The sequence below is a fragment of the Thermobia domestica genome, chromosome 11 (assembly GCF_964235325.1).
Source record: "Thermobia domestica chromosome 11, izTheDome1.hap1.1, whole genome shotgun sequence".
Lineage (NCBI taxonomy): Eukaryota > Metazoa > Arthropoda > Insecta > Zygentoma > Lepismatidae > Thermobia > Thermobia domestica.
Genome location: NC_137464.1, coordinates 152,306,399 through 152,378,487, shown reverse-complemented (window position 1 = coordinate 152,378,487; position 72,089 = coordinate 152,306,399). Strand labels below are relative to the sequence as shown.

General features: G+C 37.4%; 1 protein-coding gene across 1 annotated transcript; it reads right to left on the bottom strand.

The window, feature by feature from the left end:
- Positions 1-16,496: 16,496 nt before the first annotated feature.
- LOC145663678 (uncharacterized) lies at positions 16,497-42,802 on the bottom strand. Its single transcript, XM_081729774.1, has 5 exons — positions 42,676-42,802; positions 38,628-38,828; positions 35,503-35,653; positions 27,843-27,991; positions 16,497-16,731 (listed from the first exon to the last, which is right to left on the bottom strand). The coding sequence occupies exons 1-5, from the start codon at positions 42,759-42,761 to the stop codon at positions 16,545-16,547; spliced, it is 774 nt and encodes a 257-aa protein (XP_081585900.1). The 5' UTR covers positions 42,762-42,802; the 3' UTR covers positions 16,497-16,544.
- Positions 42,803-72,089: the final 29,287 nt, after the last annotated feature.

The window sequence follows — 72,089 nt, the reverse complement described above, 5'->3', positions numbered from 1 at the left end:
GTGATCATTTAGAACATACCACCACAGCAGTCCACACCTTCCAAAGTCATCTGATTGCAGATGTTAAGAAACATGTTCCGTCCGTGACATATACTATATACTTCACGGATGGGGCTGCAAGTCACTGTAAGAACAGGAAAAATTTAATCAATTTGTGTAATCACAAAGATGATTTTGGTCTTAAAGCGGAGTGGCACTTCTTTGCTTCCTGTCATGGAAAAAATGCTTGTGATGGGATAGGAGGGACAACAAAGCGAATAGTAACCAAAGGGAGTTTACAGATGATACGTAATGATAAAATTTTATCTCCACAGGACATGTATGATTATTGTGTAAAAAACATTTATGGTACAAAGTAATTTATGTTAGGAGTAAGGAAGCAGTCAACGGTGAAGCTGAACTGCGAGGGAGATTTGCTACTTGTTTGCCTGTTCCTAAAACACGTTCATACCATAAATTTGTACCTTTCAGTGACACCAAAGTTAGATGATTCCGCATTTCAATTTCTACTGACTTTCAGCAAGTAAATGTGAGAAAAGCGTCCTTGCATTGCCTCCAAACAAGTGACACAGTTGCATGTATTTATGAAGAAAAGTGGTACATTGGAATTGTTGAAGATGTGAGTATCGAACATGATGACGTGAAGGTGCATTTTTACGAACCTCCAGGACCACGAACTTCATTCAAAATTTCAAGAGACGACAAGACATGGGTACCTTTCAAGAACATTTTACGAAAGCTTACTCCCAATGAGCTTATAACAGCAACGGGTCGGTGTCATACTATCACTCCGCAGTTGTGTGATCAAATATCCAAACTTTTTGTGGAACAAAGTGTTTATGTGGTACGTAAAAACCAGTATTGTTCTTGTATGTTTTGCTTAACCATTCTATGCATTATTCATCCATTGCCAATCGATTTACGATAGATATACAGTAAACTCCGTTTATCCGTACTTCTGTCTTGCTTATTTATAGGTATAACTTTGTGTTCATAACAAAGGTACTTATACTAACCCCTTACAACACCACAAAATGGCACATCTTCGAAAAAAATATGGCTACCACTCGAAACTAAAAGCCAATAAAAATAAAACAATACTTATTTTGAACTAACGACATGACAAGTTACCTGTACATAAAAAATCAGATTTTTTAAAAATTGTCGAGGAACGATTTATTCCTTTTCTAGACAACTTCACATGGATTTACCCTATGATTAGGTTGGAATTCGAACTACATGAGCTCTCGCCGGAAATGGAAGACCAACTGAGTACGTAACAAGTAGTGACTATTTCCATGAATATGAATATGAATATATATATATATATATATATATATATATACAGAGCGTTCAAAACGTCTCTATACACCTGAATTGTCACATATTCAAAGCAACGAGAAAATTATTTTACTCAAAATTTATTATATTTTATGAAATAAAAGCACTATGTACAGGGCGTAGCATATATACAAACATTTTCACAGCAAATGTTGGAAATGTCCCCCATGAGCCTCCAAACATGCTTGCACACGTTTCTTTTTGTTCTCAAATACTCTCACAATTTGTTCATGTGGAATGCTATGAGCAAAATCTCGAATAGCTGTTTCGAGTCCTTGTAGCGTGTGGGGGTTCCCTTTAAAAACAGAATTCTTTGCATAACCCCAGAAGTAAAAATCCGGAGGAGTCAAGTCAGGAAAACGAGGTGGAAACAATTCCTTTGAAATTATTCGATCTCCAAAAACCTCTTGCAGTAATCTCATGGATTGGCGAGCTGTATGTGCTGTAACGCCATCTTGTTGTATCCAAGCATTACGAATTTCGTCTTCCGTTAGTACTCCCATGAACTGGTGAATAATTTCACAATAACGAGTTGAATCTATTGTTTGTCTGAAAAGTATGGGGCCACCATTTTTCTTTTGGATGTTGCAATCCACACCCCTACCTTCTGGTCGTGCAGAGGAACTTCATGTATGACATGTGGGTTTTCTGTACACCACAAACGTGAGTTCTGGGCATTGATGTAACCTGATAAATGGAACCAGGCTTCATCAGTAAAAAAAAAAAAAAAAAAAAAAAAAATTATCCAAAACATCGTCAGACTTGTCCATAAGAAACCGTGTAAACCATTCACAATATTGCACTGGCTGTACACTGTCGGAGGGAAGTAACTGCTGCACCGCTCTCACCTTATACAGGATAAGATGCAGTTTCTTACGAACCGTCTTTTGTGCCGTACCAACACTTATTGCTTCTTCCTGGGCAAGTTTTCGAAGTGGTTTATGGGGGCTACGTTGCATTGCATCCGATATGTGTAGCATTTTTTCTTCATCGAGCACTGACGGTCTACCACTTCGATCATAGTCCATTACCGTTCCAATGTCTCTAAATTTATCGATCAGTGCCCTTACAGTGTGACGATTCGGAACAGGTGTATCCGGAAACCTAGCTGCAAACTTTTCTTTGACTGTCTGTTTGTACTCACCTTGTTCACGGAACACATGTTCAACCAGGAATATTCGTTGTTCCAAAGTTAACACCATTGTTTCAGAGACCGCTAACTAGATGCAACAATCACTTCAACGTCACTTTGCCGACTGGAATCTAAGAAAGGAACTTCACGCAAGGCGATAATATAACAGTGTTGCAAACCTTCGCATAAAATTTTATTTCATGTGACTTCGAATGCGACTTTGACTTGACACGATTCAGGTGTATAGAGACTTTCTGAACTCTCTCTCTCTCTCTCTCTATATATATATATATATATATATATATATATATATATATATATATATATATATCATATAAAAATCTCTTAAAGTCTGATACTAAAATATTACCTTTAGTGAAAAACGTTATTTTTGTCAAGAACATTGCACGTTGCGAAAAACAGTAATGCAACGAATAAATTTCTTTATACCCGCCAAAACAAAAAAACAACTGTCATCCTTAAAGAGAGCAGGCTTGCCGGAAACATAGGAAGTAAACATAAAACGAAACCTGTGCTGAGGCAGTACTCACAGAACAGTATGTTATATTTAAAACATTTCCATTGATTTTGTCTTATGCCTAGAGGTATTTACAACGTCAATACAATATTGTTTGTTAACGTGTAAAAATTGCCTGAAAGGAAGTAGAACAGAATACTACATTAGGTCTTATCACTTACTAAACGGTTGTGCAGTGCTCATGCTCACTGTATGTGAAACAACATTATTGAAATAAGGAGTGACTCCTGACTCTTAGAAAATAAAAACTACTATTTTATGAGCTGTTGGAGCAAGCAACTGCACATACTGATAAAAATAGAAGCTACTGCTAGAAATAGAAGAGATTTAAATTATTCATCTAACGTGAAAATATGCTTCGTAACAATTGAATTCGACTATGAGAAATTATAAAAAATTACAGAAGCGAGATTCGAACACGGGCTCCCATGTTAATAGTCCATGACATTGCCGTCTGAACAAGGAATATTTGCTTGCTTTTGTCTGATATATCAATGCATTTCGGCCACCACTTTGGAACATGAACATGAACATTGATTTCGATGAATATTGAAACAAAATAATTAGAATGATGGGATTGGCAGTCTGAACTGTTCACTATTACAAGGCTGGTGAGGCAAAACTTACAACATTATGCAAACTCTATCTTATATACAACCATTATTATCCATTTCATTTTCATAAACTTACTCATATGAAAACAATACCGATTTCCTAATTAAATTCAATGTATAGATAATTGTTGAGTTGAGTTGATTTTAGTTTAGCATCCTTTCAGTAGCGAGGCTATATGACACGGAACCTACTGATTAACGTGGAATCCGAATCACATTAACTGCCTCCGGGAATCGAACCAAGATCTAACACGCCAAAGGTATAGATAATTGTGTCTTATGTAGCAGCTAATATTCTTGCTATAAAGTATAAAATAACTGAACATTTGATGTAAATAAATGAGAAACCTAAGATATTACAGATTGCTGATTCACTTTAATGCGATTCAATTCACTTTTAAGCATTATACATCTATATGATTGTTGAAGTTGCTTTATAAAGATGCAGATTATGAATTATACTAATTTTTTTAATGAAATGAAATTAAATCTTTAAGTTGACGTCCCATGCTTATGTCTGCTAGATAAAAGAGATGGTGATGATGAGAAATGAATGAAAATGGTGGAACGAAGAAAGTAGAAGGAAACGGGAAAACCCCGAGAAAACCCACGTACACGTTTCTCCACCGCAAATGTCACTGGAAGAGATATAGGGTCAAAGGTCAAATTTCGACTTTTCCCTTATGGGGTTGCAATGGCAAATTCTGAAAGAGCCTGAAAGAACATAAATCGAAGTGATAACCAAGAAAAAGCGGTATGGTGTGATTCTACGTCGCAAGCCGACAAAATATGCGTGAATCAAGTGTCAAGGTCAGAGGTCACGGCCAGATCAAGGTCACAGGTCATCTTGAAAATCCATTGCAATACACGGAAAACAACGTCCGTGCCTCACCATGTCAAATGTGTTTTCAAGGTGACCTGTGACCTTGATCTAACAGTGACCTCTGACCATGACACTTGATAGACATATTTGGTCGGCTTGCGACATAGAATCATACCATACAGCTTTTTCTTTGTTATCATTTCGATTTACGTTTTTCAGCCTCTTTCAGAATTTACCATTGCAATCCCATAAGGAAAAAATCGAAATTTGACCTTTGACCCTATATCTCTTCAATCTTTAGTACAAGTGACATGCTTCTATGAAGAAACAAAACTTATGTCCTTGTCTGAAGTTACAGCAAATTGCACGGCTTTACCTCATACCACTTTTGCACAGTGAACAAATGAAATTGACACACGAATTAATCAACCCTCTGTATATATATATATATCACCATTAACACATTATATCACATTATATCACACATTATATCACCATTAACACATATAATAAATTATTCCATTACCACATGCTCCTTTCCATTATCCTGGAAAGAAGCTTTTGTAATGCCTATAGCGAAAAAGCAAAATGTATCATCTCTAAACGACCTTAGGCCTATTAGCCTATTACCAATATTGTCCAAAGTTATGGAGAAACTTGTGCATAACCAGCTCAATGATTACGTCATTAATAATAATATCTTACCCCTACACCAATCAGGCTTTCGCAATTCACATAGCACTGCCACAGCCCTACTTCATATCACTGACGACATTTTTCGAGCATTAGATAACAACCAGATATCATTTCTGATATTATTAGATCTTAATAAAGCATTTGATTCAGTTCATCACGACTTACTCCTAGCTAAAATGAAATACTATAACTTTTCCACCAACACGATCAAGTGGTTCAGATCATATCTTTCAGATAGGCAACAAAGAGTGGTACTAAGAGATCCTAAACTTGCAGTATCAAACCGAATCAGTCTTCAAAGAGGAGTGCCACAGGGATCAATACTAGGACCTCTGCTATTTTGTCTATATACAGCAGACGTACCAAAGCTACACTCTAGAATACATTTGTACGCGGACGATACACAACTCTGCTTATCCACGTCTCCAGAGCACGCCTTACAAAGTGCAGCCCTCATCAATGAGGACTTAGAAATATTTAGTGATTGGTGCTTGTCCAATTCCTTGAAAATAAACGCAAGTAAATGCATATTTACAGTCATGGGAACAAGAGAAAATCTTAGGAAATTGGAAACTGGACAAATTAATATTTCCATTCGAGACACGCCGTTAGATTACTCACCTTCAGTAAAAAATCTCGGATTAATACTAGATGGTGAGTTAAACTGGAAGCGACATATATCTACTGTATCTAATAAATCAATATCAATTCTGCGATTATTATACAAATATAATGATTTTCTAAATCAGAACACAAAACTGTATTTAGTGAACACGCTTATTTTTCCACTGTTCGACTATTGTGATTCTGTATATGGACCAGCCATTACTAAATCCTTGTCAATATCAATCCAAAAAGTTCAAAGTGCCTGCATCAGATTTATCTATAACACGCGAAAATGTGAACATATACTGCCCTTACTAAATCAAAACAACATTCTAACAATGTCATGGAGGCGTTTGTTGCATCTGTACTGCCAGATACATAAAGTCATACACAATAATGGCCCCCTATATCTTAAAAGTAAGCTAACGTTCCGAAATGAAATCCATCCATACGAAACAAAACGTTCCCGTACATTTGACATCCCGCGGCATACATTAACAAAAGCAGCGAAATCCTTCTCTATTTCAGCCGTGAGAGCCTGGAATTCATTACCTTCCGATATAATCGAGTGCAAAGGATTCTTGACCTTCAAACGTAGGGTAAAGGATCATCTTTTACATCAACAGAAACTTAGCTTGAACACCTACGCCTTAGCCTGCAGCAAATAAACCAATTTTGTATGCATATTGTAGTATAGAGGACAGTATTAGGCCTATTGTACCTGAACAACTATTATATTCTTACTTCATATTGGTTTTCTTCAATATATATATATATATATATATATATATATATATATATATATATATATATAATATTAGTTTGTAGTTAACTAAACGTTATATGTTTATTGTCGTTATATATGTACGTGTATAATATTTTTATATATATTCTCATGTGACATTCCTGATTGTAATTTTGTTGAGGTTAGGTGGTAGAGCAGCCTACGGCTGAACCTCGCCTCATGAATAAAGGCATTTTCAATTCAATTCAATTCAATATCAGGAGCATGAATAATTTTCATTTTTGGTGTATGGTTCCATTTGGTATTTAACTCAGAACTCTGTTCTTAATGAGTTGAGTTGAGTTGATTTGGAGTTTAAAGTCCCTTTCAACAGCAAGGCTGTATGGGACGTGGACGTATTGATTGACGTAAAAAGCCAATCACGTGAACTCCCGCCGGAATTGAAATCTGTTCTCATTGTGATAATGTTAACGTTACTTATTTTAACGTCTTCGTATAATTTGATGGGGATGGAGAATGAATACGACTGAGCATTGAAACGTGACAGTTCTTCTGATTTTGTTTTCTCAAGCAGTTCAAAATAGAACTTCATATTTTTTTAAAAAAATAAGCCATCTCTATATTGAAAAAAAAAACACTGTTCTGAACTCCCGCCCTTCGTTTCTATAACTTCAACAGCATTATTAAACACGCTTGACCTCAGAGGCAAGTTACAAAAATCCACAGTGATGATTTCAGAACATTCTCCCCGTGGGGAATATTAATACATAAGGGGGAAAGAAAAGTACAAACCATAAATGTCCTACAGTAGTTCCCGCTATAATTCTTACTTGAAGAAGAGGCATTAATATTTATCGACTATGGAAAGGCCCACAAAAATTGTGAAAAACTATTAAAATATTTTACAGTTCAAATTTATCAATAGGGAGCAAATTTTTAAATTTTAGAAGGTTGGGTTGTCGATATTCCCATGTATTTGAACTAACAATTCAAAGGCTCACACACACACAAATACTGGAAACCTACATTGAGCATAAGCGAGGATATGATGTAAGGTAATTTTGATAATATAGAAAGAACTTATACACTATTCTGATCATTCATACAACTACTAATTATGTTTCATACATCTAGACAAATCTGCACAATAGTTACAAACTTGCATATATTATAAGTATCATAATATATTAACCCTAGGAATACCAAGGTATTTTTGGATTACATGAAACACAAACGGGGGGGGGGGGTCGGGTCCTGTGAGGCCCGCAACTTAAAGGTCATTATTTCTCACAGAAATTAATTTATCTTGTCTGACATGAATTTGGGATATCGAAGACTTCATATATTTTTATCTTATATATAAAAGAGAACGCACAAATCCTTTGTTCCCTCATCACGCTAATACGGCTGAACCAATTTCTTTCATTTTTGGGGGGTTATTAGGATTTGGACCCTAGATGGTTTTTATCATATCACTTTAATTTTCAATTACCAGTGTCTTGAGATAATTGACCATTCAAGTGTCCATAACGTACAAATCCTTTGTTAGTTCATCATAGGTAAAAATAAACGTATTTATATGCAACCCGCATGACCGTGTCACTCGGCGGGTTAACATAAATGACAGGCGATATAATGTTAACATTTACTGCAATCTACTATGGTTTTTATCATATCACTTGAAAGCGAAAAAGTAAAAATTATCTAAGTAACAAAGTTTATTGCGTTCCGGGGTGACCCCAGCGAAGCGGGGTGAACGCTGCTAGTTCTCTATAATTACTAAGTTTCTAAGTACAGTATTGCTAATTTTTTGTGTGTAATTGTTTAAGTTACCATTTTTTAATTTACGTCAGTTAGTATGATCTATTTATTTTACTTGTTTCTATAGAGAAACTACCATACAGACCAATAGCAACTTAGTACAGTGTAGTATGTGTGCAAAAGTGGCTTCTGATCGCATTTTGGTGGTGGTACGGTATAATGGGGCGGAATGGGGAAGAGTGGGGTATATTTCAGTATTCCAATGAATTCAGAGTTAACCTTTTATACTTTCCAACCCTGGTAATCCTTGGAATGGCGAAATTATTTTAAACTAGCATATATTACCCGCTTCTCTGGGTTGAAATAAATAATTTAGATGCACACTGATATTGCTCATTTTAGATCATTTTAATTTATGTCATCTCTTCTCATCCCCCAAGTGTCAGGGTCGAAAATTGACTTAAACATCATCAGAAGTGTCACTGTTCATTTCGGCGACCGCAAGAACTATAGATTCAATACCAGTATCTGTCATTCTTGACCGTTTATATATATATAAATATATATTTCCCCCACTCCCATGTTGCAAGCCATGGTATTGCAAGTGTCACCGTTCATCTCATGGTGCTTTCAGCACTAATATCGGTTAGTTTCGATGATTTTTAATATCTCTTCCTCCCACTCCGCCAAGTTGTGGGTCTGAATTTGGATTTAAACGGGATCGAAAGTACCACTGTTCATCTAAGGGGTCCAGAAAACTATAAATTCGACACTGATAGTGGCCATTTTCGATCATTTTTATATATCTCTTTCTCGCCCTCCCCCAAGTGGCGGGGCTGATTTTCGATTAAAACCGTATCGTAAATGTCACTGTTCATCTGAATGATCCCGTAAACTATGCATTAGACACTAATATTGGTCATTTTCGATCATTATTATATGTAGCTCCCCCTCCTCCTCCTCCTTGCTGCGGCACACGGCATCAGAATTCGGAGTATAATCTCAGCTACTCTTAAAACTATGAATTCGACACTAATATTAGTCATTTTCGATCATTTTTAAATGTTTATCCCCCTCCCCTACGTTGTACCCTCCCCTTCCCAACTATCAGGGCTGAACTTGGATTCAAAACACCATCAGAAGTGTCACTGTTTCTCTCATCCACCCCGAAAACTATGAACTCAACACTAATATCGGTCATTTTTGATCATTTTGAAATTTCTCTCCCCCTCCCCCTCCCCTACGTTTCATCGTCAAACTGAATAGCCTAAAGCAATCACTGCCCCTAAACTCATCTATGTTGAAAATTTGATTGAGTTCGGTCGAGTGGTTCAAGAGTGATGAAGTCACAAAGGCAGTCATTTTTATTTTACTTTTCTTTTACATATATCTCCCCCTCCCCCACCGCTACGTTGGCTTGTCAAAGTGAAACGAAAAAATACTCCCAAGGTCCAACCCTCATATATGTTGAAAATTTGATCGAGATTGATTGGGTGGTTCAAAAGTTATTAGGTTTTATTAGTTGTTATTTATACGTCCCCCTTCCCTCGCCCCCCTATGTGAAGAGGGTAACAGTACTAACACTGCTCCATGCTGTGTTACTACTTCTTTTGTGAAGTGCCTTATGCAGAAAGACAGCTTCCTTGTGAAAAAAGGTGGTGGAGTGACGAGGGATTATTAAATGAATTTGAATATTAATGAAAATTACTGATTAATGCACTTAGTTATGCAAATCCCTACTTAGAGTGTCAAAGGTGATCTCCTGCTGGAGTCGCCACTGCCACACTTGTTACCTTCGTGAGCGTGAGAAAATAGATAAAACAAAATAACATCTCAGGGTTTTAATTTTCAAATATCTCAGGGATTTTGTTACCACAGCTATGGTCTCAGCAGCTACTTGTAAAGGGTATGGTAATTTAATAAGGTTAATAAAGAAAAAAAAACAAATTCAAACGAACAGGTAGCAGCCTGTTTATTTACCCTTTACACTCATAGCTGGGTCTCTTTGGTTCTCTGGGCGTAAAGCCTCCCTGGGCCCCATTCAGGAAGGTGGTCAGAAATACTAGAGTAAAGGAGTAGAATGTTTCCTTAACCCTCCATCCTGAAAGAAAACATCAGAATTAGCAATTGGGTACTCACCACACAGGAAAACAGAAACCCTCTCGCTACTGGTAGTTTATATAGATTTATTTTCCAGCTTGACTAGCAGGTTGGATTACGGAAAACACACACTGGTTGCATTTCTTAACAAACACTTTCTTTCTGATAATCAATGATGAGAATTATTTTCACTGCTGCACCATAACACACTGAAATTTATATTACTTATTACACTTAAACCACACAACTTTGGTAATTTTTATATAGATTAAATGATACACCCTGGAGATCTCACTGACCTTCCCAAATGGTAAGCAATTAAGCAAACCGAATATTTCTCTTCATTTTAAGAGTTTATTGTCTCTAACTGTCTCTATATATAGGTGAGGAGTAGAGAACATAAATAAAAAAACAAAAACGAAAAATTTAAATCAATTTAGAGAATTTTTCCACAGTTCCATTTCTGATGACTTGACGAAATAAAGTCCACTTCTTTTGGGAGTCTTTGCACACTGGAAGGGACTTGAAGTGTTTATGTGAAGATAATCACACGCAGGAAGCCACTAGTTTACGAGTTATCATGTTTATGAGAATCACACAGTTCCTGGACGTTGATGACGTAACTAATGGAAAGACGTCAAATCTAGTCAAATCTGACACAGAAGATAGTCAGCACAAACTAATCACAAAGTTTGGTAGTCTCCTTCGTAAAAGTTTAGGAGGGCCCTGTCGTTTAACTGGGACAGGCCAATAGATCTCAGATGAGACCTGTTTGAAATCTCTTATATCATATCACGGCGAGATTTCGCTGTAGTGCCAACGCACTATATAAAAGTTACTTAAACTGGTGATACTTTTGAGTTTAGTAAATACATGGCCAGTATAGCCATAGTTCGGGTGTATGACAAAAATAACAATTAAACTGCCTAAACAACAAAGTGTCTGAGAATTTGAATTAGGTTGCACAGTTTCTTTCCCCACTTCTTAATATAACTCACATATTGACTGGTGAGCACCAACTATCACTTAGTAAATATGACTATCACATCCGATTCACGGTACATGTAATATTATGTACTTTTCAACAGAGCTCCACGGAGCCGACGTGCTACACCGCTCTGGGACTTCACAGCGAACTGAACATCACAATGTCACAAAAAACCTTCAAACTTCCGTTTCCTGGAAATTGAGCGACTCGCTCTTCCAAGAATAGAAACAAGGAGTTTTGGTAGCCGGAGGCTAAAATGAGGGTGGTCTATCCAGCCAACAACGCTTGGGACCGCCAAACTGCACTTGCAAAGAACAAACCACACGTGACATGTGCTGCCACCATTGCAACAAGCGGCAGTTTCAAAAGCTCCTGTCCAAAACAGTTGTCCATGACAGGAACTATGTAAACAATACTTATTTCACTCCTAGTAACTATATACAGAATAGTAAAACATGGTTATACACACATTAAGATATAATAATATACACTGAACATAATTATATATAGATACACAGATGACATTACATATTTTCCGCGTAGGAAATCTTTTTTCCTCGGTCTCTCTATACGTGTCTTCTAAATCCGGGCTGCCATCTTGCCAAGAAAGAGAGAGAGAGAAACATCTGTTGATATGAGCAAATTTTGAAAATGCACACAAGATCTAAATGTCTTGTACGTAGGGAAACACGATGACAAATCAAATCATGAACTTTAGCGGTCTTTCCAAGAACTTATGAGCGTAATACGGTAATATTAATAAATTACACATGAAAATAATCAAAATAAAATACACGATTTCAAACACGCAGTGCATCTCGGGAAAAATAGATGTAGGCTGGTTGGCTGACGATAACGGTAATTGCTTGGAGGACGCGTAGAGCTCGGGAGTTGAGACATTCTTTTAAAATGTGTGAAAAGCACACGTATAGAAATTGAAAATCTATCATAGCGACGTTAAAATTTTTATGACTTTTTAAACAAAGCATGGAGTGCGTCTAGCAAGCAATGTTTCCACCTAGGGATTCTATACAAAGGAAACTTCCAGTATACTTCCTATACAATTATTTCTGTCCTTCCATGTTCATCTAGGCTATTCTTCTCCCTCACAGTAGTCAACAGTTTCCACCATACTTTCAGCTCAGAAAGCTGTCGCCAAGAAAAAAATTCTGTTCAAGCTCTCTCTGCATCGTGAACTCAAGACTTCTATATACGAAGTAACTAAATATAATATATTCTTCTTATATTCTCATATGCAGAAAATGTAAATCCAATGATGCATGTAGTTATATACACCCTACTCCCGTTAATGAGATGCACGCAACTACCTAATGATATTCATAAACCTATGAAAAATAAATGTACATACATGAGTAAAATATATATCAAAACAATATTAATACTACCGTATTGCGCTCCATGTTTACCCAATAGTTATCATAATTGTTACATAATATGCAAATGAAGGCTAATTAAAAAGCAATTAATTTATTCACAAATTACCATTTTAATAAGGAAATATGCACTCATCTGCATTTCGATATGCAGATGAAGCAGAGGGCACTCGGCTTCACACACCTAGGATCTACCGTTAAAGTGAAATTGCAAATATGTTTCCAGATCCAACCTCATGTATCTTGAAAATTTGATTGAGGTCGGTCGGATAGTTCAAGAGTTATTAAGTTACAAAAATAGTCACTTTCAGTCTTACATATATCTCCTCTCTTCCCATCCTCTAGGTTCCACCGTAAAAGTGAAATGACGAAAAGATCCGAGGCTCGAATCCTATCTATGTTGAAAGTTTGATCAAGATCGTTCTGGTAGTTCAAGAGTTGTTAAGTTTAATTTATTTTTATAAATTTCTTCCCTCCCTTCCCTTCCCCTATGTTCTACCGTTAAAGTAATATGATAAAAAACACCTTAGGGCCGAACCTCATCTATGTTGATTTTTTTAAAAGATCGGTCGGGTGGTTTAAGCGTAATGAAGTCACAAAGACAGTCACTTTTATTTTTCCTTTTTTTTTACATATATCTTCCCATCTCCCCCTCGTTGCACTGTAAACGTGAAATGAAGAAAACATCCCACGCCCAAACTTTATCTATCTTGAAAGTTCGATCGAGATCGGTAGGGTGGTCCAAGAATTATAAAGTTTTATTTATTTCTATATATATTTCCCCTCCCCTCCCCCTCCCATAAATTCTACAGTTAAAGTGATATGATAAAAACCACCTCAAGTCTGAACTTCATCTATGTTTAAAATTTGGGTAGGTTCTGATTGAGTTCCTCCGTCACTTGCTCCGCAGTGGCACGACGGTTCTGCGTGACAATGCGCTTTAATACCCGGCGTGACCTGTCACTCATGATTTTCTTCCGCCCACTGTTCCACTTCCCCGATGTGGTTTTCCCGTGTGTTGTGTTGGCCGTCATCACCTTCGACACTGTCCCATGCGACACACCTAACACAGTAGCCACTGCAGCCACACTCACTCCACATAACCGCCGCCAACAATTTGCCCTCTTTGAAAATCTGAAGGTCTTCCATTTTACACTACCTCCGTCTGCTGCAGCCACTGGACACTGCTGTTCCACTGCGCCTGACGTAGTATGGAGACCGACCTAACACACCACCACCAGCGGTCCGACGCTGCGGGCGCCACGACATCACTGCCAACCCATACATCTGACGTGTTGCCAACTACAGGTGTTTCCATTATTCTGATCACCATCTGTATATCTCCCACTCCCCCTCCCCTTCGGTGTACTGTAAAAGTGAAATAAAGAAAGCATCCCAGGCCCAAACCTTATCTATGTTAAAAATTAGATCGTGATCGGTAGGGTGGTTCAAGAGTTATTAAGGTTTATTCATTTTCATATATTTCCCCTGCTCCCTTGCCCCGCCCCTAAGATCTACTGTCAAAACAAAATTATAAAAAAAAAAAAACTTCCCAGGTTTGAACTTCATATATGTTGAAAATTTGATTGAAATCGATCCGGTGGTTTAAAAGTTATTATTTCACAAACATAGTCACTTTTATTTTTATATTTATTGATTTTTATATATTTCCTCCTTCACCCCACCCCTACGTTGCTCCGTCAAAACGAAATGAGAAAAATCATCCAAGCCCCAAACCTCATCTACATTGAAAATTTGATCAAGATCGGTCCGGTAGTTCAAGAGTTATTAAGTTTTATTTATTTTTTCTATGTTCCCCTCCCCCCCTCTCCTGAGCACTACTGTCAAAGTGAATAGTTAAAAACACTCCCAGGCCAGAACCGCATCTACGTTTGAAATTTGATCGATATCGATCGGGCGGTTCAAGAGATTAAGAGTCACAAACATAGTCACTTTCAATTTTATAAAATAAATTTTGATTCCGCGGAAAGATAGAAAGTGTAAATGACCTTCATTGGGCACTACAGGGGATATTACCAGAGAAGCAGTGTTGCCAACCCAACATAAGGTTGCCGGGGCCGCGGTGTCTCAGTGGTAGAGCGTTCACCTCTAGTGCTTGCGGTCCCGGGTTCGATCCCAGCCCTCGCCATGTGAACCTTGTGGTGGACAAGCACCGTGTGCGTGGGTTTCCTTGGGGTTTTCCCGTTTCGTCGCACTTTCTTCATCCCACCATTTCATTCATTAATCATCACCGTCTCCTTTATCCTAACCGGCATGGTCGTGGGACGTAAAACTCAAAGGTTTCATTTCATTTTCCAATATACATTTGCAATTTTTCTTTTAGCACAAAGTCAGGTTTTTGCACCTGTGAAACGCACATGTAAAATGTAAGCAAATAAGTTATCACTTGTCAGTCAGTGTTGCACACTAACAACGCTACAGCATGACGGATATTACAAGCTATTCACTGCAACAAACGTATCACTACTTCAATTTGTTCCATTGTCACTATCAAATAAAGTGCTCAAATTACTGTCTTCTGTATCAAAACGTCAAAGTTTACTTCCAATTCGTTATCTTCGATTTCGCCATGTGCTATGTCAGATTCATTTACGCGTAGAAATTCTTAAAATTCTTTCTCGATTGAACTTTCACAAAGAGATCGAAAGTAGGCTAGTATTAACTGAAAAATCTACAGCGTTGAAAATGTTTAACTACACTGAAAGACAAGAGTCGAGCTAGACTTATTTAACTGATAAAACGTACGCGTAAATTCTGTAAAAGTGGTTTATATTGTACATGTTTTTAAAAATGCTTTCTTGAGCTTTATTTAAAACTATTGTTCTACTAAACCTAAGTAAACAGCAAGTTCTCACTAAATAATTATAAGGAGAGGCCTGAAGCACTCGGGGGGAATTTCGTAGCAGCGGAAAGGAAATTCTCCCCGGGCCACCCCCTGAAATCATCACTGATTGTGATACAGCAAATAGAATTGCGTCAAGCGCAGGTTTATTCTTGGAGTTTTAAATAGGCATTTTCTGTCTTTCTCGGTAATTTCTACTGAAGATGTTGATTGATTGATTGGAACTTTGCGTGAAGTATGAATTGTGTGTTCATCTCAAAAATACATTATTTTCTGTTTTATGTTTTCAGTTTTACGTTTGTATGAGTGTTCCTAATACCTGTCCACTGTGGAGTGATTTTCCCTTGGAATATTCTTCGCGTAAATATCTGACAGAATAAAGTTTCATACAATAAAGATTTTTGCTTATATTTTTCTTATTTTGCTTTATTTTTTCTCAAAAATCATAAATAATTATTCATTGCTACATTGCTTTGTTGAAAAAAGCACAAAGAAACAATAACAAATAAAGAAAACTGAGTTATTAATGAAAATGTTATGTACAGTATTTGCAAACTTTTTTGCGGATCACAGTACATTATATACATAGCCAAACTAAAGTTGAAAGAAACAGAGCAAATATAAGGCAAAAGAGTGAGTTTATGCTTTGGTGTTGTTTATTAATATTAATCTTAGTTAATTCCAATTTCTTAATACTAACACGAAATAATTTTCCGTACGCGACATTCAATAGTCTCACATACGAATAGAAGAAACATTTCAAATCGCTTTGAAATACGAACCCCGTTCCTTTACATTAAAGTAAAATAAAGAAGGAAGGATCAAATGTGTCCTTCGATTTCATCAGAAAACATGAAGGGCACTGGTATCAGGCATATAGGACAGTAGAATTATTTATCATTAGTATTAATATGTGAACTGATGATACTTAATTGTTTACAGTTTATAATGTTTTCTGGAATAACGATTTCGAAAACAACTGAAATCTAGCTTTTACCTTATGAAATTGTGACGGTTCAGCGACTGCTAAAAACAATGATCGGTCACTCAATGCAATTTTCAATATATATTTCAAATCTTCTGGTAAATCCTTAAAACGTCTTTCACTTTGATATTGTTGAACAGGCAAACTGAAAAACAATAAGAATATATTAAAATTGAATGTGTGCCATGTCCATATACATGTGGGTAATACATGCCTCTGCCTTCTACATGCCTTTGAAATACACTTGTAAGCCAATACTTCATAACGCCAAAGATAGCATGAATAACATTTTTGTTACACATGATGAAATGCAGCATGTACAGCCACTCACAAAAGTATCTCCACCTCCCGCCTAAGCGCTCTAATTGCATTACTTGGGGTCCAGGTCATTTGCAGTTGAGAGAACGCCTAGACATATGCAACCCAACATACACGTAACTTTTCTCCGCACGACAGCAGTTGGTAGCACTGAGTCAAGTCTTTATGCAAGTTATTGTGAGTAGATGACGCACCAAACATTTCTACGCTCTGAGATCAATCTCTCTGGTTCAGAGTGTTGTCCAATGAACATCATACGTTAATCTCAATATTGCTGTGTATGTAATGTATTATTTCATTATGTACTGTGTGAACGGGGGGAAGATTTTAATGTATGTGATGTGAAAATTTAAATAATTAATGACTTTAGTAAAATGCTAATGTGGGAGGAGACATCACACACACAAGCTAATAATTACGTTACTTATGCTTACCCTTCCACTCACAAAGTTTAATGCAAAAGCATTTATTTCAGTCGGTAGAGTCTAATGTTATAAAACAAAATTTAGAAAATCTGAAATGTGAGATTCTTACTTACAGGGCAAGTGTGGTTTTAACAGCCAACCTGAGTAGAAAAACAATATTGCCCAGAAAATTCACGGTCTTTCAAAAAAAATCCTGGCATCTGGCATGAAAAGAAACATATAGATTAAAATTTCACACATACCTGTCGGCAATTATGGTTGGTGAAAAAGGAACACTGCGATAAATTCTGCTTCAATCCTCTTTAATGATGACTTAAACCACTAAAAAAAATATAGCGGAACTCTCGCTAACGATATTGTTCGTGCACGCAATTGCATTCCAATTTCACTGAAGTCTTCTTTCTTGCAGTGTCCATATATTCGTGATTTCACTCTTCTTCATATCACTGCTGATTCCTTCACATTTCTATGGCTGATGGGGTACTCTGGGTTCAGTTGTCGGATCACCTCGTTCGCTGGATCTCTGGATGCCTGCAGTCCTCGCTTTTTTAGGGGTCTGTCACTCCTACCCTCGGACTTGAATTATTCCGGTGGTGGCTGAACGTTCGAGCATAGTGCTTAATCAGACTGGCACTAGAGTCAAGCTCGACTGCGGTAATAATAAACACATAAAGAACATAACTATATACACGTAGCACTAAAGAAAAAATATTTACACATGGTGATGGAATAGAAATATATATACAATTTGCTGTGTCGTCGATGTTGACTTAGTCCCTGCGTGTACAAGGCTATAGTTTAACGCAGTCTCTTGTACGTAGGTACGACACTATAGCTTCTGTTCGTGAATTTACTAATTCGCAGCATTGGTTCAACTGACGAAATAAGTTAGTGAGTACGAATGAAATAGTGAATAAACTATAAAATTCACACGGAATAGAATCACACGCTCATCCTGAGCTTACGAGGCAATCACCATGTTTTAAGTTTTACGCACAGTTTAACCGCAAAGTATAAAATTGTTACTTTAATAATCAACTTGTCAACGTACGATGTATGTTCCACCAAAACCATGAAACAACTAACCTGAGTTTCCTCACCTCTTCGGTTTTATCCAAACGGAAGTTCATTGTTCGTTCAAACTCCGCGTCGGGTCAAACCACTTTCAGCCACTTCAAATAAAATAGGTGGGGAAGGTTCCACCCTCACAGGAAGCCTACCTGTGACCTACTTATTTTTAAAACTCAACAAGTTTGCTTAATTTTCATCACTTTGTAGCTCACCCCAGTTAAAGTGTTTAACGCCACTATATTCATTTGGTAGCTTGTTTAATAAGCTTTAATCTGATAAACGTCACTCACTAGTACCATATTGAATTAATTCACAATGTTTAAATCAACACAAGAAATAACAATCTCGTCACTGGCCATGCACTCCGACCTGTCGTGACATCTGCTGCGACCTAGTGACGAATCACCCAAACTCTTAACCAAGTGACGCTTGGCGGTAGCATGAACCTACATTGTTTCCTTTTAATGTTTTTTAGTTTTAACATTGTTTATCAACTTAAATGAAATAACATAAGCAAAATATACATATTACTTAATCTGTGGACAGCCTCTCAAGGGCTGTCATTAACTGACGCCTGAAAATAAGGATTGGTTCTTGGGACGAGAGTTCCTTTCTTACCTTCCAGTATTTGTATCTGGGTGGAGGTTTAAAAAAAACTAAGGTTTGTGTTTTTCCCATATGTCACCTCCCAAAACCATCAACCAGGCTTCTGATTGTTATTAGTACAAGCCATTACTTTCATAACAAACATAATAACGATTTAAAATATATCTAAATAGTACGGATTCATCCAGAAAGTTTATTTACGCTATACCAAAACATACTCTTGTAGCAGTACATGCTGGGGAAGGCAGACGAAAATTATTACACACCAGAGACATCTAACGTGTGTTTCTGAATTATTACATCTAGGACCAAAGTGGACTCTTCCAAAATATCAAAATTTTCAACTTCTCCAGCCAGGCAGAAGTTCGTTGGCAAAGCGACGCATCTTGTATCTGGGACGCTAAAATAAGGCGTGGCTAACCAAATTCACATACTATTGTGTCGTCGATTTGCCACGGACACGCTAAAATTTCGTTTGCTTCGAACCCATTGTGATCATCGACTCGCCGTCTACATAGAAGCAGTGTATGTTCCTAACAAGTAACACACTAGGAACTGTATCTATCTCTGCTTATAGTCAAAGTTTGAAGCTCTTGGGTTACTATACCAAAATAAGGTGGCTACAGTGGATAACTGTACACACCCAAGCTTCAGTCAGACAAAGCCCCAGCAGAGAAGCAAGCTTTCTTGAAGTTTTTTTTTTCTGAGGGCTTCTCTGCCTCGACGAAAAGCAAGTTCTAACGTATTACAAACTCAGATGCTATGTCCTTCTATATCATTATATGCAAATCGTATCGAAATATCGCTGTCCCTAGTATCATGTCCTGTCCTGATGTCCAATATATATGAATAAATCTGCTACACAAACAATATATATACATAAAATACCAATATGATGTCTGCTCCCTCTGCTACATATGCAAATCATATAAAATGAATATGAAAATCTAATTAAAAGATTAATTATTCCCATAATATTGCAAAAATTTAGTATGCAAATTAAATATAAAAACACTGTTAAGGTGCTGATTACAACTGGAATTCAAAGAAATAAAAACACTGATCACACACGAATCAGAAAATGCTTGAAAGTAGACGAAAATAGCAAATCTAGAACAACTGCTGGAAATAAGTTTGTAAATCACTGTCTGCATTGACAGACCTTCTTCAATTCTCATTACTCCAACAGCTTTTTCTTTCTAGTGAAGAGAAGATCTTGCTTATCACGCTAAGTATGAACTGAAATTGAAATTGAAACAGGAACACTTGAAAAAGTTTCAGCCTGGCCGGGATTAGAACCCGGGTCTACCGAATAGAACTTGAATGTGTTAACCACTCACCTACGGCGCCACTTAGCCTTCTACGAAAACTAATATCTAGTTAAAATCGTTTCATGGAAAAATATAAACAAGATACTCAAATATAATAAAAACAAACAAATGTAAACAAAATATAAATAAGAAAATATAAGCAACTTCTGTGAATGTCTTAATGAATTACGCGAGATTTCCTTGTTTAACTCAAAAACAAGTCATATAGACGTTGCTCAATGAGGAAAATATCACGAAATGTTCTTCAAGTTGAGCCTACGTCATCGGCAGAGCCGTTACTTGTGGCGGGCAACTACCCCCAGAGAAGCTCCCCGCCGTTCGAGGAGGCCCATTTTGAGACAAAAATTTCTTACTCCATATACGATATGAACGTGAAATTAGAAAGGAAGCATCAAATAGGGTCGCTACATTACATAAACAAAACAGCACACAAAAGGTAAATAGAACAAAAATGAGTCGTGGGCCCCTTTCAGTAATATTTATTCGTATGGGTTTCAGATTTATCAATATTGTCACCTTAATAATTTTGTCATGTATGGAATCGGCCCAAAGGGTAACTAACGGAACCGCAGATCTTGCCATGCGGAAGGGTCCACAGGCTCCGGGGGAACATAAAGATTAAGAGAAAGTTGGAGAAAGGGGGCCCAATAATTACAAAATCAATTTTTTCTAGGGGGCCCAAATAAGCTTATTAATGCTTGTCTCCCCCCTCCCCCAAGAAAAGATTCTAAGTTACGACTCTGGTCATAACTCAACGCAACAAACGATTATTCCATGTTTTTATTCTCTGCAGTAAGCTTTTGTGATCACAGCGGATTGTAAACGGGTGTTCGTCCAAATACGATTCCCACTTTTTTACTGCGTATATGATACTAAGGCATTCGAGTTCAGAGATCGAATAATGGGATTCACAGTCAGTTAATAGCCTACTGACGTAAGCAATCACCCGTTTGTCTTCTCCTTCATACTGATAGAGCACTGCAGCAATCGACCGTAAATTGGCATCACTTTGCAAGTAGAAGCGTTTCTTGAAATCCGGATATGATAACATTACATCTTTGATGACGGCCTCTTTAATCTGTGCAAAAGAATTATCGTGACATTAGTCCACTGCCATTTCTTCTTTGCTATGAGAAGATCATACAAAGGAGACGCAATGATTGCGAATCCTTCTATAAAGCGAGAATGCCACGAGAATATGCCTAATACGTGCCTAAGCTCCTTAAGATTAGTGGGTTTGGGAAGAGCGTTGATAGATTGCACTGCATCCGGGTCTTTCCTGTATCCACTAGGGGAAACAATAAAACTAAGGAACTTAAGTTCAGACACAAAAAATGAACATTTTGCAATGTTGAAAGTCATGCCAGCTACTTTTATCTTTTCAAGGAGAGTGTCCAATGCACTCAAGTGATCGTCTGTCGACTGACCTACCAAACAGACATCATCAATATAACGAATTATACTACACATTAAACTTTCTCCTAGAACCTGCTGCAAACACATGTTTAAGGCGCTGGAACCATTTTTCTGACCAAAAGGCAACGAAGTGTATTGTAGCAGTTCTCCCTCAAATAAAAACGTAGTGAAAGGACGGGAGTTTTCAGTAAGACGTAGTTGTAAGTAGGCATTGCAAAAATCAAACAAAGAAAATACTACGTTACCATGGAAACGAGCTAATAGATCTTCCATACGCTCTGACCTAACATGTTGTAACGGTGTTACTTCATTTGGTGCCCTTAAATCCACTACAAGCCTACAAGATATACTATTAGAGCCAGGGGGAGGCTTTTTGGAACAACATGTAAAGGATTCAAATGACAAGACTTATTAGGTTTCAAAGTACCCAATGATTTTAATCTGGATATTTCCTCTCTTACCGCATCCCTATATTTATGAGGTATTGGGTATGGGCGTCGAACGATAGGCCCTGTGGCTTGAATATCAAGATCATACACGAAATTAACACACTGTCCCGGGAATTTAACAAACACTTCCCTGTGCGTCATCAAAATATCTGCAAGACGCTTCTTGTCATTTCCGGCAGCCAGTTGAGACCGGGCTACCGTTTCAAAAATCTCCTGATCAGATGCAAATAATTCAGGGCACACATGAACATCCACGCCTCTACCATTGAAAATGTTTCCGCTCTGATTTCCTTTCGCACTATTTTCATTCATAGAACGCGACACAGAAATATTGCAAATAGTTTCGCGATCTACACTCAAAATTTCTTCATAGAAGGAAGGATCATTTTCGTCGCTTAATGGTTCCTTGTTTAAAGAATCAATATTGTCATTGACGATTTCCACAGGAGGGGATGTTTCAACGCTTTGTATGACTACCTTATTCACTGGTCTCTGAGGGTCAGCCACAGGTAGAAGCCTACAAATAGCTTCAAATTCAGCAGTCGAAAATTGTACAGTCTGATCACGAAAATTAAGTATTGAGCGTAACTGAGACATTATTCTAACCCCAGAATAATATCTTCTGACAAGTCCGTCACTACAAGAAAGTGTGCGAATAGCTCAATCTCACCCAAATGAATAGGTAAAAGAACTCGTCCCTTGACTATACATTTCTTTCGTTCTGAAAAATCGACAAGAGTGACGTTACGTGCTGGTGTGAGCCGTGGCGAGGAAACAAATGAACTAACACTTTTCCAAACCCTTTCCATTATCAGTGACGCATCGGCTCCCGTGTTTAATAAAGCAATATACTCTTTCTGCAAAACACACATCTTAATACGCGCTGAAGCGTCACGCCGTAAAAACTCCAAAGTCTGATCACCATTTCTACTCTGCCACTCATCACTCACGTCATCTTCATTGTAAGAGAGATCTGCACGCTGACACAATAGTCAGCAGTTACCTTATAAGTAATTGAATTCACACTTTCTTGTATTTCTGAAGATGAGGGATTTTTCTGAATGAAAATGCTGGACCCGCGGTAACCCTCTTAACCCAGACATTTACTAGTTTAAATTATCATTGCGAGAAGAATTTTGAGTTCGTTGATTTGTGTTAGTGGATGTTTCGCTCGTACGAGAATGTTGCGTGTCAGGATCAGGTAAGTTGGAACGATCATACCCAAAAGAATCGGAACTCCGTCGTGACTGATTGCGATTCCGGTTCCGGTTTTTCCGACGAGTTCGATTGCGCGATTCTGCTTGGGAATTATCTGTACGAATATTGGCGGTACGCCGTTCCACCTGACGCTCACCTTGCCAACGCGACCTGTAAGGCTGATTCTGGACCTGTGACTGTCGATTATCCGTAGAATGCACAGACAATGACTGTAGTCGCTTAATGCATGCTGCAAAGTCTGAGAATTTTTCGTGATGAGACGCAACTAAGTAATTTTGAAATCTCACTGGCAAAAGTGGAATCAACGATGAAATGATTTCTACCTCAGAGATGGGTGCTGATAAGACTTTCATTTCTTCAAACCTACACATAATGTATGATTCGACGGTTTGGTGTTTTCCAGAAGAAAATTTCTCAGTTCGCAGGTTGGTTAACTTATTCGCGACAACAAATGTATTCTGATAATGACTCACAAATTCCATACGAAATTGTGCAAATGTCACAAATTTCTCTTTGTTTAGCATAAACCATACTCAGGCGAGGGGACGCTGAGAACGAACGCTCTCCTCATTGTCATGATCTGAAATCACACTATTATGTACCTAGTCTTCCACAGAATGCTGGACCTTTATCAGCTGCGGAGGTAAATACGAACGGCTGGGCCGGGAATCGGGTTGTGCTCGTTCAGACGTTGGCAGGGCAGTACTTCCGGAAATGCTAGCGGTAGGACGCGAGTGTAATTGCCCCGACTGTTCTGACGGTCGATTCCCTTCATTAGGATTAATGGGGTTGGCCACAACCAGGGAGACAATTTCTTGCAAAGCACTCATCCGACGGTTTGTCTCGACCAGATTGGAGTGCAAATCATCGTGACTCAGTTGAATACTCTCAACCTGAGTCCTTACATCACACAAAGCCGCATCTTCGTAGAGCCCAGCCTCATTCCCCGTTGTTCTTGAATAATACATGGCTTTCATTGAAAATTGCTTCGCACAATCCAGAATTTCGCACAAAGATTCTCGGAATGTCTGTGCCTCATTTTAATGTGCTTCGCTCTCACGCTCTACCCTACTGTTTAATTCCTGCACTTGACTCTTTAAACTATCATGGGCAGCAACCTGCTCTTGCACAATTCCACGAATGACGCTAATCTCTTTCTTAATTGTTTCTTGTGCACTACTTAAGGTCTGTGCATTACTATCTAGCGTTTCTCGAAGTGATCATATTTGCTCGGAAACACCCGTGAATTGTGCTTCAAACTTATGTGACAATTTTTCTTGCTCTGCACGCTGAGCAGCTAGAATTTCTTCTTTGAAAGCGTCTAAGATACTGGTTAGAGCAGCAGAATCCATGTTGCTTGTCTCTCTACCGCTACGTAAACACATAAACTAGTACGTATAGAAAGGAGACGATGTATATACAATGGCGCGCAAGACTCACGTAAAAAGCCTACACGGTTAGATGATAGCAAATATAGTTTCTGTAAACAACAAATATTGAATATGCATAGTCTCAAAACGACATATAGGCAATATTAAACATAATAACCAAAACGCACATCAATTACAATAACCATGTAAACAAACATAACCAAATATATCTAACATAAGTGGGCACAGGTTAACTAAAGAGTATTCAAAATAAACAAGTAGTGATGTAATTATCCGAAAACTCGTATATACTGTAAAAAATCCTGCCTTGTGCAAAGAAAAATACATTGAATTACGATTCCTATAAAGAACAGAGAAAACAATTTAACATTTAGACGAGTTTATGGATAATACTTTACTATGGAATATCTACACACAAATAAAATGAAGCAAAAATATCTACAACACCTGTAAAATTACATGCCTGCAAACCACAGAATAGGTAATCGCGAGCGCAGGAGACTTGCTTTAATTTGACGCGAATAATAAACTATTTCTCATTGTAAACCTCTGGTGGTCGGGACTCAATCCAAAAGAAAACTCTATTGCCGCGTGGATATTAATATTTCCGCATTCAAAGAAAATGATATGAAGATACAAGCTTCACGATCCATACAAGGGGCCACACCTTTTTTTCAGTAAACTTTTAAGTGCAAGGCGCCAACCATACCATGCGACGCGTCGTTATACTGGAACAAAGAGTAACGCGTACACAAACAAAGTCGGGCATCCCAATTTATTCGTCGCCCACGAGATTCCATCAACCACTTGCATCACTAAGCAAGAAAAGAACACGAACACTGAGTCTCATATTCTTAACATGTGGTCGTTCAAAGTACAGGACCGTTCAACGAGCGCATTGCCTGTTAACGAGAGGAGCACCCGCGTCTTTTACGTGCAAAATATTTTGATGAAAGTAGATGATGAAATCTAGGGATGCAATTGGAAACGAAACATTTCGTTCGACTTTCGAGAATATATTAGCGAATTATACATTTACAAAAGTTAAGGAATCATATTCTGAAAAAGGAAAAGCAGAAAAAATAATAGTCAGCTACTTAACTTTCGGACTGTTGGGTTAATAGTCCACTTTCACTTTGCTGATTGTTAATATCTTCTCACACAAGTTTAGCACTGTCACTTTGTAATAACACATTTCAAACTAGAAGTCACAAGGAACGCAGAACATTCCTAAACTTCATGTCACCAGGATCTTCTATGGGCCGCCTCCTCTGCTGTTGCCTGCCGAACTCGTAACCAAGACGAAGAACAAGAAGGGCGAGTCATGCTTGGACTGCACTTTACAGGTAGTAGACAGCACGTGGCTAGGAGTGTTGCCAGATCCCTCGCCGAGAACGTGTGGTACCAGCTCCTACCACAAATGTACAACGTTACTTTCCTAGTTTTCGCACGTGGGAAGGTGTCCCAGCAGTGGTAAGACATGTTGACACTTGTCCATTAGCTACATGTTGATACCAACAAACACATTGGCCACATTTCAATATCGATCATGTGTTCCACTACTGACGTTCCTTGAGTTTACCCAGTTTCTTAGTGAGTCCCCTTGCACAATTTCAGCTTGGTCTCAGTTGTTGCATTCTTATTGGTATGCAACCGTGCACATCATATTGCATCGGTTTGAGGGAATATTATTGGTAAATTGGCAATGGCTTTCATGTTCTTGATGCTATTCCTTACATTTCCGACGCTTTGAACTCACGTTTACTGAGTATGAGTGCATTTCTGGGCATTTTTCGTTACGTGTTTTCACACATGTGAGTCACCCTGCTTCATCTGTTGTGCTCTACCGACACTCCAGAAGTCTTTCTAGAGCATTTGAGTACAAATTCGCTACACTTAATACTCAGAACGTCACTGTTGACCAGCATCCGTACCTGGTGATTATGCAACCACACATAACGAGTTGAAGGTGTCCGCCATTTTGTATTTGTTTCAGATATCGACTTAACACAAACGAATTATTGTTACCTGGTAGAAATCCTATCCATTCATATCCATTTAGAACAATTTTCATTTGGCAGATTATCCAGGACTCCCTACATTCTTTTGGGGAATCCCTTGCGCGTGCATTGTAGGATTGTGAAACATGCAAAATTCAATACAACAGGTATGACTTCTTCAGTGATTTTTTTTACCCACCCTCTTTACGATGGATAATGTCCGAACTATTGGCGTCTGAAAGTCATTTTCCCACGCTTTCAGCACCTTGTAGATCTGAAACTACGTCCGATAGCTGAAAGTTCAAGAGAACTTTTTTCTTGTCTCAGTAGCAGGAGTCACCTCCCAAGAGTTGTAACACTTATTTTGCAACACCCGATATAATTGTCATTTTTATTCTTCAAACGGAACAATATAGATCAGAGAAACTTACGGTTATGTATCCAAATTCTATACAACTTTTAAAAAATGTTATTTGACAATTCTCAAATTTTAGGGGCGGCTTAGTACATACCCAACTGAATGTCGATATGATAGGCCATCGTATCAATGTGTTATAAAACAGAATGAAGTCATATGTAGATTCGCATAACGATATCTCATAAGAAACCACATATTAAGGAATAATTTGGAACGAAAGTTCAAAGAAATTGTATTTGGTAATAAACTATGTATTCAAACGATGGAGAGGCACCATCCACAATTTCAAGGGTGTGTATTTTGGTCCTATACACATCTTTTAAATTTAAAATGGTTCACAATTTCCAAAATGTAAGACGTGCTGTTTTGCACTCCTCCGAAAATTAAGTGACTGAATTTTATTACCTTGGCTTCATTCAGAAAACTCCAAACCCACATTGAAACTAGGGCTACATTCATATATGCTATGCAATACTACTCACACGTTACAAATCTCAACACATCAGAACTGAATTACAGCTAAAACTTGTATAATTTCGTTCGGCACAGAATAGTGGACTCAAGATTAAAATGAAAAAGAACTTCGTTTAAACACTATTTTAAATATACTTACTTTTCGCGATTCTGTATCATGGAGTTGTACAGAAAGCATACGCCAAATTCAAAGTGTGCAAGCTTTGGACGAAAGAGGTCACTCTTTCCCCACGTGTACGATCCAAGAGAGAGTCCAAGATATCTTCTCGAATCATGGTCATTGCAACACTGGGAAAGAAAATAGGCTTTACAAATAATTAATATATTTTAATTATTTATCATAATCTTAGAGGTATTCTTATTTTCACAAATTGTTTGCTAGTTTTTTTAAATATGTAAATACGTAATATATGCTTATATAGTATAGATTAAAAATAAACAAAACAACAGATATCACGTCTTATTCTAGAATCAAAGGTACAAGGTCTAAAGATGTTAATAAAACTTAATGTTAAATGAATAAATCTTACACCAATGTTAATTATATTATCAAAGATAATATTGAGAAAATAAGAAAGAAACTACTTTTCCGTAAACCTTCAAATTGACGTTGAATAATAATCATGTCACTTATTAAGAAAAAGCTGATACTGATGTAAACCATTAACAAGTGTTTTTATGGCAGGAACTAAACGATAGTACACTGCGTCGGTAACCAAGTATAGGACAATATTTTCTTGAATTATAACATTCTCTCAAGATGAGAAATATATCTAACTCTTAAATTATATGATCTCTTTACTTATAAAATCTCAAAACTAAACATTAGTCAATTAATACATCATATTAAGCTAAACAAAGTGAGATATTTCGGAGTTAATTCTCGTATTTAGCTCCCAAAAAATCCAAAAAAGAATTGAAAATTTTTGCTCCACTTATTTATTTACTGTATGTTACAATACACTGTTGAGTGTAAGATTGTTTGTATTTTCCTAAATATGCCACGTATACTTCCCAAAGTACCATTCTTAATCCTAACAGTACAGCACATAACCTAAAATAGCGACGCAGGTACAATTTGTAAATTGTGAAATTCTTTACTCCTATCAATTTGTCTCATCAACTAGCATTGTAACTGGAAGGTTTTCTCTCTGTGGTTAGAGACAACGGTATAGTTATTGGCATTTGTAAGATACCGACCAAATAGCTTCCTTAGTAAGAAGGATTACGTATGAAGTTAAATTATGTTTTGATAATTTAAATTGTATTAATGGCCTCAAAGTAAACAATTAATTAGTAATAAATAAACTAAAACATGGGTATCTAAACATAACATTATATTTTATAATTCAAGAGAGCAAGAATACGATTATAAAAAATTACTATAATCGATCACTTTTTCTATTTGATAAAAATCCTTATAAGAAAATGGAAAGTATTTACATCTAAAGGCTTTCTTTAAAAAAACACGATTTGACAATTATTGTGATATACTCGACAGTGCCATTCAAAATCAAAAAGTTATATTGCATGAATACATAACTAAGGCAACTAAAGAAATTAATACATTTGCAGAACAGGTATTCGCATTTGAAGTAGGAATGGTATCGAGACGAGACGAGACGAGACTTTGTACAGTCTCGGTCTCGTCTCGGTTGATAAATAACGGTCTCGGTTTCGGTCTCGTCTCGAGTAAAAAATCACCGTCTCGGTCTCGGTCTCGTCTCGGTCAACAGATGCTTGTCTCGATCTCGGTCTTAGTCTCGAGTACCAAGTCTCGGTCTCGTCTCGAAAGTCTCGAAAGTCTCGAAATAAATAGTGTGAAATTAAAATAGTGAAAGTATTATTCTCGTACAGTCTGTCGTTTCCGCTTATTTTTTCCTTTCATTTTGACTTATGGTGTGGTGTACCTGTTCATAGCTAATTTGCTAGTGCTAATGCTTTCCATGCGCGTATTCCAGGTTGAATGATCAGTGGGTATATCATCCTTAAACCCTAATAGAACCCATATTTCACTTTCAGCAATAGACTTTGTCTCATATAGCCTCAGAACTAACTATACAATTAAACTCTATTAAATTAACTCCAGTACTATACAGTAGTTTATTTCCTTCTTTTGAATCAGAATTGTTCAATACCTCCTAACGGATAACGCAACACATAGCAGCACGAATGTGTTTAATCGTACCGAAATTGAAACTTTACAATTTCTCATTTATTATTCAATACATTCTGCTTTGACTGTCCTTTTAAAAACAGAATATAACGTTCATTATCTTAACAAATAGGGTAAATTATTAATAGGGTAAATTATTACAACAATATACGTATTTTGTTTGAAATTGATGAAATGCTTTATTACCATTTCACATCTCCGTGTTTGATTGACACTTTATAACACGAACGTCCTGAACCTTGTGGTGGGAGCTACTACACCCATCTTTGCTATGTGAGGTCTCGAGTTGGATCACAAAACAAGTTAGATTCAAAGTCCAATGTTTCGTATAATTCGCGTCTCATTTTAAGTGCATTCTGTTTCTATGTATACAAGTTCATAAGGTCGTAATGTATTACGTAAGCACATATCCAGTGCCGTAACATAGATTAATCTTATTCCTGAGCTCTCAACGGTGCATGCAATCTTTATTCGAGAAAACTAATCTTGCGTTCATTACGTTGAAATTTTATATTGATTAAAAATTACTTGCGAAACATGGGCATACATATTATATAAGTATATAGGTAATTCGAGTTATCTGTATCTATTTTTATTTCCACTCGCCAAAACAAGTGATTCTTAACTTTCTAGTTTTGTTTTGTATTAATTTTCGTAGTTTTGCTGGACCATGATGGATTGAATAGTGAAATATACCTTTTTCGATCTATGACTTTCATTAAATTTTGGATCCATTTTTACCCTATCTTACCTAGTAAAAGTTATATATATAGTTTTAATTGAGGAACCAGTTTTTCGCTTCTGTAAAATTACGAAATTATGACTTGATTTAGTTTACCTCCGAGGTTTAGATATAATAAAATCATCACCATCATCATAATCAACCATTATCAATCTATTGCTGCATGAAGGTCATTCCAAGTCCACAACTATCTAACTTGGGCAATTCTTTAACCAGGTTACTCCTCAGTGGCTCTTGATTTCATCAAACCTTCTTGTATGCGGAGGTTTCCTAGGCTGGTTTTGTCTTGTGGTGTCCAATCTAGAATTGTTTTCGTCCGTCTAGAATTGTTTTAATCTTCGGATCTGGCAAACTGACTGAATGACTTAAATCAACATAATGTGAGAACCCCATTTGGTCTAGCGGCTAGCACTCTTGATTTCGGTTCGTGTGGTCTCAAGTTCGATTTCCGGTAGGAGTAAAGTTGATCGACCGAAGTGGTTCGGATTCCACTATAATCATTAGCTCCACGTCTCCTTTAGCCGCCCTAGCATAACTGTGGGACGTTAAACGAAAACAAAACAAAACAAAAGTGAACATTGTGTATCACTAACTGTAAGTCCTTGAATAATTGCATATAGCTATATGGTATGGATCGAGTTTGATGTGATCGGTGTTCAAACTAAAGTAAGTGAAATGTAATTAGTGTGTAATTAGAACTTTTAATTAAGCACGGTCTTAATCTAAAGTGTACACCAGGCCTAAGGCTTAGGGGGAACAACTAATGTTACTGAAAATGTATCAGTTACATTTAATTTCAGTTACAATTTGCATTTAAATGTATTGCTGGAACGAAGACTTAAACATTAACATTATAAGTAGCCCAAAGACTATGAAAAACGTTTGAAAGCATTCTTGTACCATAAAACAAACTACGTGCAATTTTAAAATATCTTGCAGTTCATCTACGTTATTTGCACATATTTAGGATAATATTTAGCAATTTATTTAAGTGGGCAACGCTGCTTAAAATAATGTAACTGCCATTTGTTGTAATTAAAACCACCAAAAACTATTGTTGTAATGTTATAGAAGCAAAGGAAAGCAATAATCATTATAAAAAAATTAATACAAATACGTAATTTTAAGCAGTATAACAATCACTACCAATGTGTTTGATATCTCTGAAACGATTTGAAATAACAATTGTTGTAAATGGCGTTATAAGCATTTAAGTCTTTTGGAAGCATCTGCATGATGAGACGTGATATGTCAGCGCGTTTTCGAAGTAAAGTTTTAGAAATATTTAAATTTTCCGTTTCTTGTAACTTTGTTCCCTCATTCATTCGAAATATATTATACCATACCATGATCACAGTATTTGACGCTAAAATACAGTTGATGCGCATTGCACCGTCTATGCCATTTGAGTTATTAGAGATTCCTAAAATGTTGATGTTAATGATACTGTGTTGTCCTTTGTTACACTAAATAATATATGGGCTATTGTGGTTTTGTTAAATAACTAAATTAGAAATATGTAATACTCTACGTAGCGCAATTTGAGAAAATACAACTTTATTTTGCTTTTAGCAACATTGTTTATCTAGTGATATTGCAGAGTATGTAAAAGAATTTCCCAACTCGGTATAAAATTTCAGCATTTTTAATATATATATCGCAGATCAAGGGGAGGGCTATAGGGACTATAGTCCCCTTAACGCTCAGGTATACACTGGATATATATATATATATATATATATATATATATATATATATATATATATATATATATATATATATATATATATGTACAGGTTGGCCCATTTTAATCTTTTTACGGGGATATCTCGAAAACGGTTGAACATAAATGAACTGAACAAAAACTCAAATGCCATGGGGTACACCGAATGGTGTCGCGGCGCCTCCCGGGGCCGCCCTTCATGGGGTACCAGGGCCAAACTTTTAAATTTAAAGTGGAAACATAGGGCGAGTAATACCTCGTTCCATAGATCTTTAAAAAGTAAAAAGCGTTGTGGTAAAAGATTTTTCATATTGGTCACCGTATTCAAGAGGGCCGCCATGACATGGTGCCTGTATCTGATAAAACGTCCAGTACCACTAATATGAAAACAGTTGGAAATAAACGAATAGTCAGAAAGTGAAACAGGAAAGGCATGGGACGCGTCGAGTGATGTTCTCGCAGTGATCCACGGCTGCCTTTCAAGGGGGCGAAACTTAGAAATTTTGAACGGAAATATGGGTCAAGTGATAGGTTGTTGGATAAATTTTGGAACACTAAACAGTATTGTGTCAAAAGATTTTTCATATAGGTCACCGTTTTCATAATGGCCGCCAAGACATGGAGCCTATATCAGATAAAACGTCCAGTACCACTAGACCCCTAATATGAAAATAGTTGGAGATAAATGAACAGAATAAAACTCGTATAGGAAAGCAAAAAGGGTATTTATCATTCCACGTCTCGAGGAGAAAAAGATTATTAAAGTATAATTAACATGATGCAAAAGAGGAAATGATAGAAAATTATATTTCCGATCTCTGTCCATAAGTGGCTGAAGCGGGAATGAATAGTAAAATCTCAAATGAGAACCTCACTTTTATTTGCAGTAGATATGGTTTGTCTGAAACACTTGTGTGTACAAATGACTGGTACTATAATGAATAAAAATAAAGTGAAATAAGGTGAATAAGAATAAAGTGAAATAAGGTGAATAAAAATAAGGTGAAATTCAAGTTTAACAACATTTTGCCCGCCCCTTTGCCTTTGATAATTTAATGCAATGCGTGCAAGATTTTTGGGACATAATCTGCATCAGTATGTACCGTTTCGTTACTAAGGATCACAACTGAAATTACCGTTGAAAGTTATTCGGAATGTAACTGTGGACATCTCAGTGAAACTCATATTCTATCACATGCAAGAAGACATAGAAGGAAAAGAAGCGAACCAATATCATACAGACGACTGTTGAACAAAACCAACGTTTGAAAACATTGTTCTAAAATTGCATTGTTCGATAAATTGGTTTCGCATTTCAGTTGATTCATTTTTGCATCAAACCATTGCTTGCAATCAAAATGGAAGGTACCATTAAACAAGAATTTTACATACTTTATCCCATTACAGAGACATTTATCTCTTATAAAAACACATTTCAAATAACTTTGTTTCGTAGATACAATTTGCAAAAACTAAGGCTCTCATTTGCAATTTCACCGATCCTTCCCGCTTCACTCACTTACGGATTGAGGTTAGGATAAATTTCTAGGAGTTAGATTTCTTCCTTTCCATTATGGCACTTTCATTCTAATCATCTTTTCGACTGTTGCAACATTCCCGAGCTATAGAATGATAAATACTCTCTGTGATTTCTTAATTGAATATTTGTTCTGGTGTTTTCATATTAGTGATACTGGACGTTTTACCTGATGTAGGTACCATGTTTTGGTGGTCATTTTGAAAACGGTGACCCATATGAACAATCTTTTGCAACAGCACAATTTAGTTTTTAAAGATAGGTTGAACGAGGTATCACTCACCCCATGTTTCCATTTACAATTTTGAGGCTGCGCCCTGGGCCACCATGAAGGGTGGCCCTGGGAGCCTCCGTGACAATATCAATCGATGTGCCACATGACATTTTCTATTTGAGTTTTTTCGGTTCATTTATGTTCAACCGTTTTCATATTAGTAGTACTGCACGTTTTACTGTATCTGATAGAGGCAACATGTCTTGTTGGCCATTTTGAATACAGTGCCCGATATGAAAGATCTTTTGCCACAACGCTTTTTAGTTTTTCAAGGTCTATCGAACGAGGTACCACTCACCCCTTGCTTCCATTTAAAATTAAAGTTAGGCTCCGGGAACCTATGCAGGGTGGACCTGGGTGGCACCGCGACCATATATATATATATATATATATATATATATATATATATATATATATATATATATATATATATATATATATATATATATATATAAATAGAGAGAGAGAGAGAATTCTATTTGCATCAGCAGTGGATTTTGTTTCTGGAGAGGCTTGAGGAACGAGTAAGAAACATTTGCGTTGTACGTGCAATGCAAAAAATTATCACAAATTTATTTCGGGAGGGGTTTGAGCCCAATAACCACCCCCTAAATACGCCAATGTACATCAGTCAACCGTTCTCCTATTATCTAACACAGCAACGAAACAAGTTTTGAATGAAGGCAATTTTAGTATCTATCTATATCAATATTCGAGACGAGACCGAGACTTTCGAGACTGACCTAAGTCTCGTCTCGGTCTCGTCTCGATTTATAGAGGTCTGTCTCGGTCTCGGTCTCGTCTCGGTACTTAAAAGTCCGTCTCGGTCTCGGTCTCGTCTCGTTATATAAAAGTCCATCTCGGTCTCGGTCTCGTCTAGATAATTCGAGACGAGACCGAGACGAGACCGAGACTACTCTCGGTCTCGATACCATCCCTAATTTGAAGTTAGGTGATACTATTTGAGGCGTATAGGTGTAACAAATGATGCTATATAAATAAAAAAACAATTTTTGATAGGTGTTTTTATTTTATTTATTGATGTGTGTAATGTCACCATAATGATGCTAATAATAATATCTTATAATAGGTCTGCTGAGGATAATAAAGATGAGTGCCACAGAACCTTCTAGTGATGTCATATTATTATAATAGGCAATAATAGTTGCTAACATGGAGTAGCCAGCTAGAAGATAAAAGAGTCAGCTAATTCACTTTTCTAATTTTATCATTTTATTGTATTTGTTTATTTAACACTAGATATAAAACATACTTCGAATGAATCGTTATATTTATTTTTTAAAGCGTTTGAGGAGAAATTGTCATAATAGTTTTAATATGATATACCTGCTGCCAAATCCTAGAAAGGGTAATACTTTCCAAAATTGAGTCGTTCTTATAAGTGTTCAGTTGAGATAAACTCAGTAGGTCGGTTTTCGCTATAATTTTGACGAAATTATTGTAGTAGTCAGTATTGGTTCCATTAAATGGAACTAATCTGAAAATTAAAACATTAAAATATTCATTTTGTCCTAGCTCAAAGTATTTCATTAAAGAGTGACTATGTACTAATATAACTGAATATGGTAAATTGAACACAATATTCTTAGAATAATTTAAATGCATAATATACATTAATATGTTTGTTGTTTATTTTGTCCGAGATCTGAAGAAACAAGTATAGTAAATCTTTACAAAAATTACCTTTACAAATCTTTACAAAGCTTTGAAAATTATATAGAACATATATATGAATAAGGTTCAGATATGATAATTGAAATTCAACATAACTTAAGATTCTTTGTATTCAAGGAGTTATCATTCTTAAGTTTTACAATCTATTTCCAGTGCTGTTAGAATAAATTGTATGTTTACCTGGTTTACCCCTGAAAATGATAATAATTTGACACCTAAGATAATGATTTCTATGTTATTGAGTCATAAGTCATTCTGAATTATTATGATTATCTTAGCTATACCAATGTTACATACAAGTGCTGATATCCGATGGACGAGGAACTTCTCTATATGGTCTATTTAATGGTAAACAAGCAAAAAAAAAAAAAAAAAAAAAAACATAAATCTCCAAACATAAATCTTTGAAAAACAAATTGATAAGATGCTACATCGGGATGCTCTATACTCGGACAATTAATCTTCATAAATATTAATACATTAGGTAAAAGTAACGTTTCTAAGATAATACTACCAAGACTTGGAAATCTTGAACTTGATTTATGTTGACCTGTAAGAAATGGCAAGACCAAAATTCCTAACTATCTATTTCGGAACATCATGTAAGTTTTGAGAATTACATATTACTTAAGTATTGTCGATTGATTTACAGTGATTTTGAACATTTCTCATTTTCTCTCCCTTGCCTCCTTTTAAGAGAGAGAGAAAGACGAGAAAAACATTGCAAAATAAAAAGAGAAGAAAAATTTCTCTCTCTCTCTCCCTCTCTAGAAAAAAATAAATAGAAGTAAAATAAAATTGCGGTGTTACAGGAAATGGTTTGGTTTGTAGGAAATTGTAGCAAATATTAGTTAAGTTTGCAATACCGCTTGAAATTATGTAATAGGGAAAACTTGTAGTTACAACTACCGAAAAAACTTACGTTGAATGCCTGTGCTTGTGATAATCTCCTATGTTCATACCTCAAAGAGGAAGAGGGAGGAGAAGAGAAGGGAACCACTTTTAGTGTAGGTTGTACTATTGTTTCCAGATATGTTCGTGTGTTCTTAAATTACCTGCGCAATTGCCGGTTTTGATCGTCACTAATCCGTTCAATGATATTCTCACCTTTCTGAACGCCGGACACTACCATATGTCATATTTCCTATTACTATTTACAACATGACCCACACGGCCAAGGAATTTTTCATGTTGGTCACTGAAATGAGCAAGTGTATTTTCAAATAACCTAGGTTTCCTCGTGGTTATCTCATTGTCTAGCATTTTCTCATTCTCTCAACTTTTTTCATATCTTTTATTATCAGCCTCCTTTAGCTTAGAGGCAAAATAAACGTTAATTTGTTTAAAACAAATCTGGAGGATAAGTTACCAACTCTTCTCGAGAAATCTAATTTCTTAACGCGACTCTTCCGTCTTTTTGTTTAATAACCAGTATTGCTGCTTTTATATGCCATCACCTCTCATACGTTGTCAACAATTTATTGTTCGGTACGTCGGAGGGGAGAAAGGGGTACTGTAGTAACTTAGTAGTAGTGTGCACCTATATTGCAAGGGATCATACTTTAGATCCACGATCAAATAAGTTTGTGATGAAGAACGTTGTGTGAATACTTTCGTGTTTTTAAAAGATATACTCCCATCTTCTCACAAAACCTCATTGCACCAATTCTTCCAAAAATCATTAAATATTATTAATGAAATGAAATCTTTGAGTTTTACGTCCCACGGTTATGCCGGTTAGGCTAAAGGAGACGGTGATGATGAGTAATGAATGAAATGGTGGAATGAAGAAAGTGGGAGGAAACGGGAGAACCCCGAGAAAACCCACGCACACGGTGTTTGTCCACCACAAAGTTCACTTGGCGGGGGCTGGGATCGAACCCGGGACCCCAAGCACTAGAGGTGAACGCTCTACCACTGAGCCACCGCGGCCCCTAAGTAAGTATTATTAATGTCTGTCTCCTTCAGCACACAGGTCAAGATTGTAGGGAATGAAACTGCAGATGTAATGATTTTATTTAAATTCATTTTATCCACACTACATTCAGATTCCGCTTTTGTTATGCAACCATGAACAATACATCAAAAATCCATCTTAAGTTTGTTTATATTATCGATGGGCTGTCACAGACCTTTTGTTACTCGCTGGGATGTCGTTCCATCTATCATGAATCTGACCCTTCTGTCCTAATGGAATATCCGGGACTCTCACTTCGTGTGGGAAACTCCCTTTCCTCGTCACTGAACGATTCAGAGCCACATTTTTATAATATGCTGCCTCAGCTCAATTGCTAATAGTTTTGGAGATATTCCAAAAGTTCATTTCCCCACGGTTTTGACAGCCCTATCTCTGAAACTAAGCACTTCTGACTTTTCATAGTAATGTATATTCAGTTTGGAATTCTCAAATGAGTTCAACATCCTCCTTATATTTACAAACTCACTCTTGGAATTTTATCTCTCAAGAAATGTATAGTATAGCTATATTTATAATCCATAATATAATCGAAGTTGCATAAATTGTCCAATGAATACAAGATTTAAAAAACAAGTACAATAACATTAGTATAATGTTAAGTTATATAATGTTAATAAGTAAATTCGATAAACCATAATCATTTGATAAAAATCTCATTAGGATTGCTTTTCAAACATGTTACGGAAATTCTAAGTAGTCCATCTTGCATATCCAGAGTTAGTTGCAGTTGAAACTCTATTATTACAGGAAACATATTAAAGTATAGTTTTAAGTTAAAACAAGAAGAAATATTACTTACTTTCGTGTAATATTTTCTATAGGCATCTTAAGTGTTGGGTCCTCGAGGCACACAAAAATCGCTGGCAGAGGAATTTTATGATCATATTCATTTATTTTGATGAAAATGGTTGTAGGGTTATCTTGGTATTTGTTCCATGCGTTTAAAACACAATATAATCCAATTGTAATGGACGATAAGAATGCAATCATCCACAAAACTCTGCAACATTTTACAAATTAAATTAACAGTACACAATTATGAGATCTAAAATTGAGTAATAGGAAATGTTGGAACATCTTTATAGTTTCAACACGTAATTTTAAACCAGTTCGAAAGATTTCCGTGTGATTTAGTGGAAACGATTTCTTGGTGTTAGATAAGAAAACTAATTAACAATAAGCCCAGCTTTAAAAATCTCATTCACATGTGTATATGAAAGACTTAGTTGTGCCACTGAAATCAAGTTGAACGATTTCCATGAAAAATTGTTATAGCTTCCCTTTCGGTGACTGAAACAACTTAACTTCATTTGGAGAAATTGAATTAGGGTGTGCGTAGAGCAATTGAGGCACCTAGTATCAATAGCCGCCAAATCCATTTTTTTATTACTGAAATTGAGTTATATATCGTTTGCTATATGTTTGATCTAAAGCCATGCAAACAAAATTTTGTTTAAAAGCTTAATATTTCATACTAAAAAAAAAGTACTTCAAATATAGGACTTTGTACGCGTGTACATGGACTGCACGTTTCCTCTTTCCTTTTCATCTTCACTGCACGTTTTGCGAGGTAACTCGAAACTAAGCGAAATGAATGTGGCGGATTTTGATACTAGGCGCCTCAATTCGTTTCTGATATTATTGATTTTAGTTTTAGATTTTTATTAGATTGTATGATAAACGGTTTTCATTTCGCACCTGTAGAAAAAATATTTTAAGATTTATAGAAGGATCCATTTCACAATACCTAAATTTTATCTTAGAACTGGTTCGGTAATAATTTTTTTGGTAAAAATTATGCTTTCTGATGACCTTAAACTAAATTGAAGACCTGAATTGCAGGACATTCCAAGTCCACCGGAGTACTTTTGTGTTTTTAGAAGAAAGACGAGAATATTATATTTCCATGCTATTCTGTTTAGCTGAAATTATTTTGTATTTGTTTAAACAAAGGTTTTGATTTCCACTTATGTATTATGCAAGTGAATATCCCTTAAAACATAGATGCTAACACAAAAATTTAAAAACGCAAAATTCGAAGAAAAAGAGTGGACTTGGAATGTTTTGCAATTCAGGTCTTCAATTGTAAATGAGGTCATGATTTTGATAGAAACATAATTTGGGGTTACTTTGGTTTAAACTTTATCATGAATAAACATAATTGATATACAGGGTTTGTTCACAAAGTTTCAAGATGTTTTCCTGAGTAGGGGCGCGCGCTCATTCCAGTTCAAAAGACAGCGTTGGATAGTGGGGGCTGTCAACTAACGGAACGCACGCACTCAGTTGCCTCCGAGATGTTGGAGTGAAAAGATCGCTAGTTGAGTGAGTGCGTGTCACTGATCTTCGTCGAAAACTGATTGCTAAAGGTCTAATCCACAAAGAGTTTGTTCCTGCCGGACAGAGTTCACAGGTCAGGTTTACGCTGGAGTGCTCCGCCGTTTGAAGAATCCAGTCCATCGCGTCCGCCCAGAGATCAAAGACGATTGGGTTGTTAAGCAGAACAATGCGTCCTCTCACACGTCGCTTGACAACGCAGAGGTTTTGGCTAAGTTCAACGTGGCAACACTGCCGCAAGTCCCCTACAGCCCCGACCTCGCTCCCTGTGACATTTTTTTGTTCCCCCGGATTAAGAAAGTCCTGAAAGGAAAGCGGTTTAACACGATTCCAGCGGTCCAGGCAGCTTCGACGAGGTCCCTTAACAACCTTGCGCGCAAAGACTTCCAGGGAGCCTATGAACAATTGAAAAAACGTTGGCAGCGGTGTGTTGATGCCCAACGGTTATATTTCGAAGAATTTTAGTTCGTTGTACAAAAATGTTTAATACGTTTCGTATTCTCAGACCAGTCTTGAAACTTTGTGAACACACCCTGTATTCAAGGTAAGTTACTTATTATTCGAGTGACGATTGTCTCAGGAAACGTCTCAAATTGTGTTCCGTACATGTATTTCCAGATCTTTGCATCAATTTATCATTGTAAAAAGTAGATAGGAATTTTGTCAATAAACTAGTTTACCAATTGGGCAGAAGTCTTGGATAAAGATTATAACAAAAATGTTGCATCAAAAGGACATTCCTCATCTGTTCCTGAAGAAGACAAGTGAGTTGATTTGTTTGATTTATTAGTTTAATTTTTATGTAATTATTGAACATCATTAACGTTTAAAAATATTTGTGGTTATATATATATATATATATATATATATATATATATATATATATATATATATATATATATCAGACTCTTAGGTATTGAGTATTTACTGAATTTGTAAATGTAAAAGCAAAGATAACAAATGCAGAATATGTATACGACTATAAATGGTTTGAACTTAAGGCTCAATAATATTAAGTTTACGACACACGAAATAACTTATATGATCATAAGTTATAACGAAATAACCTATAACTATGTTCCGATCTTATTTGATTTCATTTTGTGTCTGCATAGCAGTGTCTATTTTGCATGAATTCCGCTCGATCTCATTATAAAAAAGCCTCGATTATGCTGAATTATTAATATTTCTGCCGGTTTCAGACGAGTACTTAAGTCGCAAGCTCTAAAATTAGAATATCTCCGGACTTCGCTTCCACTTCCTAAGCTGGTAAATTCCTGAAACACGTTTTGTCATACATAGCCAAGACTAACATCTGAATCCTGTTTGAAATCGGAATATAGGTTGTTGCATTTGCAAATATATATATATATATATATATATATATATATATATGAAATCTTTGAGTTTTACGTCCCACGTTGTGCCGGTTAGGCTGAAGGAGACGATGATGATGATGAGAAATGAATGAAATAGTGGAATGAAGAAAATTGGAGGAAACGGGAGAACACCGAGGAAACAAACGCATACGGTGTTTGTCCACCAGAAAGTTCACTTGGCAGGAGCAGGGTTTGAATCCGGGGCCACATACACCAAAGGTGACTTAGCAACATATAGTTCTATTGTGCAATGCCATTGAAAATTTCATATTGAAGAAATATTTATAGATTATATAATCTCTTTTATTTACTTTTTAACGTAATGTTCCCATTAATTAATATATGATCATGTAACTTTATACCAAGAGTGTTCTCTTGTTTAGATAATTACTTCATAAGATTAATAAATATCTGGGGCGAAAGCCAGAAACAATTTTAACAGTGATTAGCAACGTACTTCGAATTTCACTAATGCGATATTATATATTCTGTGTTTAGGAATAGTTTTATTATGTTATCCACGAGTAATGCCTATATTGCTGGAAGCAAGCCATGACCTTTATGGAGCGCCATCTACATATATTTGCTGGAGAAAAGTAAGAGAGAATAATTAATACATTTCTGTTTACTTTTTCTCAAAATGTACTTGAACAATTCTATCAAATGCCGTACTTGCATCTTCAGATAAAAGTAGTGAATAATGTTGCAAACGTTCGTTTCAATATGTAAATTGTGATCCAAATACTTAGTGCAATGGAAATAGCACGTAAACGTTTTCTGAATATGCCCATGATATTTATAAATTGCCAATAATTTCTTGTGTTTAGCGACTGAGTTCCATATCTTTTTATGTTAAAAAAAGACTTTCAGGTTCCATATTAAGATGTTGTTTCACATTTTGCATATAGAATCAGTACTGAGGGGAATTATTCAGCTAGAATGAGCGAACACGCTGTATGGTTATTCACGAATTTCCGAAAAATTTACTCTGAATATGTTTGTGTAATATTGCTGTATAATTATATCACTCATAGTAAATAAATGTGTAGGTCACGATATTATATTAAAGACTTGATAGCAATAACACTCGAAAAAGAGTTTTATAATATCATAGAACAAGACCAAGCGTACCTGTCTGAAAACCTTCTCTTTCTTCTGATAAGCTCTGGTAATCCATGGAGAGATGTATTAGACAAATATAGCTGAATGTAATGCATAGTACAGCACTCCAATAACACTGGTTATAGTTAAGAATACCTATTGAAAAAGGAAAGTATAATAGACCACACACATACATACACACACACACACACATATATATATATATATATATATATATATATATATATATATATATATATATATATATAACAGAAAGTATGTTCATTTTTATTGAGATTATTCGTTTGTTATTCTATAATTTGCGCCTTATTTAATTACATTGTTTCTGCTACATCTTTCTCACTAAGGCACTTTGATGTAATGGGCATAGCAAATGTGCTTTGTGAAGTAAAAATATAACTATTTTATTTTTGTTACATATTTACAAGTGTTGCCATGTATATGTTATATATGCCTAGAAAGCAAACCTTAAAATATGAATATCATTTTACATTTTGTTTAATTTTTTAGTAATAGGAACTTAATATATTTTATAAAATTGTGATATTTATTTTCTATTTGTGTTCATAGAGTTCAAACGAGGAAAGGATAGGCGCAGGTAGTAACGCACGGTGGGAACATATTAAACGTTGCTTACAGGAGGCTGCAGAAGAAGCAGTAGGTTACCACGAACACAAAACTGCTAAGAAACCATGGGTTACAGAGCAGATGTTGCAGAAAATGAGGGAGAGGAAGATGTGGAAACAGGTTGATACAGAAGAGGGCAGAAAGATGTACAGAAAGTTAAATAATGAATTACGAAGAGAAACAGACAAAGCGAGGGAAGAGTTTTACAAAAGAAAATGCGAGGACATAGAAGAGTTAGAAAGAGTTGGGAAATGTGAGGAAATGTACAAGGAGGTGAAATCTATGGAATTTCGGAGGAAACAAGGGAGTATCATGATGGCAGTAGAAAATAAGAATGGGAAGGTAGTCGTCGAGAGAAATGAGGTCATAGGAAGGTGGAAAGAATACGTTGAAGACTTATATGAGAGTAGGGATAGACCGTGTAGCCTAAATGTTGAAGTGGAAAATGAAGTAGGCGAGGATGATAAAGGATTTAGTATTCATCGGGATGAGTTTGAAAAGGCTATATCCGAGATTAGGAATGGAATGGCAACAGGAATAGATAACATACTAATTGAATTCATTAAAAATATAGGAGACAAGGGAAAGAAAGAATTGTGGCGACTATGCAATGAAATATATGAAACAGGAGAATGGCCAAGAGACTTTCTGAAAACGATCATGATACCGATGGCTAAGAAATCGAACCCAAAGAGATGTGAGGAATATAGAACTATTAGTCTCATATCTCATGCTGCTAAAATTCTGCTCCGAATATTGAACAGAAAGTTATATGGAAGAACAAATAAAGATGTTGAGGAGAGGCAGTTCGGGTTCAGAAGAGGCAAGGGCACAAGAGATGCTATTGGATTATTAAGGGTGATCGGTGAAAGATTTATAGAAAAAGGGAAAGAGGTGTATGTTGTATTTATTGATCTAAAAAAGGCTTTTGACCGCGTGAATTGGGAATTGTTGTTGGGAGTTCTAACAAAGATAGGGTTGGAATGGAAAGATAGAAGACTCATAAGAAACTTATACATGAACCAACAAGTAACGGTTAGGATAGGGGAAGAACTGACGGAAGAGAGTGCAATTGGAAGGGGAGTTCGACAAGGATGCTGCCTCTCGCCAACACTATTTAATGTCTATCTAGAAGAGATAGTGAAAAAGAGCCTACATGATGATGATGGCATTTCGGTAGGAGGTAGAATGATTAGATGCATAAGATTTGCAGACGATATGGCCCTTGTTGCAGAATCTGAAAAGAAAATCAATAAAATGTTAGAAAAAATGAGAAGGGGCTTTGAAGAATATGGGATGAAAATAAATGTTAGAAAGACAAAAGCCATGGTGATTGGAACGAAGGGGTCTGTGTCAAATATAAAAGTAGGAGGGGAGAAAATAGAACAAGTGAATAGTTTTCGATACCTGGGTAGTGTTCTTAGTAATGACATGAAATGCGAACGTGAAATAAAAGCAAGGATAGGAATGGCGAAAGAAGCCTTTAAAAGAAAGAAAAGTCTGTTTTGTGGGACCTTGAACAAAGAGTTGAGAAAAAGACTCATAAAATGCTTCGTGTGGAGTGTTGTGCTGTATGGGGCGGAAACGTGGACATTGCGTAAGGGTGACGAAAATCGACTGAAAGCCTTAGAAATGTGGGTGTGGAGAAGAATGGAAAGAGTTAGTTGGGTCGAGCGGAAAACGAATGAGAGAGTGTTAGAAATGGTGGGTGAGAAAATAACACTTTTAGATATTATTAGGAAGAGGAAGAGAAACTGGTTGGGACATTGCCTAAGAAGAGATTGTATCATGAGGGCGTCCTAGAAGGTATGGTGGCGGGAAAGAGAGGGAGGGGGCGAAGGAGACTACAATTAATGGATGATATTAAAACAGAAAGATCATACGCGAAGACGAAAAGGTTAGTGGAGGACCGTGGAGCATGGAAGCTTCTCAGCTGCGGCAAGTGACCTGCCAATGAAGGCAGAATACCTATGATGATGATGTGTTCATAGTAGCATCATTTTAATTTGTCACATTTAAATTTTCTTCCGAAATAGAAATTATTCTAAAATCAAAAGTAAATTTTGAAATGGAAGTAACTTTTGAGTTCTGTTTGGTCGAAGAATTATTACGGCGTCTATTGGAATTGTTTTGTGTTTGTAACAGTTCGAAATGGTACTTCATGGTTAATGTTCTTTACTCTAACTGGAGGCTTATTTAAGAGAAAAGAGAAACTCTGCTACAGCCGGTCTGAAGCCCAATTGAGAAGAACATAAATACGAAAAGAAGAATATAGTTTTTCATTCACTTCTCACAATGCGTTTGTTGTAAAAATAGGACCAAGCCATTTTATTCACCTTTATTACCACAGCAGAAAGTGGTTCTTGTTTCGCAAGGTACTTATTAATCCATTGGTCTTAGCTGGAAAATGAACTAAAAACTGACGACTAGTCTAAAGACAGGTTTTGAGTTGGGATTATATACTAAATTCTAGCTTTCTTAATAGAATGGCACTGTTTCTAGTGTCAAGTCTAGGCGCACGTTCGGTAAATATTTATCTAGGACTTTTTGGTAAGACGTCAGAGATAAATTCAACTTCAAAATCTATATGAAACTGTGAAACTTACGAAGTTTCAATAGAACGTGTAAATTAACTACAGTCACCCGTTAATTCCCTTCACTCTCAACAATTATCGGGGAAATATGCCCCTAACATAGCAAAAAAAAAAAAAAAAATTAAAGAGGGATTACTCCAATAAGGGTACACCTTAAAATATATCTATGCATCTGAAACAACGAAGAAACTGCTATGTGGTTAGGATGTTGACAAACTCACAGGATATTTCCACAAGAAACGTGAATTCATCCACAAGAAACAAATAATACAATGTTATTCTCTATAATAATATGCTGTGAACAGAAATATATGTCAGAAATACATCCATATTATAGTACCACAATCCTTTTAAATACGGTTACTTTAGTGCCCCATTCCTCACCTGTCATAAACATTAAACTTCACAAAGCTATAAATGCAAAATTAAATCTATACCACAGGAAACATAAGATTTCTTAGTATCTTTTCATTATGCACAAACTGCAATTCTAGACCCCTCAGCACTACATTTGATCAACCTTTATGTATTAGGTGAATTTTAAATATTCATTATCATTACGCTTCAGAATGAACACACATTTACACGTCCTCTAATTTTACAAATATCGTCAATTTACTAACAATCAATCTTCCATATCCAATTTTACAGTACTTAAGTGTCCAATGGCTTACTTACGTACCTTTCATTGTGGACTAGTCATCTTAGTTTTATCACATCTTTATGTCTATAATTTTTGCTTTTGTTATAATTCGTTCCACATCTACTTACAAAATATAATTTGTGGATTACTACTGGAAGAAAAAGTCAATGATTTTCTACTAAACGAAGCTCATCTTAATTAGAAAGTACAATGTAACCTTTTGATGACTAAGTCCGTTCTGCCAAATAAGGTCGATGATATCAGATTTATTTTTTAAAAAATCATATTTCTAAGGCTACTTTCAAATATTGTTATTTCAAATCTCAATTATCCTACAGGCAGAAAACCAGAAACAAACCATAGAGAATTGCAGAAAGATTTGCAATATTACTTTGAATATTTTCAATAGTCTTTCGATCTGGGAAATTGAAAAATTGAAATTTCTTTCATTGAGAAATCCTATTCGTTTTGTGATATTAGGTTTGCTATGTTAAGAACATAATGAAACTAAGCGCAAGTACTAGAATGTTAGAATAAGGTTAGAATATTATTATTATTATTATACAGAGCGTTCAAAAAGTCTCTATACACCTGTATCGTGGCAAATCAAAGTAGCATTCAAAGTCGCATGAAATAAAACTTTATGCGAAGGTTTACAACACTGCTATATTATCGCCTTCCGTGAGGTTCCTTTCTTAGATTCCAGTCGGCAAAGTGACGTTGAAGTGATTGTTGCATCTAGTTAGCGGTCTCTGAAACAATGGTGTTAACTTTGGAACAACGAATATTCCTGGTTGAACATGTGTTCCGTGAACAAGGTGAGTACAAACAGACAGTCAAAGAAAAGTTTGCAGCTAGGTTTCCGGATACACCTGTTCCGAATCGTCACACTGTAAGGGCACTGATCGATAAATTTAGAGACATTGGAACGGTAATGGACTATGATCGAAGTGGTAGACCGTCAGTGCTCGATGAAGAAAAAATGCTACACATATCGAATGCAATGCAACGTAGCCCCCATAAACCACTTCGAAAACTTGCCCAGGAAGAAGCAATAAGTGTTGGTACGGCACAAAAGGCGGTTCGTAAGATACTGCGTCTTATCCCGTATAAGGTCAGAGCGGTGCAGCAGTTACTTCCTTCCGACAGTGTGAAACGAGTGCAGTATTGTGAATGGTTTACACGGTTTGTTATGGACAAGTCTGACGATGTTTTGGATAATGGTTTTTTACTGATGAGGCCTGATTCCATTTATCAGGTTACGTCAATGCTCAGAACTCACGTTTGTGGTGTGCAGAAAACCCACATGTCATACATGAAGTTCCTCTGCATGACCAGAAGGTAGGGATGTGGATTGCAATATCCAGAAGAAGAATAGTCAGTCCCATATTTTTCAGACAAACAATAGATTCAACTTGTTATTGTGAAATTATTCACCAGTTCATGGGAGAACTAACGGAAGACGAAATTCGTAATACTTGGATACAACAATATGGCGCTACAGCACACACAGCTCGCCAATCCATGAAATTACTGTAAGAGGTTTTTGGAGATCGAATAATTTCAAAGGGATTGTGGCCACCTCGGTCTCCTGACTTATCTCCTCCGGATTTTTACTTCTGGGGTTATGCAAAGAATTCTGTTTATAAACGGAACCCCCACACGCTACAAGAACTCGAAACAGCTATTCGAGATTTTGCTCATAGCATTACACATGAACAACTTGTGAGAGTATTTGAGAAAAAAACGTGTGCAAGCATGTTTGGAGCTTCATGGGGGACATTTTCAACATTTGCTTTTAAAATGTGTGTTAAAATGTGGTGTACGCGCTATACATAGTGCTTTTATGCCATAAAATATAATAAATTTTGAATAAAATAATGTTCTCGTTGCTTTGAATATGTGACAATTCAGGTGTATAGAGACTTTTTGAACGCTCTGTATTTTTAAACAATGTGACTGTAGCGCCTAAAACGAATACGTTAACATTTATTAAATTCGTTAAAAGGGTAGTTGCAAACAGTTAGACACATTATTCGTTTCCTAACTAGCCTAGATACATTAAATAAAAAGAGACACGCACAGTATTGCAAATTTACTCGAAACATAACTTCGTAGACACTCGATTAACTGTTCCGGCAAAGGGGCAAAAAATATGCTTTTCCCCTATCTTCCGCACCTCCTCGCCCTCAAGCACCCCCTGAACTCTATAGCGTCAATGTCCGTGTATAAAAATGTTACAGATTTGCCATATATACTATGTGTTCCTTAAATAACACAATTTCTCACAAAGAAAGGACATGGACTTCCCATACGAATCAAACCTACTCCGTTCGATAAACATAACAAAGAAATATTCATGCACAAAATATTAGGTGCCATGGACAACGGAGTAAGTGCCTGGGGCCCATTAACCTGTTTGTATAAAGAAATCGTGGACTCGCAGTGATATCGCTATTGCATCAACACTGCTCATTGGAAACTCATGTAACTTCGACATAACTTCTTTCGGTACTGACAACAGTTGGTAGCACTGAGTCAGGTCTTTATGCAAAGAAAATTGTGAGTAGATGATGCACGAAACAGATCTCTATTCTGGGATGAATCTCTATGCTTCAGAGCCTGTTGTCCAATGAAAACCATATATTATTCTCAATATTGCTGTGTTTATAATGTATTATTTCGTTACATACTGTATGTTCAGAGTAATAAAAATACTGGCGACGAATGAATCAGAAAATGCTTGAAAGTAGATGAAAATATCAAATCTAGAACAACTGCTAAAAATAAGTTTGTAAATGATTGCCTCCATTGACAGACCTTCTCCAATTCTCCTCATTCCAGCATCTTTTTCTTTCTGGAGAGATCTTGCCTGCCACACTGACTATGCATTAAAATTGATATTGAAACATTTGAAAAATTTGGAACGTAGCCGCGATTTGAACCCCGGTTCGCCGAATAGAAGTTCGATGCACTAACCACGTTTTTTTTTAAAAAAAAAAACACTTCATTTACAAACTTGTTATAACATAGAAATCACGGTAAGGCTTAACATTAAAAAAGCTCACCAAAACATATTGACAGTGAATACAAAAGATCAGACGATTAAATTAAGACACTAAAACATTAGCAAAATATTTTCACTTATGAGCAATAGAATTGCTGGCAGCAGCAGATTTGAGGAAAGCAAGGTAAAGATCGGGGTGATAAGGTCCGGGGCGGTTAAAAATATACCATAGTGTGTGCAAGAAACCAAACAACAGTATTATCGTTTGTAACAGGGTAGTAATTAAAATCTGGGTAGAGGATTAAAGCAGTGGCACGAAAAGAGGAAGGACGTAGGTGACATATTTGGCTTAACCGTGCACACAATTGGTGCCAAATATTAACGACGGAAGAACAAGTTTCGAATCTATCACGTAGAGTGTCAGTTTGTTGGCAAATATTACACAAGTTATCAGCACCAATATTTAAGTAATACAAACTTCATTTGTTTCATATGCGTTATTAACAACAACATACCAGAGAGATTTTTGGGCGTAGTTCAAACATTTAGCGTTAATATTACACCAAATACGAAACCAGTTGTGAGAGGGTTGCCTGACTATTATACGTGGTGTAACTGCTGGACGGATGTTGAAGTAGTACCAATATAAGTCGTGAACAGATATGCATTCTATGTCACATGTTGACAAAAGTGCATAAGCCATGTCTATTATGATGTCTTTCAGGTGACGATACTTCCAGCTCCACGGGAAGGCATTAATACGTCCTCAAGGTCAATAGGTAAAACACGCTGCAAAAACAGCCGCAGAGACAGTGCTGTGATTTGAGCACTCGACCTGACAGCTGCGAAGTAGCGAGATAGCTTTAGCTTGGATGGACAACGCATAACTATGTAAGGAGCGGGCAATATTGTGTGGGGGGGGGGGAAATCAGGGTGAGATGCCCGAGTGCACTGTACCCACTCTGTTTAAGAAACAACATTCTGCCTAATAAACTAAAATGACGATGTTTATGAAAATAAAGAATATTTCTAATATTTGCAGCAACATGGGCGAAATTAGTAGTAATAATGCGTGTGGTATTAGGAAACCATTTAATTCCTAGTATTTTAGGAGAGTCGACAACCGCAAAATAAACCCCATGCCCTTGTGTATAATTTTTATTTAAACACAAAATTTTCGTTTTACTCCCATTTAATTTTACACCAAGGTGTCGTTTGATACTTAGTAATCGCAGAATATGCTGAATCTCTACAGGGCTGTTCAGGAAGTAATGACTGTCATAAACATAGCTTTGTACAACAATTACAGAATTATATACAGGGACTCCTAGTAAAAGAGATGGAACAGAAAATAACAAACGAGCCAGAGATAAACTAAATAAAATGCTTGACATACTATCATCCTGAAGGATTTCGTTATTAAAAGGAATCGCTACACTTAATCCACAATTGATCTTCACTTTAGTCGTTCTCTGAGATTAGACCCTTTAATCATAGAAATAAATTTGTCACCAATGCCAAAGCGAGTGAGCACATTATACAAATAATGATGTTGAATTCTATCATAAGCCTTATATTAGTCCGTGGAAAGAATAGCCACTGTACGATCAGTTTTAGACTCATAATATGCTATAAAATCTCGATTATTGAAAAGTACTTCATACATACGGCGGGCCTGTCCATGGCCTTATTGGCAGGGGGTTAAGAGTACTTGAATGTAAGTCTTCATTCGCAGAGTGAGGCAACGGGTCAAAATTTTGATTTCCGTACACAGTAAACTGAGAAGTCGAAGGGCATCAACGTCATGGGCGTTGGCATGTGTGGTGATGAGGTTCCTGAAATGCAAGAATCACGATACTCGTTAAAAGATCAGTGAGAAAGGGAGCAAGGATGTCAATAAAAGTTACATAGAATTCCACTGGCAAGGAGTTGACAGAGTTGACACCAGTGGATTTGCCTAGCTTACCAAGTTTAATGGATGTTGTGACCTCTTCTATCCTCTTCTACCCTAAGACGCTCCTCTGTCACCAGGGGTTAATGTAAATGCTATGTGATCAAAAATAGTATCATTACCGACGAACAAAGAAGGCTTGGCATAAAGATGCTTAAAATGATCTGTAATATATGCAGTCACATGAGGTCCTTCACATAAATGTCTATCGGGGCCTTTAAGGTGCAAAATCAGTTGTTGTTTACATCTACTGTGTATATGAACAGTGCTAACAGATTCTGTGCAGTCGTTCGAAGGAATCTTGCTACGAAAAAATGGTCGTGCGTACGGCGGCGACGCATAGAGAGAAGAAAAGCCTTGATTTGATGTATTTGAGGCCGAACAGATTGTCCTTGAACCTGTGCCTTCACGCATTCCCATAAAAGCTTAGAATAATATATATATTGTTTACAGAAGGCGTTATGACGGTGAATAGTGTACGAGTACCTTTATAGCTGCGTTTCTCCTCCATTAAGAATGCACACTCAGCACGAATGACAGATTTATGGTCTGTTTCGGTGAGTATCGACGTATTAAAATACCATAGTGAACTACTTTTAAGTAAATTAGTTACAGGTAAATTGATCGTCATGACGACAAAATAATGATCACTAAAAATTACAGGTTCAATATTGATGTCCTTGATGTAAGGCAATAAGATGCGGCTGACGTATCTCGAGTCTCGAGGATGAATGCGGTGTCTGGAAAATATGACTGGAAACGGTGGAAAAATAGAAACGCCACACATCGATGAGGTCATATGTTTTAATCACTTTGTGGAGGGAAGGTGAGAAGGGATAATGAGACTGGGCATCTATCTCTGAAAGTACGGCATTGAAGTCTCCAGCGAGGATACATGGGTTGGACGCATTGTATAACACATGCGTGAGATCAGTTTCGAAGAAATTGTTCCGTGTTCTAGTTTAAGAGGTCCCAGAAAGCGCATAAATATTACATAATCGTGTATTCCGTAGTTGGCTCACAGTAAGTTCATCAGTTAGAGGAGTAGAATGTTCAATAATGTCTATATCACATCTACAGATAATTGCAGTTCCTAATCCTTGGGGATTAAAATTAGAGAACCAGGAGTGATTAAATAGGTTGCAAAATTCAGATAAAACCACTCCCTATGCGAACAGTATATCAATCTCTTCTTTACGTATGAAATCATTCAAAGCATGTCGCTTACCAAGGAAGTTAAACCGTTTAAGTTTAGAGTACCGATACGAAAACTATACATTTGGAACCACCAAAGAAAAAACTGAAAAAAAGGAGAAAGAAGAGGACCTTAGAGAGAGAACAGAAATTACGATGGATTCGATACAGTGTCAATTCCTTTCGTAGGACGAGACTTTGAACGGGTTGTAGTGGATTCGACAATATAACTGTCTTGAGACGTTATTAATTTCAAAGAAAAGTCAGTCATCACTTTCAGTCTTCTTTTACTTGTCCCGGGTTTCGGCAAGAACACATGTCCACTTGCACTAACGTTACTGGCAGTAGAAACAACCACATCACTGAGCGAAGCACTAGCACTAGAAGGTGACACGGTGACACTAGGTGGGGCACCAGAAAAGGACATTGATTTGATAGTTGTCACATCAGATTGGCGGTGCACAGTGGTTCACTGCAGAGAAAATGTTGCTCGGAAAGAGAACATGAGCTTCCATCAGGTTCCTTTCTCGGAGCTACAATATGGTCATCACTAATGGGGAAGACCTCTTCAATATTCACTGTGCAGTGAGCAGAATTAATAGTACTAGAAGTCGACTGAGCTGTTTGCATTATGGGATAACAAGGAGGGTGCAATGTTGGGGGATTGGCAAGCAGAAATGTCAGGAGGCGAATTCAAACTAGGGAAGGTTTTGAAATTGAGTAATTCTGGAGCAGACATTGTCAACGGAAGATTAACAGCGGCAGAGCGTGACAAAGAGGAAGATCTGAGAACAGTACTAGAGGATATGGAAGGGGTACTAGAGCGACACTTATCAAAATCCTGGAAAAATTTAGAGGACTATCACAGAAACTGCATGTTTTGATTTGACCATTATAAGTTTCCTATAATATCAAACCTGCGATTGTCACATAGGAAGGTATGGAATGTTTGAGGTTATTCGTATCAACTTCCTGCCAGTACGAGTTTTATAAATGTGACCTGCATCATAGTACTCGTTTTCAATATTTTACACCTTGCCGTACTGGGAAAGCACACTGATAATTTTAGCATTGTCAAGTTCACTAGGACATACATGTAATTTAACGAATTGCGACATATTGCTAGCAGAATTAAGGTCCAAAACAAGTTCATTGTTGTCATCTTTATACACCACTTTATCCTGTGAATCACGTAGTATTTGCTCATAAGTAATCTGGTTTAAGAATTGAATATACAATATTTTCCTGTGGAAGTCTATTTCTATTGATATAACCAAGTCCGGGGATAATTTAAAGATTGAAGTAATCTATTCATGTACTTTTATAGACGTGGGACGATTACTCAGAGGCGGAAATTAATTCCTATAGTATTCACTCGTAAACTAAATATATCGCAAAACTGTTATCAAAAGTCCAAAATAATAGCACTGGGTGGTAATAAAGAAGTTCACAGTCCAATTTCACACACAAATGTTCAGAACACGGGTAACGAAAATGAAGCGTTCTCAACTATACACAGCTTACAAACACACACCAGACGACCAGACGAGCGATGTGCACACCGCGACAGCACACTCCAAACTGTCCACCACTTAACTACCACGTCAATTCATCTTCCACCTAAACTATTAGCTAGTTAAAATCGTTGCATGTAAGAATATACACAAGATACTAATGCTTGTACAAGGATACGTTCCTTATTTGTTTCACAATGACTTACACAAGATTTCATCCTTTAACTCAAGGACAAGTTATATAAATCTTCGTCAATGAGGAAATATTATACAAAACACTCTTCAAGTTGAGGCTATCTCATTGTTTTTATGGGGTCCTGATTTACATTACTACTATTCTTGCTCACCTTAACTTCTAATTTCCAAAGAGGAAAAGACGGCAAACATTATTTGCATTCTTTCAACTACATCAACACGTGTAGAAAAAGAAAGTTCTACTTTTCTCTTCCGTAACTGCTAGTTTATTTTCTTATCTTTGTAAAAGGAATTGTTAGTAGAGTGTTAAAGCATAAAACTCGTATGGCAGAGACCCGGGTTCGAATCCCGTCGTGGCAATTATTTTTTCTTTATTAGAAGGTATTGCTTACATAATTGGTATCGTAATTCTATTATTATCATATTATTACTAGTAGTAGTAGTATTGGAAAGTCAAGAGTTGGCTATATATTTTATACATTATAAAGTTTATGATTGAATGTCAAGCCATTATATTGATATGGAACGTATCTGAAATGGTGAATTGTTTTAAATATTAATGTTTAAGGCAGTAGTAGCAGTAGAAGAAGTACTCGTAGTAGAAACTTATAAGCAATTGCTAGGAAACATTTGTGTTTGATCATTCCTAAACGGAACCCATACTGACGATATGCCTTACGTATTCATCAGTTGTTCGCTAAACACGTTACATTCCCAGACAGTAAGAATCCAAGTTGATACGGCTGACCTCATATATCATAGCTCACTTTTCTATTGTGAGTGCACTGAAGAAAGTTGTCTCAACATTAAGACTGAGAGAAACGTAATATTTTCCAAGTTATCTAACATTTTAAGTATCAATATTACAAATGATAAAAAATTCCTTTAATTACTTAACGGGAATCTAACCCACGACCACCAGGATCTGAAACCAACACTTACTACTCAAGGACATCACTGTTTATTAAGGGGGAAACACTTGGTGTGAAATATCTTCAGCAAATTGCACGCTTTTACGGTTCCAATATTGTAAGTCTTGTTTCGGTCATAATAAAATTGAAAGTAGCAAGTAGTTTAGAGCATTCAAATCTAAATTGTCAAAGTAAATTGTTGAAAATGAGTAATAGAAGTAGTATTAGTGGATGTTGTTGCAGCATTTAGATATGAGGAAGTTTAATATTGCGACATCTGTTTGAGCATCGAGGCTAAATTGTTATCTCAAACTGCAGTTTAAATATATCTCTTTGGGTATTTCTTTATAATTATATTCTTTCACGAGCCATTAATATGCATTCCATATTGTCGAGTTCAACATTTTATCCTGTCTACTCGATATTGAGGAAATCAAAATCGCTATCCGTTGTCCCGCCAAGACGTGATGTATGGCCCGCGCACTCAAACATACTTTTTATACGTATTTTCTCTTTATTACGTTATTTTGTGTGGAAGATTTGTTTTTATGCACTGTAGAGAAAGGGCACTTATACTGTAAATAACCTGAAACTCAAGCTACCACTTGTCGAAAGCGTCGGTGAACCATCGATGTTAAACTATTGGCATCTCGACAAAAATTGGCGGCTTCGCAGAGACAATCCGCTGTAGCCCCACTTCCGTTTTGAAAGATATAACAGTAGCGGTAGAGATGCGACGAAACACCAAGGAACTACAAAATTACTCCCCCAAAATATGTTAAATCGCCTATATGTGTGATTTCTTTACATTAAAGTGATGCTGAGAAAGTCACCCGAAGGCAGGCGCGGACGATTAACCTTATGATTACTAGCCGCGTGTTCTTTCAACTTCACCGCGGATGCGATGAAGTAAACTTCGCATGAAGAGGAATAAGTAGTTGTCTTTATAATTTGGCCAACAGAGTGCTCCTTTAACCGCGTATTCGACGATAATCGTTTGGGATAAGATAAAACGCACTCGCCATATAACTTTATAATAACTTACGCTCATCTATTTACTTTATTTCATGGTTCTCCTATTGTCACTTTGTAATGATCGGCAACAGTCGCCATCCAAATTCATACAATTATACGCGCTCAGTTCAAGATTTTTCACTTCACGATGTAGAGGCAGGGGTTACTCTTGACTCCCGGAGCTAACTTTGGAAACAATTAGTCTGGAAAAACTAATTTATAATAATAACAGCATGCACATAACCGGCTATAGTTCGTGTTGGTCGCGTTGGATGAATCGAAAGAGTGCCTCGCTGCCAGGGCCGAACTGGCCCGTGTGGAAAGGCAGGCATTCCCACCTGAACTCTTGAGTCAATAATAATAATAAGAAGAAGAATTGTTCTTATTATTTTCACTTGCTATCACAGAAGTAGAACTAATTCTATGTGAACAGATATGTATGAGAGGGCCCTTTTGATTGCAGCCACAGGCTTTTGATTGTAGTCTGTAATTTGCATTATATAATTAATTTTATTCTTTAGATCAGGAATTTCTGTAATCATAGAGTTTAAAACTAGTTAATATGAATATTAAAATTTACTCCGTTGGAATTTACTGTATGTAGAAAAGTGGCAAGTTTGAAATTATCCTTGTTTTAACATTTTTTTCCATAATGGACATCATTAATACACATGTTATTTATTTCAATACTATTTTAGCTTTCCTTGCATTGTAAAACCCAGTGGCTTGAATTTGAGGTTGTTTACATTAAGAAGCATTCTAATTGGGCAAACTACAAAGACTCAACGACTTATCCATCAATATGGGACGTCTGCATTGTCTCCTCGTTGGCGAAGTCGAAAGAGCACGCGCCTACTGATCATAAGATGGGTGGTTCGCGCCCACCAGGGGATACTTTTTGTCTACTATTCTTAAAGTCACTTTAATGTAAATAAATCACGCATAAGGCTACTTAATACTTTTGATTGAGTAATTTTGTGGTTCCTTGGCGTTTCTTCCCCCATCAGGATCCTGCGGCGTACAGTCGGACAATTTGTCCATGCCGACCAGATGCCGCGGTCGGATAGCCGAAGCCAGACGCCGGCGTCTTTCCGCGCGATTTTGATGAAAATTTTATTTTTTTGAAGGGTTGATCCAGTCTGAAAAAGGACACTTTTCGACGGCAGCAAGAGGTCGGATGCCGCCCGTGGGAGAATCGTGAAGCCGACATCGAAAAGAGGTTCTTTCGAGCAATCGCCAAACAGTCGGAAAGGCGCATAAAATGCGCCGGCGCCGCCGCTGGAAAGTATCCTCTTCGGGCAGTCGGCAAACAGCAGAAGAGGTGCATAAAATCCAACAGCGCCCCCGTCGAATAGTTGCCTTGCCGAACAGTCGGCAAACAGCCGTAAGGGCTCAGTAAATGCGCCGGCGCGGCCGTCGAAAAGAGTCCGCATAAGGGGTCGACAGAGGGTCGGAAAGAGGAATTTCCGACTGTTTTGCGACTCTGACAGTCGGCAAAAGTCGACAAAGGGTATTTTGTTTTACGATTTTCTACCGCTTTCCCCCTCGGCAAAAGGTCGGCAACTTTGAACAAGTAGATCGTCGTGCCGCCGCGCAGGGGAGCCTGCTGCCTACCGGCGGCCTGCTACCGCCGACTACGGCAATCTTTCCGACCGACCGCGACTTCGTGATGGGGTCGCGTCTCTGCCGCTACTGGTATAAGTTTCAAAACGGAAGTGGAACCACAGCGGATCGTCTCTGCGAAGCCCCAAATGTATATCGATAGATGCACATCGGTGGTCCACCGACGCTTTCGGCATGGGATAGCTTGAGTTTCAAGTTGTTTATATTATAAGTTCTCTTTTTCTACACTGCACAAAAAAACTTCCACACAAAATAATGCAATAAACAAAAAATACGTATAAAAAGTATGTTTGAGTACGCGGGCCATACATCATGTCTTCGCCATATATGAATAATATATGGTGTTCATTGGACAATACGCTCTGAACCATACAGATTCATCTCAAATTGAGAACTGTTTCATGCGTCATCTACTCACAATTTTTCCTCGCATAAAGACCTGACTCAGTGCTACCAATTGCTGTCAGTATCGAGAGGCATTCTCACAACTGCAAATGACCTCGACCACAAGTAATGGAATTAGTGTACTTAGGGGGAGAGATACTTTTGCTGGTGGCTGTACATGCGAAGTCGAACCTATGACCTGATCTATAAAGGGGATATAATATAAAAATATATACGCAGTATTATTTATCCTGATATCGAGATTTGTACCACATTTCCTGTAGCCGCATATTCTGGGCATTTGGGTAGAATGCAGTGAACGAACCAACCGCCAGGCATTGGTTCGAGAAATTCCGTTTGCTAGTTTGTGAGCTTGAATGTACCACAAACTTGAACTTGGATGTGAGCTCGTGCACATTTGTTGGATGGTGAAGCTTTGAAAGCGGCCATTAAGGACGACAGTGGTCTAGCTTCTGATGAACTTGCAGAAAAGTTCCACGTTCCTGGTAATACAGTCAGACTGCACCTGCATGAGATAGAGAAGTCATACAAGTTAAGCAAATGAGTAATCCACACATTGTCGGCAGCCAACAAGGAAAATGAGTGACAACTTGTTTACCTTTGCTCTGTCAGCACCCAAATATACCCATCTTTGATCGCTTGCTCACTGGTGAAGAAAAGTGAGTCCTCTATGATATTCCCAAGCACACCAGGCATTGGTTCTCGCCACGTAACCCTTTTCTAACACCACGAAACCACCTCTACACCCCCAAAAAGTTATGCTCTCTGTATGGTGGAATTGTCGGCAAGTAGTGCATTACGATGTCCTGATCAGACCAGTAGAAGATAAGTTTCACCGTGCATTGCAGCAGAAGGAGCCTTCATTGATGAAACCGAAGTGTGTGCCTGTACTACATGACACTGCTAAGCCACATGTGAGAAAGAGGACCCGTTTGATCCTTCGGCAACTCGGTGGGAGATATTGTGCCATGCACCATATTCACCAGAGCTGGCACCAATAGATTACCACCTATTTCATTCCCTCTACCACTACCTCCGCGGGATGCTGATGCTGATAGAGATTACTTTGAAACCTAAAGATATTTACCGTCCATTTCATTGCTCTTTATCACCGCTCTACAACAAGAAGATATTTTTGATTACCTGGTATAATAACAAGATTGTAAAATGTTTTGTGCAGTTCTTCTGTAATTTGATATATATATATATATATATATATATATATATATATATATATATATATATATATATATATATATATATATATATATTCTCTGTTGAAGACAATAAATAAATAAATAAATAAATAAATAAATAAAATAAATCAACGTTATTATTAAGCTTAAAGTAATGTTTGAAAAATCTCGTGTAATTTGTAGATCAGTCTTTAACAACTTTTCTAGGTACATTTCGCCATCCCCCCAGCTTGGAATTTCGAAACAAAACCTATGCTAATCGTTTGTGCCGGAATGTATCGCAAAAGTTTCGTTTGTACCACTTCCGGTACAAAGTTATAAAAAATTTAATGTGGGGGCTGCCGTTTCCACAGCCCCCCGCCTTGGAATTTCAAAACAAACCTATGTCAATCGTTCGTACTACGTTTGTACCGGAATGTACCGTAAAAATTGTTGGTTGTACTACTTCTGGTACAAAGATATGACTTTTCAAACTGGAAGACTGGCGTTTCCACAGTCTCCCCACCTTTGAATTTCGAAATAAAGTTATGTCAATCATTTGTACTGGAATGTACTACAAGAAATTTCGTTTATATAAAGGTAACCATGAAAGTTCTTTCGCTTTTTCACCTACCACCTTCGAACATCGATGTGTCATTTAAGACTTGCCTGGAAGATCAAAACTAGTCCCCATCAGCATCGACCTTCTTCTGTCAACGTTCAGAAGGCCATGAATTCCATCGCAGTAAACTTGGTGAGCCGTGGAGTGAAGAAGGTATCAACTGCGATTTGCACCTGTACTAGAGATTTGACCTGCGTCCTGTAAGATGATTGTCCAAAGAATGGAACAGGTGATAATCGGACGGTGCAATGTCCGGGAAGTATATCGGATGCAATAGTGTTTCCCATCCAAGGCGTAGGAAGGTGTTCCGGATCATCACTTTCGGTACTATGTTATAAACAACTATTAGTCTGCTATAGAATATATTCATTTTCATTGATAAAGCTCTGAACATAGTAATTCCTAATACAACTGATCGGAAGATATTTCATATTTAGGCTGGATTGAAGTCAAGTTATAAGAGACACAGAAATATAAACTTATGCCCAGGGTTAATGACTAACCCACTATGGCGATTATTTAATATGTTCAATCCTGATATATGAAAAGAAAAAGTTCTCATAAATGGTGATAATTTTTGTTATACTTTTCAAAGAAAACTAGAAGTCTACAATGAATAAACTACAAGGTAATCGGAAAGAAGTTCTTGCTGTTTTTGACGTACTGTTAATCATGCGCTTGCAGAGAGAAAATGAAATAACACACGTACCTGCCAAGTGATCGGAAGTTAATCTGATCTTCAACTTTTAGTAATGCAGGCACGATGCGCACGCACATGAGTCATAGCTTGTGCAGTGTCGAAGAGAAATGTAAGTATCGTAGCAATTTGTTCACATTTTTTTTGTATGACTTCAAAGTGGGCCTGTCGGATGTCGCATCAAGTCTCAACATGTGCTAGGTAGGCATTTGAGAAGAATGCTCTGAACGAGAGGTATTAGCTCCAGAAGTTTCTTTCGGGAGATATGAGCCTTGCGTATGAATCTTGCAGTAAAGAACCACATATGTTGGACTAAGAGGCCCTGAAAGCAGCAATCGGGGAGGACAATGGTCTAACTTGTGATGAACTTGCAGACAGGTTCCATGTTTCCGCTGAAGCAATTAGGCTAGATCTGTAAGGGATAGGGAAGTCATACAGATTAAGCAAGTGAGCACCCTGCTAAGTTTTCCATGCCACTTCCAAGCGTTTCAGGTATTGGTTGTTGCCATGTGACCCTGTTCTTCACACCTCAAGACCATCTCTACTTTCTCGAAAGTCTATGCTTTCTCTATGGTGGAGTTATCACCAAGTGATGTATTACGAGCTTTCACCTGGTCAGACTATCACTGTTGACCTCTTCTCTGAGCAATGGCAAAGGGTGTGCGCAATGTATTGCGTCAGAAGGAGCGAACATTGGTATATAACAATTGTGTGCTGTTTCTGCATGACAATACCATGCCACATGTTGCAAAGAAAACCCGGAAGACCCTTCAGCAATTTACTGGGAGCCACTGTACTATGCACCGTATTCACTGGACCTTGGGCCAGCATATTATCACCTGTTAGGTTGCCTTGACAACCGTCTCCTTGGGAGATCCTTCGCAAATGAGGGAGACCTGTGGAACGCACTCACGGACTTCTTTGCATCGAAGACCTCCGACTTTTGTCACCAGGTGCAACTGCAGGAACGTTGGCAAAAGATGTTGTATGCTCTTGGAGATTACTTCTATACTTAAGGGTACGTCCACTGTATTTCTCTTTGTTTAACACTGCTTTTAGAAATTGATTTTTTTGAAATCTTCTTCTAACTTATTTCAATATGATGTTGCACTCTTTTATACTCTTGTCAAGTATGTTTCTGACATATTTCCGTGTGTTTATTGCAAACTGTTGGTCTGAACTTAGTTATTTTTTTTACCTAGGTATACCGGGTGTTCAGAAAGTAACTGTGCAGTGCCATGTTGTGGTGTGCTAAGTGATGACTGATATGATTGTCAATTAATAATACAATATTTTACATTGTTTAACATATTTGAACCATATTCGACCAGGTATTTGTATTTGTTCACAGGTCTGGTTTGATTGAAGACCAACGTCTTGTGTGATATCATTGTGATCCAGGTTATCATGCTGACGATTGAACAAAGAGAGTTTCTTGTGGAGCATGTGTTTCGCAATGGAGACAAGTTTACCTCAGCAGTAAAAGCTGCATTTGCAGCAAATTTCCCAGGAGTGAAGATGCCTAACCGCAATGCTGTACGGAACCTCATCACCAAGTTTCCAAAGTATTGGAATAGATTTTGTTACGAAATTCCAAGGTAGTGGTACTGCCGTTTCCGTAGCCCCACTTCCAGACTCTTATAACTTTGTACCGGAATGGTATAAACGAAAATCTTCGCGGTACATTTCGGCACAAACGTAGCACAAACGAATGAATTGATTATGTTTCGAAATTCCACGTTAGGGCGCTACCGTTTTCACTGCCTTTGCACATTAAAAACCCTTATAACTTTCTACCAGAAGAGGTATAAACGAAAATGTTTGCGGTACATTCCGGCACTAACGTAGCACAAACGATTGGCATTGTTTTTGTTTCGAAATTCCAAGGTGGAGAGGCTGCCGTTTCCCCAATTCCGCCACTATAAAACTCATAATTCTTTACCGGAAGGTGTACAAATGAAAAATTTGCGGTACATTCCGGCACAAATGCAGTACAAACGATTGGCATACATTTTGTTTCGAAATTCCAAGATGGAGGGCTAGCGAAATGTACCTAACTTTTCTCCAAGAACGTTACTGATCATAACCATCTTCTTTAAAACCATTAGGAAATTACCTCTAATAACCTAGGTATTTTCTAGAATATAGATCAGGGTTGAAATTGAAATCTAGAATATAGATGAAAATCGCGTAGGAACTTATTTGTTAAGATTTATTGCCGTTTTCTAGCAACCAGTGATGTTATTCTAATTTTTTAACAACCGATTCTGTATATATACATACATATCATATATATATATATATATATATATATATATATATATATATATATATATATATATATATATATATAGAGAGAGAGAGAGAGAGAGAGAGAGAGATAGTAGATGGATAGATAAATAGATATAACTCTCTTAGGAAACAAACCGTACAAGGTAGACAAAAACATTTTTTTACTGAGTACCACAAGTGACAAGAAGTCACCTACACAACATTCTAATACAAGGTGGTGTGACGAAATCAGGTACTACTGCAAAATATTTAGGAAACAAATTACCCAAGATAAATGGTTATCAAAAAGTATTGGAAAGACCTTAATATTGTGAAGAGACTAATATTTATTGACTATCGTTGATTTCCCACAAAATCATTTATTCTTTAAGACATCTTCAGCCTTATCTTCGGTGTTGTGAGATTATTCCTTTTTTTCCTTTTTTTCCTAATTTCATAAAGCTATCTCTTATGTGTCGAAGAACGCTAGTTATTCGGATGTCTTAGTTTATGAAATTCATGTATGTCTGAGAATTTAGTCTACGTTTCTCTTCCGTAATTTTGTGTTTTCGTGGCTAAATCGTGGAAGTGTTTGTTTATGTTATATAATGTATTATGTCAATGTGTATTTTTTATGTAATAAAGCTGAGAGAGCTACTTTCCCAACTATCTGTCCATCTCTGACGTCATGAGTACCTGTTGGGACGAAAACATCTCATCTACACGTGTCTGGAGTCAGCAGGATTACCAGAAGATCTTGGTCTTTAAATACTCCCTCCATCCCGGAAAGAGGGAGTCACACGGAGCCTTCAGAGACACACAGAGCCTTCGAAGTCTCACGGAACCTTTGAAGTCGCTTGGAGACTTTGGAGTCGGTCTTCGAGGACTATAGTCGCGAAGTTATCAAAAGACAGTCAACGGAGTCGGTCCGGGGAGTGCACGGCAGTCAATCGAGCACTTCGGGAGTAATTTGGAAGACAAACCGAACAGTTTGTAATTCGGTATCCGACATATTAAACACCAGGCGAACAACAGGAGGAAGCCCAGCAGAGATGAAGCTACAGGTACTGTGACGTCAGTTTTCTTCCTTTCTCTCCCTCACCTCTCTCCTACCCTCACTCTCTCTTTCTTCAGAAAAAGCTAAAATTCTTATTTTTATTTCTTTTAAAATCAGACGGGTGTCGTCCGGTCCCAGGACCCGTTCTACCCTTGAGAAACATCCCAAGAATCTCACTTTGACGACACAGCTTTCTTTGAAAATACTTTTCAAATTAAGCACCCGTAAAATGGTAGAGATGCTGGTTCTTTCTTTGTAATTTCTATTTTATTCCCCCCCGTAAAATGGTGGATATATTGGTTTCTTCTTTACAACTTTTCAATTAAGTTTTTTTTCTAATCATTTTCACCACCCCTACCCCTCCCCCACCCTCTGTATTACGCTTCTCAAACGCTATTAGTTTATTTTTTCTTATTCGCAAGTTTTTTCTTTTCTCTTCAATCCTTTGAAGAGTGGTGGAGAAACCCCAAATACCTCTTGTGCTTTAAGACATTCTGTTATCTCTCTTCCTCCCTCTAAGTTTTTGCATGTGTAATTTAGACTTAAGTAGTTATATATGTACACTGTGTATTTCGTTAAACTAGTGCCCATTTTAGTTCATTTTTTGTGTATATGTTGCGACGTCTTGTTGACGAATTTTTATTACCGGGTGATGACTTCTTAAATCTTAGTGACACGATTTATTTCGATCCCGCGGCTTGTTCGTCCCCTGTATCGGCTAAGTTTACCAGAAATTATTTAGACCAGCTTCGGAAAAAGTTAGAATTTTCTGAGGTCTTATCCGATATTTCTCCCGATTCTTTGGAAGTTACCGTTGAGAAGCCCAGTTTAGACATGGCGTCAGGAGGCGATAACCAACCGTTGCCTATTTTTAATACCATAGTAAGGCCAGAGCCTTTCTACGCTAGGTTAGGGGAAGACGTGGAACGTTTTGTGCGTAAATATGAATCTATTGCTGACATCAATGGTTGGGATGGAATGAGACGGAAGCTTGTACTTGGGAATTTGCTTAGGGGTCCAGCCGAATCATGGTTTACATCTATGGAGAGAAAGCCGGAGTTTGCTCAGCTGTCTTATGAGCAATTTAAGCAGGCGTTAATAACAGCGTTTAAGGATAATTTGGTTCCTCAGTTGACAGAGGCCCAAATGCGAGGACGGGAACAGGGCGATGATGAGTCAGTCGTTGATTATGTATATGCAAAACAGGATCTCATTCTGAGAGCAGATCCTAACGCGCCTGAGAGAAAACAAATACAACTGATCATAGAAGGGTTATTGCCCGACTTTTTCAAGGTCGTCATTCGTAAAGAATATAATACGGTATCTGCGTTATTGGGTGATTTAGTAGTGGAAGAAAAGACTCGGCTATTACTCAAGAGAAAAGAGTTGGAAAAATTCTTTAAAAAGAATTCTGCGGTCTTGCATTCGTCAGTGCTTCCGCCAAGCCAAGTTGATAGTCAGTTATGTAGAAGTGCGGAGTCAGCAGTTCAAAGTCCGCTGTACAGGCAAGAGAATTTTGTTCAGTCAGCTACAGCTCAGAAAGAACAGACTAAGGCAATTAGTGATCAAATGAATGACTTGCAACAGCAATTAGCTAAAATGACTCTTCAGATATCCGCGTTAACCTCAAATGATGACAATCAAGGTAGCGATTATGCACAAAATAAGAAAAGTCAGCAAAGGAATGTAGGTCAGGGTAATAACGAGAGAAGTGAAAATCGTCAAAACCGTAGAAGCAATAATAACAACAATAATAAAAACAATTCAGGTTCTTCCACGCAATCTTCTTCACAGACCCAGAGTTCGACTCCTAGTAAGGGTCCTATTGTCTGTTATAAATGTAACATGCCTAACCATATTGCACGGTACTGTAGGGCGTCTTTAAACTCAAAAACAGAGTAGATGACAGGGACGAATCTGCTCGGAGGTGCGTTATAGTCCCCATTGTATCTTCTAACGACTTACCACATGTTTCGGCCCTTTTAGATGGTCAGCAAGTTAAGATCATGATAGATTCTGGGAGCCAAATAAGTTGTCTCGGGGAGAATCTCGTTCCGAAGAACGCAAGACGTTTTCGTCTTAACACCAGATTGAAGGGAGTTACGGGAAAAAGCATTCAAGTATCCGAAATTGCCTTGTTGAAATTTTTCCTTGGCAACAGGTGTTTTACTCACGTTTTTAGGATAATCCCGAATTTTGATTATGGTCCTTTGGTTGGTGCGGACTTCTTAGAAAAACATAGAGCCATCTTAAGTTATGATAAGCAAAATTTAACTTTGTATCGTTTTGGACGTCCTCCGTCCAGGAAGTTACCACCTAGGAATTTAGAGGTCAACTTATCTGAAGTATTAACAGCGAGAATCGCTCGGGAATCTAGAGCTATTTTTAGAGTCTTAGAGAATACTGTTTTACCACCTCGTTCGCACACTTTAGTGAAGTTACGTTCCTGTTGGGACATTACGGGGAAAAAGGCGTTACTGTTACCATCTCAGCGTATAGAGGAAATGTTGGGAATTTTTATCCCGAGGGTAATAGTAGATTGTGAGTTCCCAGTGGTGTTTGTAACGAATCCCACCGTCAACACCGTGAAGTTGCGCCAAGGAACGAAGATAGGCGATGCAGAGGAGTTCGAGGAGGTACCCGATGATCCAGAAAAAAGGACATTGACAGCGTCAGAAGAATCTTTACCGTCTCCAGAGAAGTTGGAACAGTCTAGAAAGATGTGTGACCCGCAAAGAGTAGATGTCAACCCAGATTTGTCTCCAAAAGACCGGGAGCGTTTTTACGACCTAATTTATCAGTTTGCCGATGTTTGGAGTTGGTCGGAAGACGATGTGGGACTCGCCCGTGATTTTGAGCATGAGATACGACTTTCCAACCCCACGCCAGTTAACAAAACACCTTATTTAGTACCTTACCACCTACGTGAAGTCCTCAAACAACAGCTGGATACTATGCTAAGACAAGGAACGATTCGCGAGCAGACGTCTCCATGGAACCACCCTATTCTTTTAGTGAAAAAACGCAATGGACAGTTCAGATTTGTTTCAGATTTGCGCCATCTCAATGGGAAATCTCTCGCCTCGAACTTTGCGACGCCATCGATTGACGACTTGCTTGCTCGTATGGCTGGACGTCTTCTTTACACTTCTAGTGACATGAAACAGGGATTTTTCCAAATTCCAATCACAAAAGAGAGTCAGGAGTGTACAGGATTCTCCGTACCAGGTGCTTCGAGTTATGTTTACCAAGTTCTGCCTATGGGCCATGTGTCCTCGGCAGCTGCTTTGAATAGATTAGTGAAATTGACTCTCGCAGGCGTCCCGAGTTCGAATATAATGTATTACGTTGACGATTTTTATGTAGTGGCCTCTACTGTGGACGAAATGATACACTGGTGCACCATCCTCTTCCAAAAACTTCGAGAACGTGGGTTAAAATTGTCACCCGAGAAGACGAAAATAGCACATCACTCTATGGTGGTTTTAGGCCATAAACTTTCGAAATATGGTTTGCAGATCTCTGACCGGATGCTGGACACGATCAAGGACTACCAACGCCCAAGGACAAAGAAGAACTTGAAGAGTTTTCTCGGTGTTTGTTCTTTCCTGAGAAGGTATGTCAAGGACTTTGCCGAGATAGCGCACCCTTTACAGAAATTGATGAGGCGTGACGAGGAATTTACTTGGGGTTCTGAACAGCAGCAATCCTTCGAAGCATTAAAAAATGCGATTTTGGAGAGTCCAACTTTAATGGCCTACAAGCCTGAAAGAGAGCTGCACATTTTTACAGATGCTTGCAAGAAAGGTTTGGCCTGTGTAGCCAAACAACCAGCTACAGATGAGCCGGATGCTGAATTGGTGCCAATTGCGTATGCGAGCAGAGCAGTTGCTCCATCGGAGAAGAATTTGTCCGTCTATCATTTGGAACTTTTAGCCCTTCTCTACGCTTTACGCTCCTTTCGTTACTTTATCCTCGGACGTCATTTTCATCTTCACACTGATTCGAAGGCTATCACATTTCTTCGTCATAGTAAGAACTTGACAGGGAAACTCGCTCGTTGGTTGTCAGAGATTGATTCTCATGACTTTACGATTTCTCATGTTGCTGGTTCCGAGAATTTAGAAGCAGACGCCATCAGCCGCTTTGTAAAACATCGAAGAGACGAGGAGGACGAAGAAGCGAGTGCCTCAGACCCAAGGATCTTCATGATCGAGGACTTGGATAGCATTGACCTTAAGAAGGAGCAGAGGAATGACGGATTTCTGAGTAAAATCATCGCGTATTTGGAGGATAGACCCGACAAAGACCCGGAGTATGAGAGGAGAGCATCGCATTTTGCCCTGCGTAACAATATCCTGTATAAAGTTAACAAGACGCCATTGGGAAAAGTTTTTCTATTAGCAGTGCCCACCAAGTTAAGGGATGTAGTATTCGAGAAGGCCCATTCAGAGAAATTAGGTGCCAATCACGCTGGTTTCAGTAAGACGTATAACCTCCTAGTGAAATCTGTTTATTTTGTAAACATGAAGAAATTCGTTTATGAAAAATGCAAACAATGCATTAGCTGTCAAATATTGAAAAAGCGTAGTGGCAAACCTTACGGAAGTCTGCAGACACACCCTTGTGTTCCACCCTTCTATAGAGTTTATGTTGACTTAGGAGGGGTGTACCCCTGTAATAATATCTTACGACACAAGTTTCTCATTGTTGTAGTGGATGAAGGGACACGATTCTGTATCACTGGATCTTTACCAGATGCTTCAGCGGCTTCCGTAAGTTCTTTTCTATACGAGAACGTTATTCTGAAATATGGACTAGTAACAGAGATCGCATGTGACCGCGGAGCAGCTTTCACTAGTGCTGTGTTTAAAGAGCTTTGTCACATCCTAGGAACACAGATACACTTTGCAGATGTACAAGGGCATTACGGTATCGGAACAGTTGAAGTCGTAATCCGGCATATAGAACAGCAATTGAAGTTAGCTTTGGACAAATATGATCAGTCGAATTGGATAGAATTACTTCCACAGGTTACGTTCTCGTACAACGTGACTTGTAACTTGAGTATGGGTTTTAGTCCTTTCGAAGCCCTTCATGGATATTCCCCACGGCTATTACACTCTGCTATATTAGCCACGCAATGTCAGTTTTCTGAGAATCAAGACAGAATTAAGCAACTTCAGTACATAAGGGACAAGGCCCAGGAAAACTTGTACAATAGACATCTGACTTCTGTAAAGTCACATAATAAGAAGAGGGAGCAGCAGACATTTAACAAGGGTCAACTTGTGTGGATCTACGATGCGACGAAACGGAAAGGTGACTGTAGTGCATTCTCTGGAAAATATTTTGGACCAGGACAAATAGTATCCCGTAAGCATGACAATAGTTACTATGTAAAATACCGAACTCCCCGAGGTCAAATAAAGATTGATTCTATAGCGATCGACAGGTTAAAAAAGTATTATCCTCCTCCAGAAGGACTGCCTAAAAATTTACGTAAGTTAGAAACATCTGAGATTGATGTAGTAGGAGAGGGAGTACCGGATAAAAATCTCCAGGAAGTGGATAAGGTAAATTCCTTCTTAATGGAATTCCAAGATCCAGATAACGAAACGCAATTAGAATCGTTGTTTATAAGGAAAGTTGTTTTCATGTCCGATCTACCATCTTGGGATCAGGTGGGTCCGAAAACAAGTTCAGTGGAAGGTTTGGAGAGACCTAAGTTTGCCGTCAACCACGACATTAATAAGAAAGTTGCGCTTTATTACGGTTCAATCACGACGTTAGCTGGTGATTGTATAGTAAACTCGTCCAATTCCTTTCTAGAGCCACGAGGAGGCGTGGACAAAGCAATTCAAAGTCTTGCAGGAGAAGAAATGCAAGACGAGTGTCGTAAAATATCCCACCTTTCCCAGGGCAACGTATGCATTACACAGGGTTACAATCTACCCGTGGATTTTGTGATTCATGTTAGCGCACCTGATGATCGAAATCCTAAGAAGTTAAAAATGTGTTACGAAAAAACGTTGCAATTAGCAGTAGACAACGATATAACATCCATTGCGTTCCCCAACATCTCTACAGGAGTTTTTGGTTTTCCTAAAGCAGATGCTTGTCGCGTTGCTTTACAGACAGTACGTCTTTTCCTCGAAGAACATCTTGACTCTATCGAAAGAATAGTGTTCGTGCAGTATGACAAAGAGAATCAAAAAATCTATGAACAACTTATACACCTCTATTTTCCTATATAAAATAGCTGAAAGAAAAAAGGTATTAGTATGTTACTGGTTAATTGACTTAAAGCTATCTTAACGCTAGCAATATATATAGAATATGGGAAAGGATATAGTTATTCATCATCAGTGCTATGCAGTTTTCTTTTGCTCTCGTCATCATATCCGTCTCCTATTATCATTTTTTGGGACAACTTTATTTTAGAAATTTCAGATTCTCCACTTACCTGAAAAAGAAAAAAGAAACATTGAAATAAGTAACGCAATTTGACAATAACATATATACTTAGGCTAGCAGAGATAATAATCAATAGAACATGTGAAAATTCTAAATTTCTCATTATATTTAATTTGTGTTTCAGATAACCTATTTTGTTTTAAGCTGCATTATCCTGTCTTTCTCTTTCCCACATGTGACGTCTAGTAACACCGAGTTCCAAATAACATCTGGTTTATTTTTCCGTAAACTCCCTAATGTTATTTTGTACCAACACTCTTTACCGATATCTTTTAATTTGACATTTTCCTTTCCGCATGATGTTAAGGTTTCTTCTCTTTTTGAATCTCTGCTTTGCAACGAAAATGACACTCTAGCTCCAGATGTTTGCGAAGCTGCGAAAGACCTACATAATCTGCAAGTCCATATTAACGATTATTTTTTAAAGCCTCCAAATCCACGATTTCATCGTTTATCAACCAGATCTCCGCGTGCACTGCTAGGGTTCATTGGGAAAGCATTGAATTGGTGTTGTGACGTAGCTGACAGTTCATCTATTGATTCGATAAACAAGAAGGAATTCCATTTGGAACAGACAGTACTGGGTTTACAAAAACAATTGTTGAAAAACAATTTATATATTCAGAACACAACTTCAGAATTTTTAAGTTTTCAAGATCAGATACAGGATAATTTTCATAAAATTAGAAACTTTTCTGCAAAAATATTGGATCAAGAACATGATCTGGGAGATCATCTTAATAAGCTTGCAAATCGAGTACATAAAGAGGTCATTTCGTTCATTCAAGAGTTTTATTCGATTTCAACGCAGTTTGTACAGTTTCTACAAATTTTTAAATATGATCTGACAATTCAGATGTGTACAGATGCTAGGCTGAACCCTAATATAATTCCTTATAAAGTGTTGCACGCACATTTATCTGAATTTGAGAATATCATTTTGAAAAATGGATATAAGTTAGCCATAGATAAGTCGTTATTGGAGATGTATTATTCAATTAATGTTTTGACTTGTTCAATCACCGACACGTACATTTACCTACAGATGAAAATTCCGATCGTTGAAATACAGCCTTCATTTGAGTTATATGATGTGCAGCCACTTCCGTTTGCTGTATACAACCAAACTTGTACCGTTGATATCCAGCCTTTAGTTATGGTAATTCAAGATAAAAAAGATCTTATACCAATAACAGGAACAAGCCTACTTGCTTGTCATTATAGCCAATCAAAGTTATGTAAGATACCTACACACACTGTGACACGATCTCGTTTAATAAATTGTGCTCACGCAGCTTTCGTTGCCAGTACAGTCAGGGAAATACTACACAATTGTGACCATACGTGCTATGATTCGAAAGAGGCACAGATTATAGACATTGGATCGCATGAGTTTGTTTTAACACACCCGCCAGAATTTCTAACTTTGAAGACTAGAGAAAATGT

Coding starts and splice junctions, on each gene's coding strand:
- LOC145663678 (XM_081729774.1), bottom strand. CDS start 42,761: ATGCATTACATTCAGCTATATTTGTCTAATACATCTCTCCATGGATTA. Junction 38,829..42,675: donor AAGAGAAGGTTTTCAGACAG/GTACGCTTGGTC, acceptor AAAATGTTGCAG/AGTTTTGTGGATGATTGCAT. Junction 16,732..27,842: donor ATGATACAGAATCGCGAAAA/GTAAGTATATTT, acceptor ATTGTTTTTCAG/TTTGCCTGTTCAACAATATC.